Here is a 72089-nt window from a genome sequence, read left to right as displayed (position 1 = left end):
TTTATGTTGCCTCATCTCAGTGCTCATGGTCAACAATAATATAACACATGAGGAATTTGTTTAAATATAAGAATAAATAACATGTTAGCCGAATCTGAAAAATACTCAAATTTAGGGTTAAACGAGTTTCCTCTTAGCCGAATGAAGGTTAGATGAATACAAATACAAGTGGATAGCAATGAATCAGATATTCTTAAGTCTCATGAGATCCATAAGGACCTGAGAGGTGTTTGACTAGATCAAGACATAGTGGAACTTAACTATTTTGCATTTTAATTGTAAGCCTTGCTTGTAGTGCCACTAACTAAAGTTTATACTAATAGAGAATTATGTTCTCTGAGAAAATTCCGCACGGGTGAATTAGAGAAATGAGGAATACCATGAGAAGAGGAAGAACATGCCGAACATAGGGCACCATAACTTAGTGTCTTGGAAATAGAACGGATTGCACTATTGTTGTTCATGCTTTTAAGGACCATAATTTAGTGCCTTGGAAAATCAAATCACCACCATGTATCCAATTAAATTATTTTTTATTTTTAAAAAAATTTAATGACATGGAAGATTAATGATTTTCTATGGGATGACAGTCTAAAATTATTTTACACTGTTAGTACAATACTTTTTAACTCCTAAAACAAATGAAAAATGACTAAAACAAAATTAAAATATTTGTAAGATCAAAATCCAACAAAAAAAAATTAGAGAAACTAAAACCCAAAAATATATATATTTGTATGAATCAATTACATATTTAAATTAATTATATATAAACATATTACTTTATTGATATTTTGGTTTTATATTTTATTTAAATTTGGTTCGGGACGACCTTTGACCTAAAGATAGAGAGATCTAATTACAAGAAAGCTCAATCAAAAGACACGTACACTGAGTTTCTAAAGATTGAGATTGAGTGGCTCGCAATCTTAAAGGCAACACCTAATATTATATTTGCCCTAAAATAATTGTCAGCAGTTAGATTTAATCAAAAGCCTCTTATTCCACGTCTCATGATCCAAGGTGGTTATAATCACCTTTCATATATAGAGTTCTACATGCGCTAACATTTAGGTATTCTATCCATTCTGACACTCAGACTATTTCTCATTCATTTATTAACTTAGAGATTGGAGTGTTAATTTTGAAAATTCATCCCTCTACTGCATCTAAAGCACACTCCACCGTGCAACCCCTATTTCACTATGTCATTACTTATTACTAAATGTTTCATGTTAGACTTTGATATGGTAAGTATCACATATTTCTGTTGAGTGCAAGTTAAAGTTTCACATTGCCTATGAATGAGTTGAATGCTAGATTTATAAAAGAGATATCGCATTCACCTCACACTTTAAGGTTTTGGATTGAAATTTGGTGTCTCCATGTGGTCCTGGAGCATTGGTCCATCTTGTTATAGGATGTGAGGAAATCCCGCATTGCCTATTTTCCAACAATTTCATCCCACCAAACTGATTAAGGACATACATATTCTGGGAGCCAGGAATTTAAACTTAAAAGAACTTAAAAGAATGAACTGATTAGGGACCTGGTGAGGCTGGAGTTTAAAATTACAAGAGTCACACATGTTGTAACATTCAGAATTTTTCCATGTCAAAATTACAATGGCCCAATAAAAATTCTTATTTAATGACTTGTAAGCTAAACGAAGACAAAAACATGGAATAGTACTTTTTTGGCTTTATACCGCCGGTTTAGTCCGGTTCGGGGACAAGTTCTGACATCAACATCAAGTGGTTCCATCCCCCTCCCGATCGCAGTTGCGGGAGATCGAACCGTGGTTCAACCTACCAAATCCAACGCCAATCACCACTAGACCAACTAACGATTGGTACATTTCCAAAGGTTTTTGAAACACCTAGTTATTATTATTATTATTAGAGAAAAGGGGTGATGCACTGACAGTATAAAATATTTTTACACTGTCAACCAATCACCACCCATGTATCTAATTAAACCATTTTTTTATTTAAAAAAAAACTTAATGACATGGCATACTTATGATTTTCTATTGGATGACAGTGTAAAATTATTTTACACTGTCAGTGCACTACCTTTTAACTCTTATTATTATTATTATTATTATTATTATTATTATTATTATTATTATTATTATTATTATTATTATTATTATTATTATTATTATTATTATTATTATTATTATTATTATTATTATTATTATTATTTTTCTAAAATATAAATTTTATTATAACTTCAAATTTTTTAGGTGCCTTGTTTATCCTTTTCTTTGTCCAATGATGTTGAAACTTAAGAGAAACAAATGAAAGAGATTGAGTCAAAATAATAAATAATATACTAATACTTTACATTATTTTAAAATTAAATATATTATACAAATAATTACATTTTTATTTATATTTCTTTTTCTATTAATATACTAATTTTTATACCAAAATAGTTACATCATTTGGTAAATATATAACTTTCTTTTCTTTTATTTTTTATCCACTTTCATTCAATCAAACATTTAGCATATCAATCTTTACCTACTGTCCCGTTAACAGATACATTTACAGTAGTATATAGTCCTTAATCAGTAATATATAATCCTCAATCATGAAATAAATTAATAAGCTATAAAGTTGTACATATATGACTTAAAAGATTTTAAGTCATTATAAAAATAGTATAATAGGTGTACTAAAATATTGATATCAAACTCAAAACTTCTGCATGTTAGCTAGTAAATAAAGAAGAAAAAAACAGAGCCAAGTGTCTCTGTGGGGGAGAAAAGAGTTAATGTAACCGGTTGAGCAAGCGTAAATTATAACTTTTTGTATTTGGAGAGATTATGATTGATTTTTCTGCAACTTCTTCTGGAATTATAAAGTCGGGATCATCCAGATCATTGACATCTTTAGATAAATCGTTATCTATCCATTGAGACCAATTTATATCGTCATCATCATTATCGAGGTTTGAAGACGTCTCTTCTATATTTTGAATGTTGTTAATCTTGTTAACTAGTGTTAGTAGCATTTGATGGTTCATCCTTTCAAAGTCTCTGCATGATTATTAACAACGATTCACAGATATTCTCTATATTCAACATAAAATCTACGTAATTATTCTCATTTTTACACTTACTTGTACGTGCAAATTGCGTATAAAAGTTGAACCAAAGCCGCTACCATGAAAAGTAACCTCACTTTGTTGATAATCCATGTTTGTTTCTCCATGTTGTCGTCGCTTATTAAACGAATAAGTAGTACTTCAACCACGAGAGTAGCACAAAGTTCTGAAAATATCATTCCAATCGATATCATAATATGTTTAATCTATACTAACTTCGACGCTAAGAAACTAAAAACATTACTTAGTATACTTACCGATGTAAAGTAAAGGTCTGATATTATAGGTCAGTTTCGTGCTAGTCAACATAAAGACGACACAGATCGATATGAAATAAATGAAGAAAGCTTTAATAACTCTTGATTCAAGCAACATGGCATTTTGCAAAGCAAAAAGTTTATCCAATGCAACAAACATAGTAGCCTGTTTTGCTTCAAAGGATTCCTAGAGTACAAATATTAAAAAAAATCATTAAGAATTCATTAGCATAATAAGCATAAACACCAAAAAATCAATAGGCCAGAAAAGTTGCAAACCTGAGCAGACAATATTGTTTTTGAATTTTCCATTAACCTATCATGTAGTCCTTGAATTTGTTCCTGCCTCTTAAGAAGCTCTTCTTGTTGCCTATGTCCATATTGTGCAAAATATTGCAAGCTTTTCCTACATTTCACCAATCATGAGGTTAACATTTTTCCAAATTAAAATCGAATTTCTAGCATTTAATCATCCGTACCTGCTCTCTTCGAGTGCTTTGAATTGAAGTTCATTCAATGAATTTAGTCCTTTGAGTGCGGTGGACTGTCCGTCTAAAAGTTGTTGTTGTTTATCTAAAGAGATCCCGGCCATATTTCCAATATCTTGGGCTTTGTTTTGTAAATTGTTCATCTTCGATGACATTGCATCGCCAACTTTGATCACCTCATTCTCAATCTCAATGGCTTCATCTCTCAACTTTTCAATTTCCTTCCCCAAATAACTATAAGATTCTTTAAGCAATGCTACTCCATCCTCTAAATTCCTCTTCATGTCCTCTTGGCCTTCTTTTAGTTGCAACTGTGATGCTTCAATTTTAGTAGTTTGCTCATAAACACTCTTAGAATGTGTTAATACCACATCAATATCGCCTTCCACATTCTTGACAGTTTGCGCTACGAACTGCGCGTAACTATATATATTTTCATAATACACATACGCTTTTGTTTTCAAAATATGGTAAAAGTTTTCTTTACCAAAATTATTTTACATCAATAATATATATTTCAATTTTTCATATATGTATATTTTAAAAAATATTGTATCATAAATTAAAAACAATTTTTAAATAAAAATATTAATAACCTAAATAATTAAAATACAACACAGTTTTCTCATGTTTGATTCATACATTAATATAATATATTTATTTTTCTTTTTTATAATGGGTTAAATATATTATTGGTACCTATAAATATGATCATTTTCACTTTTGGTCCTTATAAAATTTTTCTTCAAAGATTGATCCCTACAAAATTTTTCATCCACAAAATCAGTCATCCATGTTAACGCTCACTAACGAACTTATGACGTGTCATCCAGGTGGAATTAATGTATTTTTGAACATAGAACGGATTGCATTCTTGTTGTTCATGCTTTTAAGGACCATAACTTAGTGACTTGGAAAATCACATATTCTTAAGTCTCATGAGATCCTTAAGGACATGAGAGGTGTTAGACCAGATCAAGACATAGTGGAACTTAACTATTTTACATTTTAATTGTAATCCTTGCTTGTAGCGCCACTAACTAAAATTTATACTAATAAAGCATTATGTTCTGAGAAAATTCTGCGCGCATGAATTAGAGAAAATGAGGAATATCATGACAAAAGGAAGAACATGCCGAACATAGGGCACCATGTCCCTTGTAGTAAGAAAAATCATGCATTATTCTTTCAACAATTTCTTTCATGATACAATAGCTTGAACAAAAAGAAATCAAAATTACTAGTTATTAGTCATTAAAATTGGACAAGAAGAAGCAATATTCATTATTCTTAATATCTTCTTTAGAGTTTATTGAAATTTCATGCGAGTCATCTTTGCCTTTGTTGAAGATATTGAAACACATCACATCTTGATGACAACTTTAACACAATTAGGTTGCTTCAATAGCTCAAATGCTTTGTTTATATCCGACAGTGGCACCTCATGGGTGAGCAGCTCATGAAGAGGGAGTTCCTATGAAATACAAATACAAAACACAATCATCAAATTTGCTATAAGATATAACTCTAAAACCGAAGACATTGATTCAGGAATAGCGACGCAACTTGTTGCCTGTTTGTCTGTTATTTCTGTATAGTTTTGATTATATTAATGAATTTATTACCTCTTTCTGACATTTATCTGCTACAATGGAAAGATCTGAAATGGCTTTTAGTCCTCCAAAAATAGACCCTTTCAATGTTCTCCCAAATATAATGGCAAAAAGATCAAGTGGAACAATATTTTCAACTCCTGCACCAATAGCTATTGTTTCACCTGTTCCCTATATATAGAACCAAAATTTAACAACACAATTAACCAAATAACTGAATTGTTTGATGTAGTTGAACTTACCAATTTTGTGGCATCAATTGAGACATTAAGTAAAGAAGGAACTCCAGTGCACTCAAAAGAGTAATCCACACCAATTCCACCATTTACTTCTTTGACCAATTCTGAAGCAGATTTATCAGAATCACTTGGATTTATAAAATGGGTCAGTCCAAAAATTTCTCCTTTTTCTCTCTTCATCTCATTTTTGTCCACTCCAATTATTTTACTTGCTCCCATCATTTTTGCTCCACTTATAGCCTGCTCCACAAGGTTTCATTCTCATCATAGAATCAAAATCAAATTATTTATTAAATAAATAAATAAAACATAAAGCCCTAGTTTTAAATTACAGTCCGCAATCACAATATTGCAGGTCTCAGCGATGTATTATATTGCGCAACCATAATTTAAAACTACGATAAGAATTTTATGAAAAATATATACCCCTAATCCAACAGCTCCAAGACCAAAAACAACAACAGTTGAACCACTTTTAACCCTAGCTTCCTTCCATGCAGCTCCATATCCAGTTGCAAACCCACATGAGATGAAACTTGCATAAGCTAGATTAATGGTTGGATCAACTTTGAGTAGATAGTTGACATCAACAACCACATACTCTGACCATGTAGCACAACTCAAAACATGATATAGTCTCTGGCCTTTAATGGACAACCTTGAAGTGTTGTCAGGCATTAGGCCAGTGAGTCTGACTGGATATGTCAGACAAAGATTGGTTTTCCCTGAAACACAATTCTCGCATTTTTTACACTCTCCTACATATGTTGGAATTATGAGATCCCCTTCTTTTAGATTTTTCACTTCATCTCCAACACTCTCCACAACACTGTTTCAAACACAAAAATTGATATTAATATAGTTTCAACAAAAAAAATTTTAGAATATTGATTAGTTATATTTTTGTTGGTTTACCCTACTCCTTCATGTCCAAGTGCTAGAGGAAATTTATTCTGCAAATTATTTTGTATAGAAATCCATCACCAAAAGTAAAAACAATGAAAAATAAAAAATTTATATATAATCAAGATTATATAAAAATAACATGTAAACAGACAACAAGTTGCACTGCTACGCAGGGTGAAATTAACGAACATGTGGAACTCCTTGAAGGCTTGAGATATCTGTGTGGCAAAGACTAGCACAAAGCATCTTAACTCGAACTTCTGTTGCTTTTGGTGGATCTACTTGTATCTCTTCTACTATTGCTGGTTTGCCAACCTCCCAACATATCGCAGCTACAATATAAATATATACATATACATATATACATATACATGTGTATGTGAGAGTGAAAGGATGTAATAAAAAAATACATTAGGTTAAATAAAAATTATGGTGATTGATACCTTTGCATGTAATAACTTGTGGGGTGCTTGACATATTGAAGATGAAATTCACAAATAATAGGTGATGTTGTAATTGTTGCTGCTTTGCAGAAATTAAATAGCAAGTAACTATATTATTAAAATAATAAAATAACTATATAAAATATAATCAACAGTCAAATATTAAATTCAGTACAATTATTAAAAAACAAAAGATTCAGTGAACACAAACACCTCCTAAATATTTTCTTAAAATATTTTTTATACTAATTAAACATGATGTGAGAAACATTGAATGATATCGACCCGTCTTAAAAAATACTGATAGATATAGACATATAGTTTTAAAGTCACCAACTCATGAAATTTTAAGATTGAAAAACTGGTATTTTATAAAAATTTATGGGAAAATATTATTTTTGTCTGGGAAAATTTTCACAATAATTGCATACATGAATATAATTGATTTATTACTAATTCTCTATAACTACTTTCCATAGACTGTTAATATAGATGATATATTATATTTATTAATAATTTTTATACAGAAAGACATTTAATGAAATCATCTAATCTATAATATATTTATAATATAAGAAAACATTACCTTACTTTTTGAAGGAAACGTAGATAGGTGTATTTTTTTTTAATAATATCTGTGTATTCTTTTTATATATATCTCTTTTTGTTTAGAATTTTTATTGTGTCTTTTTTATTCTTAAATACTTTGATTGGTTTTATGGTATAAAATTGGAAGGATTGTAAATTGTTGTGTTGTTTATTAGCTGGATTTATTTGTCTCCTTAAACGGTTTGTTTTTATTATTATTATCTAGTTTTTGGAATTGGTGGTGCGTAGGAGAGAGGATGTAACACAAATATTGCTTCCATAAAATTTGGCCAAGGCTTCCATCTTTCCTTTCCCTCTTTGCCTTGAAGTTGTGTGCAACAACAATGCAGTTTCAAACATAAATTTAGATGTGATAAGTAGCAAAGGAATCGTTTTTACTTTAATATTGTTGAAACTGTTTCTTCGGACAATAATGCTGTTTTATTTTTTTATTGCTTTCAAAACTTCAGTTATCTAACCAATTCTTGTAAATATCTCTTTTATTGTTGAACATTAATAGATCTATAGTTCTTATCTCCAACCAAAATGATTCCTTTATTTTATATAATTCTTTTAGTTACAATATAAATCATTAAATATACAAACCACCATCTAATATTAGCGAATTTTGTTTTATATAAAATATTTTGGCTAAATTACCTCTAAGATATATACTTTATGTTGTATTTAATTGTAACGATTTGGTCCTTTATCTTATTTTTGCTACAAAATTGTCCTTTAAGTTACCTAACATTGTCAACATTGCCCTTAGTCAAAGGTCCCGTCCCAAAAATAATGACTTGTCACTAACGGTGCTGAGGTGTCCGTTAACTTTGCTGACTATGCATATATTTTATTATCTTTAATTTATGAAGAAAAATATAAACAAATCGTGAACCCTAACCTTGTTGAGGTTAAATATCCTTCCCAAAATCGTGAACCTTCTCTCCATCAATGGCACAATTCGGTAGCACCGCAACAAATCGAAGAGCTGAGAACTCAATTTCGTTAATATTGAGTGCGTCTCAATCTGGAATAGAGACGTTGTGTTTGTGTGGATCCAAAGTAGCAATAAGATTAGTTGAGGAGAAAGGAAGAAACTTAGGGAAGCTATTTTGGGGATGCAGATACTTTAAGGTACATATGTAGTGAATAGGTTGGATAAGATATTTCATTCTTCTGTGTCTAAGATGGGTTTACTCTTATTGATTTTGTTAACAGAGCGAAGATGATAATCCTGGTTGCAACTTTTTTCTGTGGTATGAAAATCAACATAGTGATGAAGGCAAACCAGAGATACAACACACTACATTTTCAAAGTGTTCCAAATGTGACGAAAAGGATTTATAACTCAAGATGCTTAGGAGGGATGACAACAACAACAAGGATATCATGAAGAACATTTTAAAGATGATGAAGATGCTATTTTATGTCATAATCTGTTTTTTTCTTAGTTTATTCCAAGTTTGATTAACTTGAAGGAACAAGTGGGTGCTTCCATGATTAATGAGTATTAAATGCAAATGTATTGGTAATGATAGTGCTTGAAAGATGTACAAAAGCAAGGTACATGTTTATTGTTTTCATAACATAAGCATGAATATGAAACTTGTAATTTGTGCAAATAACATGTCATTCATTCTTTTGCAATACTTGTTCATTTGTGAATCACTTTAGTTCGTAGCCTAATTGTGAGGAGATCTTCCACTGTTTACTATATGCACAGGAGACCAACATTGTTTGTTTTAACTCGATTTTCTTATGCTTAATCTTGAATTTTTGTTAAATTGTATAAAGCATGAAAGTGATCGAGGTAAATTTTTGAATTTGAGCACAACCACTTGACCAAAAAATAACCTACCCTGTGAGTGAGCAAGAATTCGTTATGCCACTTTGAGACTGGATGTCGGGATCCATATCGGTTGTTGAAATTGTGAAACTTGTGCATACATAATTAGTTCATAACTGATTTTTGAATGGGTTATGAGTTTATTTCTTGAAACTTTGAGCTATCAACCATAAATTATGGTTTATCATTTTTTCCTTTTCCTTAGAAATTTTGGGAGTATTCTAATTTTAATGATTGGTTGTATTCAAGTTAGAGAGAAATAAGAAAAAGTGGGTTGCTCAGAGCTTGAGAAAGAAAATTGTGAAAAAGAGAGAAAGAAAAGTGGTTGAAAAAGAAAGAAAATTGAGAAAAAGAAAAAGAAATAAAGAAAAATGCTTAAAGAAAAAGTTTCAAACATTTTTGTGTGAATAGTTATGATCAACGGTATATCCCATCAGCAAAATAAAAGTGGTTAATGAAGTTGTGAATCGGAAAAAAATGTGAATGTTTGAATGCTCTTTTAGGTTTTGGAAACTTAGTTTTAATGACCTTGGGAAATGACCCTTCTTTGTTAACCAGATCACATTAAAACCCTCAATATTCAACTAGTCATAATATCGCAGCGGAACAACATCAACAATAATATTCAAGTCTTGCATGCCAAACATGGGCAACTAAAAATCCGACATATCTCTATAGGTCATAACAACATAATCCAATAAGAGATAACAACATCCGAATATAATAACAAAACGACAAGACAACAGAGCATAGTCAAAATAAGCTAGACGTCCCTCGAGTGCTACGTATCAGAGCATAAACACACCGACACGAGCTAAAAGATAAACGGCTACTCCACGTCGCTACCTGCACGTTACCAACAAAAGGTAACATTCAAATAGAAGGGGTGAGATATCATTCATTATAAAGATACGTATGATAATATTCAAAGCAAGAGAATAGATCATACATTGGTCACCACTTCTCACCACAACACTCAATGCAACAATTCACATCACATAATCAACTTATGAAACGGCAACAATGTCAACAATCAACCATGAAAATATATACAATTCACAAGTTTCCAACATATCACGACAAACATCTCATCATCAAGTCATCACATCACATCAACATAATCATATAAGACTCAAATGCAATTCACATGTGACTCGACTTATGCAAATGCATGTGGTACTATTTGGAGTAAAACTCCCACCGTCTCAAAATTTGCCATGGGGCAATCCGTCTCTATTTGCCATTAAGGCCACCGTCGCTTTTTTCCAATAAGGCCACCGTCTCTTTATGCAATGGATGTGACTCAATAAATATAACATCCATATAAACACAACACACATCACAAACATGACGTCACAACATCGTCTAAATCACCATCGAACATTATCAATATTATGTCGAACTTCCACCACAACAGAATCATCAGCATTCATAAGAATGCATCACCCCAGCTCACAATACATCACAAATTCATCATATTACAATAAACATCAACAATTCATCTTATTACCAATAACAATCACATACATCAAATCATTTCCCTTAAAGAAAGCTTCAAAAAAGTTCCTAATGTTTTTAAAATCATATTCCTTAGAAAGACATCAATTAAAGCTTCACGGAGGTTCAAACGGCACTTAAAAAGTAGTTACGTATCAAAAGATTTGAACATTTGAAATTTCACAAAACAGGCCTTTCGCCCGGCGCTCGGAGGCAGTAACTTGGTCACAAAAACTCTCGCTCGCCCGCTAAACTCGCCCGGCGGGACCATGTGGGCATTGGCTCGCCCGACGAAGCAACACGCTCATCCGGCGGAAGCCACAAAACAACACCCGCCCTGCAAAGCAAAACGCTCGCCCGACGCTCTACACCAGAACCAGAAAAGTCTATGCGTTTTCAGCACTTCCAACACCAATCCCAAATTCTATTTTAACCATTCAAACTCATTTCAAACATCATTTTATCACATGTTATGGGTTCTTACTCATGTTTCTAGGCATGGATTCTCATACAAACATCTACAACATGATTAATGGCACAATCTAAAGGATTCCATCATAAACCCTAACAATTTCAAATCACACATTCATAGAGAAACAACATATGATCAAACACACCCTAAACATCATCATAATCCCTTTAGCATGAAATAATCCCACCCTTACCTCGGGATTTAGATTGAAGTCAACTCTAATCTTTAATCTCTCTTTCTCTTCTCTCTTCTCTCTTCTCTTCTTTCTCCAAAATCCCCAAATGAGATTTTAATTCTATTTTTCTCTAAAACCCTTGTTTTGTTAAACCTTACTATCTTCTAATTGCTAATGGACCCTAATTAACACTTCTCTAATGCTAATCCTATCATAGGCCCAATAACTAGTCTAATCACCAACTTAAGTCATTTACTAGTGAAATTCAATAAATAACATAAAGCCACATAGGCACATATACACACTTAATCCACATAATTCACAAATAATAAAATAAAATATGAAATATTAAATACGGGTGTTACATAATGCATAAGTTAATCTAGATGTTTGCAATATTGTTGTGTGTAAGTTAGGTTCCTCAATTTTGTTTTCTATCTTAATGAAGATGTGTGTTAGGCGTGATTCATGTTTATACTTGTGTTGCTTTAGAATTTTTTACATGTGTTTTGTATTTAGAACTAGTCTCATAATCATGGTGTTGTTGCAGAATAGTGGTAAGCGTTGCTTTTCTTGTACTTTTGGAGTTTGAACCATGCATTTGTGTTCTTTTGTTAATGCTTGTCTGATCTTAAGATTTTTAGTAAGTGTGCTTGTTTCTTTAGGTTTATTTGGCTCTTGTTTGAGGACAAACAAAAGTCTTAGTTGGGGAGAGTTTTTAAGGGTCAAATTATGTTAATATTTAGTATACTTTAATGGTACCTTTTAACTCGATTCATTGCAAATTCATGTTAAAACTCCATCTTTAGTGTAAATAATCGCTTTTTAGTTTTATCGAGTAAATATTGTACAGTTTAATAATGGGTTAAATATATTTTTGTTCCCTATAAAATTATCAAATTTTGCTTTTGGTCCCTATAAAAAAATGGCATGTTTTGGTCCTTCCAAAATTATTATGCATGTAGTTTTAGTCTTCGTTGTTAAACCAATGTGTATTCTTAAATGATAATTTCGCAGACATGTTTAGAATGTTATTAAAAGTTCTTTGAAAAAAATGAACTCAAAATTTAATTTCTAAGTCGAAATTTTCGTTACTTTTATCATTATGTTTTGAAATTTAAAAAATTCATATTTAATTCTCCTCATTTTAAAAAATTCTGAAATTTGGTAAATAAACATTTTACAGTATTCTAAACATGTATGCAAAAAATTATTCAAAAATTTAAAAGTTAAAGGATAATTAAACAATTTTTAAAATTTTAAAAAATAGTAGAGACTAAAATTGCATGCATAAAAATTTTGTAGGGAGTAAAATCTTTTATTTTTTTAATAGGGACTAAAAATCAAATTTGAGATATTTATAAGAACCAAAAACATATTTAACCCTTTATTAATTTGTGGATCAATTTGTAGGTTTGTTCGCATTTTTGAAGCATTGAGCATTGAAAGGCAAAAGATTGGTTTCAAGTGCATTTTTTGGAAGAAAAACAAAGCTATAAGTTAGGCTTAGCACACTGCTAGCGCGCTACAAACTCCTTTGGCAGAAGTTAGCGCACTAAGCAAAGTGGTAGCGCGCTAGAGGTGTCTTAGGCAAGGCTGACCGTGCTTAGCATCGGATTTTTGCGCTTAGCGCGGTTAGTGGCGGTTTGATGTGCTTTAAGTGATACCGCGCTAAGCACGCTTTGAGTGGGCTTAGCGTGGTCTCCAAACCTTTGTTTTCTATAAATAGATGCAATCAAATATTTTGGAGACACACCATTTTTAGATAGAGAAACAAGACAAATACATTGTAGAAGCTTAGAAGTGAAGAATCGAAGCTAAAGTACGCATTAAAAGTTGAGGAAATAACTTTGATGCTTGTTCATCTTCTCACCTTTCTTGTGAATCAAGCTATCATGTATATGGATAGCTAAACTCTTAGTGTCCGGATTAGATCTAGTCGATCTTAATTCTATATATTTATTTTGATCCTTGTTTTGTGAATCAGCTATGAATCAATATAGATGTTAATCTTTGTTTTTATGTTATTTCTATGGTTTGATTTACTATTGACAAATATATTTCAAATCTTGACCTAAGATCATCATGTATCAAAGGTCAAACTCTAGACATAGATTTGAAGTTTGATATTCACTTGTATCAAGTCTTAATGCTTATTGTGTTGTTTAATGAGTTGAGACATCATCGATTAAATAATATGGTAAAATCTCACAATACCGGTCAGACATAAGCGGTATTGAAGAGTGATGTGTGATTATATCGGTTAATAAACTATGTTCACATGCTTGATTGATAGAATACATATGAGATAGGTCAATGAAATCTAATCCCGGCATGTTTCTTTAAATGTTACTTTTCCAAACTCTTACCATTTTTACATGATATTGAAACTGTTACTTTTTCACAATTGAAACTTTTACAAACTCTTCCTTAAAACTAATAGTGATTGTGGAATGACAGTGATATCTCATTTATCCCAGTGGGTATGATAAAAACAAGTACTTACCCACTGAAAATACATTCAACAGAGATAAGCATTGGAACCACAAGCTAAGTACGGCTAGCAACCCAAATACTCGAAAAAAAGAGAGAATAAATACATCCAAACCAATCATTTTTCATCCCATAAGGACCAAACTAAATTCGATATGTAGCGTGTTTTGAACGTAAAACAGGTGCTTGAACCACAAGTTAAGTACGGCTAGCAATCCAAATACTCGAGAAATAGAGAGGATAAGTACGTCATAACCATTACTTTTTTGATCGATTTTTATTATGAAAAGAATTTGAAATGATTTTCGATTATGCGGAAAAAGAACTTGGTATTGACCAAGTGTTTAATTTGTGTTTATTTGATTAGCTTTGAAAATGAAATCACTTGATGTTGATCAAGCACTGAATTCAATTAAAAAAAACATTAGTTTCGCAATGTTATTTTTCTTCTATATAGGTTTTAGACTCAATTAGTTCTTTACCATGTTCATTTCTCCAATTATTTTAATATGTACTATTACTTTTGAATAATATGTTCCTAAAGTAACGAAATTAGTTGATATATGAGGAATTTGTAACTATGCTACGCGAATTAAATAGTAATGATTTTACCAAAAATAAGGAAATTTCTTTACCCACCTCCTAACCTTCTTACCCACCTCTGGTGAAATTACCAAAATACCTCTTATTTTGGAAATACATTTCCGAAAACGTACTTTTATTGGAAAAAAAGGTGTTTTCGGAAATGCACTTCCGAAAACACGAAAAAAATGTGTTTTCGGAGATGCATTTCCGAAAACACCCCTTTTTTGAGTTTTCGGAGATGCATTTCCGAAAACACTCCTTTTTTGGGAGAGGGAGGTGTTTTCGGAGATGCATATCCGAAATATTCCAAGACCAAATTGGTCTTGGAATGTTTCGGATATACACTTCCGAAATAATTCAATAATTATTAAAAAATTAAAATCAAAGTGAATCAATACAATTAATAGGTATAAAATGAAAGTGAATCAATAATTTTCTCAAGATTCTTACTTAAAATAATTTTCTCCTATTTTTAGTAATAAATAATTTCCTCTCTAATAAATCATAATTCCCTATTCTCATACATAAAATAGATTTTTCACATTTTTGTATAACTATCTAATTATACTTCATATAAAAAAAATCATAATGCTAAATATTTTTGAATTTTTTTTTTAATTTTATTTAAATTTAATCATATTGAATTCACTTAATATAAATAATAAAGTCGTTTCATTTTTAAATATAATATATACAAATTCACAAAGTGTCTATAAAAAATATACAAAAACTAAATAATAATTAGCATAATAATTTTATTGTGAAAAAAAAATATAATTGTATTTTAAATAATTGTGAAATTTGTTTCAAATAATGAATACACGTTTTTTTAATTAAAAAATCACATTTTTTTTCTTAATAAATAATAAAAATAATGTATTATAATTAATAATAATAATAATCACGTAATTTATATTAATTTTTCTTAAAAATACGTGATTTTTAATATTTATTTGTAGGAAATGTTATTTTTTATTAAATAATGATTTATCTCAATTTTAAACAAATGACAATTTTGATAATTAAGAAAAATTATATTCTACAAACTTATTTTAATTTTTAATTTTCAAATTATAAATTTTTTAATATTAATAAATATTAAACGTTATATTGAAATAAAAAAAAATCTGACCTTCAATCAAATTTTATTATTCATTATTTATGCACATTTTGAGCATTATTTTTTATTCTATTTAAAATTGAAACAATTTTATTATTTACTTTAATTAATTGAATATGATTTTTTTAAAGAAAATAAAAACGTGAGTTTTGTTTTAAAATAAGAATATGTTATTTTTTTAATTAAAATTATTTTAAATTTAAAAATTTGAATTAGGATAGAAATATATAATAACTATTATTCATAACTCATAAATTATATCAAAATATATAATTATTATTATTTATTACTCATAAATTATATCAAATTTATGATATGTGAATTAATTAATATCCTAAAATTAATTTTTGGGATTTTTTAAGATTTTTTTTTGTTGTTTCGGAGATGCATCTCCGAATTAGTCAAAATCCCAATTTTTGGGATTTTTTCGGAAATGCACTTCCGAAGTCATGAAAAATTTTGAAGAAAAAAATATTTCGGAAATGAATTTCCGAAGCGGGGTAAAATGGGTTTTTCGCTGGGGTGACCCCCATAGGGAGGTGGATAAAGAAATTTTCAAAAATAATTATATTGTCATAAAAAACTTATATAATTAAATCGGAGTATTTTTAAAGGAAATTTCTTTACCCACCTCCTAATCTTCTTATTTACCTCTGGCGAATTTACCAAAATATTCCTTGTTTCAGAAATACATTTCCGAAAACGTACTTTTATTGAAAAAAAAAAGTGTTTTCGGAAATGCACTTCCGAAAACACGAAAAAAATGTGTTTTCGGAGATGCATTTCCGAAAACACCCCCTTTTTTGAGTTTTTAGAGATGCATTTCCGAAAACACCCCTTTTGGGAGAGGGATGTCTTCAGAGATGCATATGCGAAATATTACAAGACCAAATTCGTCTTGGAATGTTTCAGATATACACTTCCGAAAGAATTCAATAATTATTAAAAAATTAAAATCAAGGTGAATCAATACAATTAATAGGTATAAAATCAAGGTGAATCAATAAAATGAAGGTGAATCAAAATTTCCTAAACAATTTTAAAGTTAAAAATTATTTTACTAACTTATATAAATCAAAAACATTTTAATTTCATAAGTAAATTTTAAATTATATAGAGTTAAATATAAAATTTATTCATTAAACAAAATTAAGACAAAATTTTTTTTTAATTTTTTTAAACTAAATAAAAAATTATAACTCGTTTTTAATTATGAATCAGAATAGAAATATATAAATATATAATAATAATTATTAATTTTGTAAGTGAAATATATAAATATATAATATATAAATATATAATAATTATTATTAATTGAAACACTAATTTTTTTAATTATTATATAAATATATTTATAATTAATATATAATTATTATTATATAAATATATAAATATATAATAATTTTTATAAATATATAATAATTATTATAATTATTATATAAATATATAAATTAAAACACTCATTTTTTTAATTTTTTTGTAAATATATAATAATTATTATAAATATATAAATAAAAAATTATACCTCATTTTGTAAGTGAAATTATTTTAATTTTTTTAATTAAAATTATTTTAAATTTTAAAATATGAATCAGAATAGAAATATATAATAATTATTATTCATAACTCATAAATTATATCAAAATTTATAATTATTATTATTCATTACTCATAAATTATATCAAATTTATGATATATGAATTAATTAATATCATAAAATTAATTTTTGGAATTTTTAGATTTTTTTTTTGTTTTTTCGGAGATGAATCTACGAATTAATCAAAATCCCAATTTTTTGAATTTTTTCGAAAATGCACTTCCGAAGTCTGAAAAAATTAAAAAAAAAAAAAATTGGAGGTGACCCCATAGGGAGGTGGATAAAGAAAAAACCTTTTTAAATTGGAGTATATTGTCATAAAAAGTGTATGATGAAAAAGACAAGTTAAAACTATTTTGTTTTGGTGATGTGTGAGGTGAAAGGTGAAAGAAATAATTAGTGAATGTGTGATGTTGATCACGGTTATTCAAATTCAATTTAAGTGTAAATTTTACTAGCACTTATTATTTTTGTTTGCTATTCTCATTCTAGTTTGTCTTGTTGAATAATAAGTATATCCTAAAGGGATATGCAATGTTGGTTGAGAATTAAAAGTGAGGAAAAAAATTTACATCGATTAGAAAACTGAGTATTTTATAATGGAGAGAACTCACACATTTATCACTTTAAAGTTTTAAGTGAATATGTGGTATGTATTAGAGTCTAATATCGAGTGAAGGGACCGACTATCGAAAGTACTTATAATATTCTTTAGTTAATATTTAGTTATGGGACAAATATCATGCCCCTAGCGGATTCAGGATCTAATTGGTTCTTTGATAAACGGTGTTATGGTGCTTGGTCATGTTGGATTTCTTGAACATAACTTTTTAATGTCTTCAAGCATCTATTTGTTGCATAAATGAATGCCATAAATTGAAAATTTAGTTCTAGTTCTGTAAAGGGAAAAATTGACTACATGTATATAGCTTGGAATAAGTAGCATCATAAGTATTAAGTAACATCTATCCATGTATATAGCATCATAAGTATTAAGTAACATCATAAGTATTAAGTAACATCTATCCATGTTGTGATAGAACACAACAAGTGAGTCTTTTTAGGAATGCCAAGGCAGTAAATTTACACAGCATAAGCCATCTAGACTCACAGATCCAAAACCACATAAAAACACCTATAACAATCACAAATTTCAATCTGTCCTTTTCGCATCGGAGTCTCCATTCTCATTTACTTAATAAAGCTAGATTAAATGCAGTTAAATTTTAGGCCCAACCCACTCTCATTTCGGCCCCGGCAAACTTTATCCAATTGAATCCAATTTTTCTTCCTAGTTTCCTCACATCCACCCCAAAGAAATTTTTTACAGATAGACTCGATTTTGGAAATAATATTTGACGGAGCTTTAAAGAACGAAAGGAAAAATACTGGTAATGCATACAAGACTGATTTCAACAGGACAATCCTATTACCAATTGACAAGTGTTTGTTATTCCATTTGTGTAATATGTTTCTGATAACGTCGAGCACCCGGTTTCTACATCACCTCTCTACAAGGATCACCACCAAGGACTTTGCAAGGATTTTGAGCACTTTATACATACATCCGATGAATGAAATCGAGCAAAATTCACTCAGCCTTGATGGATTATCACATTTCAAGATTAAAACAATGAAAGTGCTATTGGCTCCACAAACTAGACACTGTTTGACTGTTGTAAACAAGAAAGCATGTTTAATTTGACAGGCATAACTAAATTATGGATTAATGTAATTTTGTTATTTGAGTTTTTGTCTGAACTATTTGATGAATTTACTGCTCGTACATGTTACAAGATTTGCAACTAAGCATGGTATTAACGCAAATTCGTATATTTTATTTCGTCTATAGAAGATTTTCTGGACTGTAATTGTAACTGTAAGTCATATATAATTCTTATGTATTTCTTTTCAGACAAGATATATATTTATCTACTATATTAACATTTGATGCAGTTTTGAGCTTACTTCATCTCATACATAATAATTATGCACTTTTTAGTACCAATATTGGTTTATTTTTTACTTTACTTTTTCTTCCTTCTGATTTATGTTGGCTTCTTCCACATTCTCCCTTCTCAAGGAATTTCATTTGCTTCCTCTTATACATGATGATGATCCATTCTGCACAAAATTCAACTATATAATCACTACAAACAATTATATGCATCACATCTATATAAAGATGTAAATTAATCTTACCACACAAGCATGCACATCATTACAACCACATAATGATTTCCCGTTTAACATATCGACAGCTTGAAATGACCCTCCTCCATCACTTCTCTGCATCAGATTTCAAATGAATGTTGATTTCAAAATATATAACCTACCATGAAACAATGTAGGACAATGTAGAATAGAACATTGTACCTTGTAATAATCAACTGCGACAAAATTTGCCCAGCGATTACCCGACGCGTGATAACAAGTAGTAAGCATATTTACGAGGTCTTGTGAATTATCTTTACAACTTGCTTGATGGATTGGAATTGTCCTGAAGTGATTTATTAAAACCAAAGATTTACTTCTATCATTTAGTTCAGACGAATCCGCACGCCTAGAACATTTTCCACGAACCATTCCGTCTTTCCCATCTGCACTCATAAACACACTATTAAAATTAGGAAGTTTTCAGAACAATACCTGATGAAACATATTGATGTTGCTTACACTGATTTTCAACCATGTAGTTCCACTGATAAGCTATTCCTTCACTTTGTTCCTTGTGCCTTTGAGAGCCAAAGACAATGAGCCTATGATTTTTAGCAACCATGTCTTTTACTAAAGGCCAATCTTTTCCATCTTTAGGCATGTTCGAGACAGGAAACCGATATTTCATCAATCCAGACGCATTGAATACATTGGTTAATCCATTTGGCGCATCAACATAGTCTTCTAATATCAGTGTCACGATTTCGGATGGATTTGCGGATAGGAAAATTTCCACTTCCTTTAAAGCATTTATCGCTGGTGCCTGATATGGGACCGTTGAATCAAGATTAAGCGATTCACATTTCAAAATTTTATGCTTACTCAATTTACTAAAGTGGTCCAGATTGCGTGACAGCGTCAAATATTTGATTTTTTTCGTATGTAAAGTTTTGCTTATAAAAGAAAAGTTATTATGAATGACTTACAAATGCGGTAAAGTCTTGGCATTTTCCTTTAAATGAATGGCACAACCATATATCTCCTTTGTAATCATATGTATCTAACATAAGAGCTCTAACTCCATTCTGCATATTAAAAGTTCTTACTTCCAAGTTAATCAAAATTCAAGACTTCAAATAATCAACAAGCCTTGTTAATGTAACTTAGTTGATAGGTGATCATAGACATCAGACTGCAGAGGCGTGCGAGTTCGAACCCGCAACATCTAACTTATTCGGGTGAAATTCTAGTACTACACAAAAAATATCTTACTGATAATTGCTGAGAGATAGTGTCTTCCTGATTTGTGAAGGTAACTTGAGGAACAGCATCTTGGATTGGTCTTTTCTTAATTGCAAATGAATTGTGGGTCGTTAGATAAGCATATTTGTTGAACGGCAAAGATGCATTCTGTGCAAATTATTAACAGAAATTTAATCATAAAACTAAAATAAAATCATCATAACATTCACGACAATCTTTAAGGGCGGTCAAAACAGACTACAGCACAAGCAGTGGCGGATACAAGACCCGGCCAGGCACCAGGCTCTGGCCCAAAATTTCCTTGGGACTGAGGTAATTTCTATGAAAAAAAAGGGCAAAAATTGAAATTCTTAGTAAGAGACCAAAATGAAAAAACTCTTAGTTTGTCCAGTCTTCATAATTTTTCTAACTTCGCCACTGGTCAAAGTTTAACACAATTAAACTGTGACTAAGTATGACTCATACAATTTAAACTGTGGCTAAGTATGACTCATAAAATATTTGTTACAATTAGACAGTGACAAAACAGGATCCTAATTGAGCCTACGAAAACTTAAGACGACCCTAAGATAACATGACATAACATGCATTTGTTGTTATTCAGTTCATACATACCAGTAGGTTGAATGGGTTGGTTGCTGATGATCTGACACATCTTGACCCCTTGAGTTCAACATGGCAAGAGCTACAAATTTGACCAACTAAACATTCTCTAGTGGACGAGCACTTTTCCAAGAGCTGAAAAAATGGAAAATTTGTGAATAAAATATTGAAGTTGAAATTTGTGACTGTAAATTGCAATGATTTGATTGAGTAAAACACACCTTCTGATGTTCGTAAGGAAGACCAATAGCAGCCGTTATAATGCAGAGGAAGACTGTAAAAGTCACCAATGACAAACCCATTTGGATAACTTAAAGTTGAAAATGTTTTGTTTGTTTCGGGATGTTACCATTAAATAGGTATTGAAAAGAAGAGAAAAAAAATATTTTCAATAGTTTTTTTTATCTGTTTTTCTAATAAATTTATTTAATTGAAGTCAAAAAATAATTAAATCAAGAAAATAATTAAGTAAAAAAACTTTTAAAATATGATAATATTATTTCATAATATCATAGTTTTATTTTTATTTAACAAAGTTTATGTGAGTTGGACTTCGAGACTCGCTAGAATCAGGGTAGACGTCAAAATTAAAACAATATTTATAGCAGTACCTACAAATCACCCATTATAGAAATCCTGACATCAATACCAAAAGTTAAATCCATACTCTCTCGCGCGATATGTGATTCAACTTCTCATTAACTAAGTCAATTATATTAACTGTAATATCATAATTTTTATAGATGTAGATTTATCTAAAAAAACAACAGCATTTCTTTTTAAAAACTAAATTTTAATATTTTAAAATTTATACTAACATAAAATACTTTAAAATGATTTAAAAGTCAAAAGTTTATAATAGAATAAGATAAAATATGAAAATTTATTTAGCCACCTCCCTATGGGGTCACCCCCAGCGAAAATCCCAAAATACCCCTGCTTCGGAAGTTCATTTCAGAAAGCGTCTTTTTTTTTGAAAAAATTGACTTATTTCGGAAGTTCATTTCCGAAAACATTATTTCGGAAGTTCACTTCCGAAATACTGCGATTTCTACAGATTTATCAAAACACTCCCCCTCCCCCAATCATTTACCCTAAATCAAAACAACAAGTGGCAAAGGCGAAAATTTGTGCAAACAGAATTCCAAAGCTGCATCAAGGCTCCAATCACACTGCTAAACAACATTCAAAAGCCCTCAATCCTAACACTTTGTAAGTTTTGAAATTTTTAGATCTATTATTCAAATGCATGTTATTTAGGGTTTTAATTGCATAAATGATATATGGTTAGGTTGTTAGTAGTATTTAGGTTGTTTAGAAGCATTTTGATTTGGTTTGAAGTTTGGTTTAGGGGTCTGCCATGGAAGTTGCAGAAAACTCCATCGCAGGGGTGTTTCGGAAGTTCATTTCCGAAAACACCTCCATCCCAGTTTTCGGAAATGAACTTCCGAAATGTATCAGAAGTTCAAATTTTTTGTTTTTTATTTTGTCTCGCATATTAATCGATTTCAATTGTTTACAGGAACATGTCAGACAATCAACCAGCACGCAGGACTGCGTCTTCTAGAGAGGGTAGGGAGTGTCCGTTTTAATTTGCAAGTACTTTATTTTTAACGCCTTTGTTTATTGTGCCTGTTTCTTTGAAGTTTGTGTCCCTTTCTTCTTTTATAAAAGGAGGTCTCATGGACCTTTCTTTCTTCATTTTTACGCAGGAATGGGTGGCGCTAAGGGAAGAAAGGGTTCTTCAAAGAAGGAGGTGAAGGAGGTGAAGGAGAAGAAGAAGGTTTTGACTGGTTCTGCTTCTCGTCCCCTGGGGGTCCATGGCTCGGACGTGCAGACTCAGTCTTCAGGTGTGATCAACGCTGATGGTTCTGATACTGAGTGGGATGAGGATTGGTATAATTATCTTCATTCGGAGGAGTTCGCTCGTCGGGAAGAATAACGTGTTTTTATTTTGTTTGATGTGTATTTTGTAACGCTCGTTGGGCAGAATAACGTGTTTTTGTTTTGTTTGACGTGTTTTGTTTTGTTTTGTTCTGATTTCGGATTGTATCGCACAGTGTTTTTGTATTGGATTTATCATCTTAGTTTTTGGATTGTTCTGATTTCAATATGTAGATTCTTGGATTTCATCGCCGCGAACACTATCCATCTTCTGGATTATAAACATAGAACTTTGACTTTCCCAGCGCACCCCTTTGTTTGATTTTTTTGTAATGACGTCCCCTGATCAGGTAAGAAATGTGGACACATGTGCCTACGTAAGCCTTCTAAGACGGTTACCTTCTAAGAAATGTGGTAACACTTTCCTACTTAAAAGCCTACGTAACAAAAATTGGGAAGCTCCACAGCCACGCCCTATTTAAAAGAATAAAAAACCTTTTGAAATTTCGAAGTTCCCTTTTCCTTCTCCCCACCACTCTCAAACGGTTAACTTCTAAAACACTTTCCTATTTAAAAGCTTCTCACCCATTTTTCTTTCAAAATATCCCAAATCATTTTCGATCCTAAGTCTTCTTCTTTGCTTTAACGTTTTCTATCTCTTGTTACTGCTTTCATCACAATGTCTCGCCGCGGTGGAGGAAATCATCCCGAAAATCGCCGGAGTCAACCATCTCCTGCACATTCTCAACAATCATCCATCAATGCTGCAGGATCAGGCCGTGGTGGTGGTGGCCGTGGCTCTCGCGGTGGACGTACCTCCAATCCTTCTTCCTCCGGACATCCACCTCCTCCGTCATATGCTCCGGCCCCGGTTACCTCTCCTCCGTCTGTTGTTGCAGCTCCGGTTGTTCGTCCATCTGTTTCAGCGCCGTTTGTTCCATCTGTCGCAGCGCCGGTTGCTTCCTTGAGTTCGGCTCTGATCTCCATCGAGAGCCTGACTGCCGAAGTTAAACAGAAGGCTACTCTAGAGTCGGCTCCGTCGTCTCAGAAGGAAAATTGGGAAGGAAAATTGGGAAGGAAAATTCAAGTTCGTGCTAATCATTTTCAGTTGCGAGTGGCTGATAAGGATCTACACCACTATGATGTAAGTATAGTTTGTTCATAAGTTTTTTGTTGTTGTTTATTATGTTGGTAAGTTACAATGTGGTATGGATTTCTAGAGGATCAGGACTTTCTAACCTGTTGCAGCGTCTCCTCCATCGTCTTCATCCGATTAAATAAAACGAATCGTTCTTGTTTGTTATTTTTCTTCTGTCCAGACCTTTTTTCGGAAGTGCATTTCCGAATTCCTCCAAGGGGGTGAGTTCGGAGATGAACTTCCGAAACACCACATTTTCTGAAAATGTAACTTTATTTCGGAGATGCATCTCCGAAATCAATATTTTATATTAAAAAAAACACGTTTTCGGAAGTTCATTTCCGAAAACACATTTTTTTCAAAAAAATGTACCTTTTCAGAAATGAACTTCCGAAACAAGGGGTAGTGTTGTAAATTCACCAGGGGTGAGCAAGAAGGTTAGGAGGTGGGTGAAGAAATTCTCTAAAATATAATGGAATTATTATCATGTTTTGCAAATAGTGTTAGTTTTGATAGTAATGATGAAACAATTTTAAGATCAGAAATCTATTAACTTTTAGAATAAATACAATTTGAAATTAAGATTTTTTAAATAAATCCAGGCAAAATACTTTGATGCCATGCTTAAAGAAGGTGGGCTAATAAATCATTAAAATCCTAAGTTGGTCCATGTAAAAATAAAAACATGAAATCTAAATTAATTGTACAATAATATAAATTATTCAAAATATATCCAATTATTTTTAAAATCAAAAGTAAATAAATAAATAAAAGAAATAAAGAGTTGTGGCTGAACTTTTTTTTTACCCATAAAAAGCTAAAACAGAAAAAACAAAAATTTACTAAAACAACAAAAAGTCAAAAATAAAAAACTAAAATATATTCAATTTTACTATAGTTTAGAGAGAGAAGCTCCATCTTCTCTCTTCCATAGCCATGCACCGGCATGGGGCAGTAGATGGTAAGTGGAAAAAGGTGACGTACAAGAAGCAGGAGAACAGGGTTTTCAGATCATGGGACGTAGCGGTGAAGGAAGGTTCGAGGGTGAAGGGTGTGGTTGTATCAAATTTCTTCATTACCGAGTTTGGCGATAACTGGAGGGCCAGAGATTTACTCTTTGAGTTGAAGGAGTTGGGGGATATAGTGGAGGTGGTGATTCCGTCTAGGAGGGACAAGAGAGGACGGAGATATGGTTTTGCTCGTTTCGCCAATGTAGAAGACGATAATCTCTTGGCTATGAAGATGGACAATGTCATCCTGGATGGAAGGAAATTGTATGCCAACTGTCCAAGGTTCCAAAGATCTCCCAATCATCTGCAGGGCAAGAAAGAAGAGGCGTTAGCAAGGAGAATAGATTCTGTTGTAGTCAATAGAGGAGCTGAGCGCAACGGAATGCTTGATAAAAAAAGGACCGATAGGAGATCTTTTGCGGATGTGTAATCGAACAAGAATTCAAAGCTGATTGAAAAGGGAGAACAGACCAAGGCTTATAGTCTGTCTATGTACACGGAGGATGAAGACCAAATCAGGTATGGGAGGGCTTTCACGGGAATTCTGAAGGATTCAGGTGTAGCTCCAGAGATTAAGAAGTGGTTCATTGAAGAAGGTATCTTTTCTATAAGAGTTACTTTACTGGGACCAAACCTTTGTTTGCTTGAAGATCTGATTCTTGGGGAGGTAGAAGTCTTTATCGAAGAGAGAAGAAAATGGTGGGAGAATTGGTTCAGCAGTATCAAACCGTGGGAACCTTCTGATGTGGATAGGGAAAGGTTGGTTTGGCTTAAAATAGCGGGAATCCCGTGTCATGCATGGGGTTTTAAGCTTTTCAAGTTGTTAGCTAGTACCATGGGAGAATTTGTTAAAACTGATATCCAAACAACCAACCGGGTAAGGATGACACAATAGCAGTGCAGACCCATCATATTGTTAAGGAGTTTTGTTTGGAGAAGGAATACAAAAAGGATGCAGAAGAATTGGGTATAGGCCCAGAGTCTAATTACGTGTGTAGTTCTCCCATGCATTAAATGCACGTAATTATATTTTGCAGAGTCTCGAGGAAAGCGAAGGCAGCAAGGAAGTGGGGTCTCCATCAAACCCTTCGGTCAGCAGCTTTGTCGTGGGGACCACTTCTAATGATAATTGGGCTGAGAATACTATCGGGCCGGTGGAGGTTTAGGGACACAATAAAGGCCCTTTGTCCTTTGATGTGGCCTGTAGGGAAGCCCATAAGACAAAAATTGACGCTGAACAAATCAAACCAAAAATTAGGAAAAAAAGAATCGTGAAAGACCTGGGCAAGAAGGTGGAAATCAGTTCATCATATTTCGCTTGCATCGCCCCAAGGAATCCTAGAGGCTCTATATCGGATCTCCCTGCAGGATCGTTTTCTGAAAAAGGGGACGACGACATTTCCAATGGTTCGTTCTTCTCATCTTTATCTCAAACAGATTCTGAGATTATACGCTACAATAATAGACTGAGGGAACCTGTGAAATCGGATATGGGAAGGAAGTTGTGGAATTCTATAGTTAAATTGGGAGTGTCAAACGGTGGGAAGGATACAGAGGGTATCAACAAAATTAACTTTTTGGAGAATAATGAAAAGGAGGTGGGGTTGGGACAGAGGGCGGCTAACAAGATGTTTCTATGAATTTGTTATCATTCAACATCAGAGGGGGGGAGCTGCTTCTAAAAGAAGGAGAGTGAGCTTTGTTATAAATTCTAGCAAGGTGGATGTATGCTTTTTACAGGGAACCAAACTACAGAGCTTCAACGACGATTTAGCCAATTCTTTCTGGGGAGGTAAGGATACGGATTGGACTGCTAGCAACTCGATTAGAGCTTCGGGAGGTATGGTTATTCTGTGAAAAAAGGTACGTTTCAGCTTAATTACAGTTTTAAAGGAGGAGGTTTCGTAGGAATAAACATTTGCTGGAATGATAAGGTTGTTAATTTAGTGAACATTTATGCTTCTTGTAACGTTTTGACAAGGAGAGAGCTTTGGAGGTCTTTGTTAGAAAGGAAGGAGAGGAATAAATCTGAGGAGTGGTGTCTTGGTGGTGACTTCAACGAAATCACGAATGGTGGAGAATGATTAGGGGTAGGCGAGTTCTATGGTAATAGAGGTATGGAGGATTTCCGAGAGTTTATCGGGAGAATGGGGGTAGTAGATATTCCTTGTGTTGGAGGCAAGTTTTCTTGGTTCAAAGCAAATGGTAAAGCTATGAGTAGGTTAGATAGATTTTTGGTTTCTAGAAACTTGATGGATATGTGGGGGGTGATTGATCAACGTATAGGCAAAAGGGATATCTCGGATCATGCGCCCATACAACTTTTTTCCGGTAACCTAAATTGGGGACCAAAGCCATTTAGATTCAATAACTCTTGGTTTAAACATGAGAAAGTTTCATTCAAGCGGAATGGCCGAAGTTGAAGGTTTGTGGTAGGGGAGATTTCGTACTGTTTAAAAAGCTTAAAAGATTGAAATGCATCTTAAGGAAGTGGAACCGGGAGATTTTTGGTTGGATTGATTTAAAGGTGGACGAAGAGGTGGAGGGCATTAACGAGATAGACAATTTATTGGTAGATCTTTTCGGGGGCAGCATTGACGGGATAGTGGAAGCGAGTAGGAAGGCTTTTGACGAAGTGAGGAAAACCTTAATTTTGAAGGAGTGTATGCTAAGGCTTAAATCGAGACAATTGTGGCTGAATGAGGGGGATAAGAATTACAGCTTTTTCCACAATAGTCTCAAGAAGAGACATAGGAGGAATGCAATTTCTTTGTTGGAAGGAGCGGGTGGCACGGTGGAAGGGGTGGCCGAAGTCAAAGAAGAGGTAAAAAGACATTTTGAGTCCTTTTTCAAAGAAGAAGATTGTGCTAGGCCGGTCCCGGAGGGGTTGAACTTAAAATCTTTAAGGAGTGAAGATAGATATTGGTTGGAAAGGGAGCCTTCGAAAGAAGAAATAAAAGAGGCGGTTTGGGATTGCGATGGCAACAAAAGTCCGGGTCCGGATGGCTACACTCTTGAATTTTTCCAAGTTTGTTGGGATACTCTCAAGGAAGATGTGGTTAGATTCGTTCGCGACTTTTGCTCTAATTGTAGGCTCACTAAAAGTTGCACATCGTCGTTTTTAGCTTTAATTCCTAAAGGTAAAAATCTGTAATCCTTAAACGAGTTTAGGCCTATTTGCTTGGTGGGTTGTTTGTATAAGATGATTGCAAAGCTTTTGGCAAAAAGGATGAGAAATGTGGTGGGGAATTTGGTCTCCTTTAACCAAACGGCTTTCGTTCCGGGAAGAAATATAGCGGATGGAGTTTTAGTTGTGAACGAGGTTTTGGACCTAGCTAAAAGAGACAAAAGGAGTTGCGTGGTTTTCAAGGTGGATTTCAAAAAAGCTTATTATAGGGTTAATTGGCCTTTTTTGAAGTATGTTTTGCGAAAAATGGAGTTCGGGGAAAAGTGGTTAAGATGGATGGAATGTACTATTTTCTCTAGAGACATGTCCTTCCTCATTAATGGAAGTACCAAAAACGAGTTTAAAGTGGAGAAGGGGCTGCGTCAAGGAGATCCTCTATCTTCTTTTTTGTTCGTTTTGGTTACGGAAGTTTTATCGGCTTTGATGAGAAAGGCTATCATTAACGGAGATTTTCACGCTTTCAAAATTAATGAAGAGGAGGAGATTCGTATGTTACAATTCGCGGATGATACATTAATAATTGGGGAAGGTGATACTTCTAACTTGTGGAGTATGAAAGCGGTGCTAAGGGGGTTCGAGGTTATGTCGGGATTGCGGATCAACTTTAAAAAGAGCAACATCTATGGAATCAACGTGGGGAATCGGTACCTTGAGGCGGCTTCTTTTTTTCTTTCGTGCAAAGTTGATAGACTTCCGTTTAAATTTATTGGAGTCAAGGTGGGAGATAGTCCGAGAAAAAATTCTATGTGGCGAGATTTGATTTCTGCTTTGAAGCATAGACTGGCTGTTTCGAAGGGTGCTCATTTAAATTTAGCAGGAAGAGTTTGTTTGATAAATTCCGTGTTGAATTCTATACCTATTTATTCTCTCTCCTTCTATAAGGCTCCATCGAAGGTTTTAAATGAGATTACCTCGATTCAAAGGAAATTATTGTAGGGTGGGAGTGATCTCAAAAGATCCATTTGTTGGGTTCTTTGGGATACGGTTTGTAAATCCCGTGAAGAAGGAGGGCTAGGTGTAAAGAACGTGGAGGTTATGAATGCGGCGTTATTAAGTAAATGGAAATGGAGAATTTTATCGGATGAAGAGGTTTTTTGGAGGCGTATTCTAGAATCTAGATACGGCAATGTGAGGATGAAAGTGTTAATAGGGGACAAATCCATCGTGGAGAATAAGGATTCAATTTGGTGGCGGGATCTTTTAAAATCTGACAATTATGAATTACTTTTGAATCACAATTTTTCAGGTGCGGTGTCGTGCATTGTTGGAAGTGGCAGAAACGTACCGTTCTGGCACGATTGCTGGGCGGACGAGAAGCCTTTAATGGAGTTGTTTCCTGATCTGTTCATGCAGGCTACGGAGGATGGTATGTCAGTAGAGAAGGCTGGCGAAGCGACTCCTGGAGGCGGCTGGCAATGGCGTTTGGACTGTGTGTTGCAGAATCCAATCAGCAGCAGCAGTAACTCAGGCCAAAGACAGCAGCAGTTACAGGCTATCTTGGACCGTGTCACACCAAATGCTGGCAACGAGGATGTGTTTCGGTGGAAGCTGAACGAGGAGGAGGTTTTTTCAGTATCTTCATGCTATCACAGGTTCTTTTCTAAGTTGTCTGGCCCTCCGATTTTTGCTAGTGTAGTAAAAGCTGTTGTTTTCATTTGGAAGATTCACGCTCCATCAAAATCTCTTTTCTTCGGTTGGAGACTAATCCATGATAGATTAGCAACCAAAGATCATCTTTTCAAGAAGGGAATCTTGGACTTGGCCGAGATTAATTGTGTCTTTTGTTAGGTGGAAGAGGAGCGTTTAGCTCACATTTTGGGTGGTTGTCTTCCGGTGAAACCGATTTGGTTGAAGGTGTTCGATTGGTTAGGTAGCATTACGGATTTCTCGTTGGTGGATTTCATCACTTTCCCGTTTATATCCGATAAGGTGCACTCCACGGCTAAAAGGAAGATTATTGGAGCTATTTGGCTTGCTATGTGTTGGCATATTTGGTTGATCCGCAACGCGATAATTTTCAAGGATGGAAAATTTAGCTTTCTAGATTGTATGTCGGAAATTATGTTTAGCTCTTGGAAGTGGTTATGTTCTAGCGGTAAGTTAGCAAAAAACTGTAATTTCCATGTTTGGCACATTTCTCCGCTTACTTGTTTCGAGTACTGGGGAGTGATCTTTTGTATCGGGAGAAGCACCTCTTATGCTTCGTCTTCGTTCAATATACTTCTTTGCTTATTAAAAAAAACAAAAAGTCACAAATAATAAAAACTAAGAAAATCTGAAGCAAGACCATCTAAATAAGATACGTGAAAAAATGTTAGATGAATAGATAATTATTTGCAGTTAAGTCATCTATATGCTTCCAAAATATGAGATTAACCTTGTGTGCCTCCTCAATAGTCAAGATGATATAACAATTTCCGGTATATGAAACATTTGCTTTCTCCAGAAAAACTACTAATCATTTCATTCTAACATTCATCTAAAATGATTAGGAATGACAAATGGGAATGTACATGTCAGTCCCGTTAAAACTTACTTGTAAAAATATGAAGAAAAAAATACAAGACGAACATAATTGAGGATGCGGATTTTAATATTTTAGTCCGCTCCACATTAAAGTAAGTGGGAGGGACACTACATCTTTGTAAAAGCCTTAAAAAAAGTTGAACGACACGGACACATTAAAAGGGCAAGCTTAACTCTTTGATTTTTCTCGTACTAAAATACAAGCAAAAATAGTATTGAAGCGGACTCATTTTGTCATCCCTAAATATTATTGGCATTAATTAGAAAACAAAAATATAATAAGTCTTAATAGAAAAGTGAAAAATTCTTGATTTAAAAAAAATTGTATAAAACTCTAAATAAAAGGATAAATTTTAATTTAAGTCCGATTAAACAAAAAAGCTTTCCAGTAATTATTTTTCCTATTTTTTAAACAAATTTATTTAATTTCAGTAAAAAAAATCTATTTAATTTACAATCAATTTTTCTAAACCATTTTTTAATACACTGTTTAGTATGATATATTTGTAAAATACAAGACGAACATAATTGAAAATGCGGGTTTAATATTTTAATCCGCTCCATATTAAAAGTAAAGGTAAAAGGGACATTATATCTTTTAAATCGAAAAATATAAAATTTATATTAATGACGTTATTTTTTTTTTAATAAACCAGAATATATATTAAATAAAAATAAAATAGTACAAAATACTGAGGGGGCAAAATCTAACTCAGTCATCATTCTAGATAGAATATCAGTGTTATAACACTGGTCTAAAATAAGAAGTAAAAACACAAACAACACAAACACTACCTAGCGAACTTGCGTACAAGAACGAAACCAGATAGCAAAATAAAAGATGTTGTGTGAGTCTTCATATTCTTTAAGAAATGGTGAATGAATTGACCGCCAACACGAACCAATTCAAGTACCAACAACTCCCTGCAGTAAATCACAGCAAGATAAAAGCTCTTTCAAGCTTAACAAACTCATATCACAGCGGACTATAACAAAGTATAGCGCACAACGACAAATTTATGAAACAGAATCATTGTGGTAACACCAACCCGAACGCGTTGATAACTGCAGATCTCAACAGATCTGAAGCATATCAGAAATCAAAAGCAAGGCACGGCACCACCAAACACGAAAATAGAATCGGAATCGATGAACGATTAGGATCGAAATAGACCACCAAAAATCCAATCGATAACACCGAAAGAACAAATATTGGACTCCAAATTTAGAGACTCACCGTCGGCGAACTCAAACCAATTGTTTCCAAAAAAACGCAGTGAAGCAACCACGACGACGGAGCGGAGGAAAAACAGCCCCAACGGAGAAGAGGTTGTGCGGAGGAGAGGCCTCATCACACCACAAAGCTGCTTAGCTACATGGTGGATCTGAAACTTTGAATTTTTGGGAAAGAAAAATACTAGGCGGCGGCTAGCTTTTGCAAGTAGATGAGAGAGAAGAGAGCGTTAGGGTTGAAAAAGCCCAAAAATAAAAGTGGAACGAGACTGACACATTAGAAGAGCGACCTAACTCTTTGATCTATCACGTACAATGAGCAAAATTGATATCGAAGCGGACTCGTTTTGTCACTTCTAAAAATTAATGACATTAATTACAAAAATATAATAAACATATCTGTGGATGGGCGTAAAATAAAATCAAAATCACGGTGGAAATTACGGCAAGACAAAAGCTACTATTAGTAGCTTTACGTTTTCACGGCCAAAGAGTCCCTAAACATGTGTTAAAGGGTGTTGGACACAGAACCAACCAAGCTCTAAGTCTTAATAGAAAAGTGAAAAATCTTTGATTTAAAAAAATGTATAAAACTCTAAATAAAAGGATTTTAATTTAAGTCCGATTAAAGAAAAAGCTTTCTAATAATTATTTTTCCTATTTTTTAAACAAATTTATTTAATTTGAGTAAAAAAAAAGTCTATTTATAGTTTTCTATCAGTTTTTCTAAACCATTTTTTAATACACTGTTTAATAAGATATTTGTATAAAAGAAATGGAATTCTAAGAATCAAATACCCTAACCTCTTAAACTTTTTTATTTAAGATTATTTTTTTCTAAAATACATTTGAAATAATATGAATTATTGTATTTGTTTGTCTATATATGAACTAATAATAATCACTATAAATTCAAACATACAACTGCTAAATTACATATTTAAATTTGGGTGAACGATGATATCCAATATATTAATATTAATATGTATTGATTAAATTAAGACTTTTAAATAATTATTAATTTATATAGATTTTATAATTTTACATAACAATGGTTTTTCTTATTCCCGTATGTTGACCAAATTTAAGTCATCTCTAAGCATAGAATTTAAATGATTTTATTTGAATTTATTTGAGAGATTTCCATTTTAACTTTTAGATATTATTTTTAGATATTACAATATTAATAACTTTTTATAATTGTTTCATCACTTTCATTAATTCTAGCACTCCAATGTTGGTGGACTGTCCACCGTGGTGCATAAATTAATTTTTTATACGGTCCACCAATTTTCATCATAAATTCCGTTACGTCATGTTTTTGTAAATTAATTTTATACTATCAACCAACAACCACCATGAATTCTACCAGATCACGCTTTTATTTTAAAAAACAATATAAAAAATATTGGAGACTGATAATGTTTTATTAATTTAAGTAAAATTAATAGCGTATTTAACTACCGTTTTTTCAAGATTTAAATTGTGTCTTGAAGTTACACTTATTTAGCTCATCCTATTTGTTGTACCCCAACTTTTGACCACTGAGATCTCACCATATTTTCAAATATTAGGATCCTCATTATCATCATGCATATATTATATATTATTTGTTAATCCAAAAATACAACAAAAAATTGTTGTTTGTTACTTGTGTTCTAAGACAGGAGACTGACCAGGAGGAGGATGAGCAAATTAGGGTTTTGAGGCCCACAAGAAAGTCCAACATTCTCCTATGTTCAAAGGGTTCTCCCATCAATATCTAAGTCCAAGGATAGCCCAATTCAAGAGCAACAACTCTCAAGATCATCCGAGGCCCCAAATTAGGGTTTTGACCAAATTTCACTAGAAGGTTGACTTTTAATCAGGACATGGCTCCAAGACTCAAACCATGATTCAAGGGCATCCAAATCAACATTATAATCCATCCACATCATTCATTTGAAGAGGAGACCTTGATTCATATGGAATCCACAAAAATGCAGTTCATATGATTTTGCAAAGAAGGCTCCATGAACACTTGAAAAATGAAGATGAACATGAAGAACAAGTTTGAATTTGGTTCAATTCTGAAAGAATCTTCAAAGTACAGCCCCTCTAACTTGTTTAAGAGGCCATAATCAGAAGATTACACACTCTTTAGGGCTATGATCCAAGTGCTTAAGCCATTAACCATTGAATCATTCCATTTCAAGCATAAAGTTCACACTTCCATTTTGAAAAAGAGGCTTTAATTCAACCACTCTTGCATTGAGCCTCTAAACATGTTTCTTTTGAAGCATAAGCACTTCAAACATCACAAGAAACCTCTCCAAACTCAGAATAAATTCATGGAAGCATGCTTGAAGTTGTACCTTGCTCTTGGAACTCCAATTTTCACATAACTTCATGAATAAGCAATGTGGTACAAGTATCACATGTGAACTCAAAACTCTGGGTTTTTTCCCTCCACCAACCCTAAATTGTCCCTATAAATAGAGGGTATCACTCCCTTGATCAAACACACAAAAATTCTCAAAGTCACCCTTCATTCCAAATTCATCGTTTTGTGTCATTTGCATTTTCATAGCAATTTTGAGTTAGAGAGATTCTGAGTGCAAACCAACCATTCAAACACATTCCATACACCATTTATGAGTTGTTGATCATTCCCATACACCTCACAAACACCTTAAACTTAGAATCACCATTTTGACAACCATTAACATACCTTTGAAGCCTTAATACTCCAAAACACAAACCTACCAAACTATCAGTTTGAATACCTTCTATATACCATATAGAAACTGTTTGAACCATTGATTTATAACTGTAACACTTGGAATATCAAATTCTACTTTTACTTTCTTGTCTTGTAGGTAAACTCGAGAAGGTCTCATAAAGTCTCAGGTTCAATTAAGTGCCCAGAAAGCTTCACCTAAGTCCCAGGAAGCTAACCAGATCAAGAACCAACTTCTGGAAGTTCCCATTTGCCAGGTTCGAGTTGCAATTCAGAGGTAAATTTCAAACTTTGAATTCCCTTGTTTGAGCATAATTTTAAACAAAGTTTGATACCATTCCACTCAGAATAATGTAAGGATCGATAGCCCTAAGGTTTTAGGCCTAATTGTTTGTTTTGAGAATTTAATTTGAAAACTCAGTTTTAGGGTTCTTGCTTATTTTCCAGAAATTCATGAATGTTAGTTCGAATTAACGTGTGTTAATTACATGTCTGAATTTGTGAAGAGATTCTGATCATTTTGGTATTTTATTTTTTTGAAATTGATTGACATTTGATAATGTTAGGATCCCAGCCATTGTTGATGTTGTTGTTCTCCCACGAAGAAGATGAACATGGCTGGAGGGAAATTCAAACTTTTAAACACGTTTTAAAATATATTGAATTAGAGTTATTTTATTAAAGAATTCATCGTTATAGCTCAACTGGAAATTGTGTGTATACTTAGCGCGTCCCACGGGTCTGGGGTTCGAATCCCCTCGCCCCAGACCTTTTTGCATTTTTTTTATGTTTTTCTCACTTGTTTCTACTTTGTATTGAACTAGGTCATTTTCTGACTGGGCCAAGCGCATGGCTCGGTGGTCAATCTTTTGAACTGTAAAACAAGGGGCGTGGGTTCAAACCCTCCTAGGGTCAAAACCTTCTTTTTTGCAACTAGTTTATTTCAATTTGTTCACAACTTTGAAAAATCATTAAAAAAAATAGATAAATTAATCTTTTTAACTTGTTCTTTTTTGTGTAGTTTATTTAACTTCTGTATTTTTATATTATGATTTAAAAAAATCAAAAATATTTATTTTTATCATTTAAAAATTAAATCAAAACATGTCTTTTATGTATTAAAAAATCAATCAAAAATTATTTTATTTTGAATATTTCTTCAAAATTAACTTTGTATCTTTTTGTGAATATTTGTTAAGGGTTAGGATAGCATGTCTTTGACTTATCTATGTACCCTTAGACCAATTATCTTTTAGAATTTGGTATTTAATCATTAAAATTAATTAGGTGTAGGTGTTAATTTCAAACCCCTAATTTTAAACCCTAATTTCAAAAACACTAGGTTTAAAACCCTATTCCAAAAAGAAACATGTTGATCTTTGCATATCCATGAACTTGTTACTTTGTACATATACTTGTTGAATTCAATCCTTGTGTTTTGTACTTATTTGTTTATCTTAACCATCATCCTTTGTACACACTTGTTAATTTTTATCATTGTGTTTTGTACTTATTATCCATTGTATTATCATTTGTATATACTTTGTTTATCTAACCCACATGCATGAGTTTTATATTCATCATCCATCATTCATTCATATATGAATTCATCCAAAGGTATAAACATTCTTGCTCATTATCATTGATCTCTTTGTTATATTCACTTGTTTGTCCTTTGTGACACATGTTATCACACACACACTTGAGGTATCCATTGATTGATTGCTTAAGTTGTTTGTTGAAAATTCAAAGGAATGAGAATAGTATTGACTAAAATTGTCAAGGTACTCACACTCTTTTCCAAGTCTCTTTTATTTTGTGTTAAAGTATTGCTAAAGCTTTTCACTTATTTTATGGTTTTGTAATGTTAAAGCTTAACCAAACCCTTGTGTTTTTAAAACCTTTGTACTAAGGGGAGAATTATTCCCGGTGAAACTACTCTTAGTCCATTGACCTTGTATTGTTAAAGCTTGGTCCCTTTTATTTGGTTTTGTATTGTTAAAGTTCAACCACCCTCTTTATTTTAAAACCTTGGTACTAAGAGAAGAATTATTCCTGGTGAAACTACTCTTAGTCCATTGACCCTGTATTGTTAAAGCTTGGTCCCTTTTCTTAAAAATTTGTTAAGTATTGTTAAAGCTTAACCTTTTAAAAAACCTGTTGAGTATTATTAAAGCTCACACCCAAAAAGATTTTGGCCACTTTGGCCCTTTTATTTTTCCTTTTAAGAGGAACTACAAAAGCTCTGACTTCCCTTTTGTTAAAAGGGGTATGTAGGCCTAAGATGCGGTGTCTTATCGAACTCACTTTCAAAAAACTTTTTTTCCTATCCCCACACTCTTTTTAAAAAGTTCACATATGCTTTTCAAAATACATGTACACAAAAACAATAACATTTTCAAAGAGGTTCTCATGGAGTACCATGGATATGAGGGGTGCTTAAAACCTTCCCCTTGTATAATAAACCCCCTTACCCAAATCTCTAATAAGTTTATTAGTTTTGATTTTAAAAACTTTTGTGGGTTTTATTCGCTCTTTCTCCCATTCCTTTTGGAAATAATAAAGCGCGGTGGCGACTCTGTTTAAAACAAATGAGCTAAGTTTTTCCCATGGCTTCAGTCTAACCAATTTCACCGCTTCACTATTAAATTAACACCTTCAATACTTATAAAAAAAATTCTACATTAAGAAGAAAGTCATCATTTGTTGCCAACATTTGAAGTAACATCTCTCAAACATGAACGGTTTGTCAAAGAAAGAATCCGCAAAAGTACCAATAATTTCTTCAGTAGCCATGGCAATTCGAAACGTTTTAAAATTGTTGGATCACGATTTTAACAAGTTTACCACCGAAGAAATTACCGGGACGATTCGCGGATCGGTACGCTTTCTTTAAGACGTTTCGCGGTACTGCCAAAATTATGCAAAACGGCTATTAATACCCACGACACCTCTAGGATAAAACAGTCCAGTTCTATACTATAAGTTTACTACTTGCACGGTAGATAATAGGTCTAGAAATACACCTTCAGATGGTTCTAAGACCATTAAAATATAGTATAAATACCACCTCGGTATCTGGTATAACGACCAATTGTAGTAATTTCTCAAACCAAGAGAAATTTCAAGAATTCTTAAAAGAGAATCCAAGAAAAATTATACTTGATAATTTCTCAACTCAAACGAGGAGAAATTAACATTATTCTTTAAGGAGAATTCAAGAAAATACTCAGAAAATTCAACGAGTAGAAAGAAATGGGGAGAAGTTGAACATGGTCACCTATGAAAAAACTTTAATCTTGAAGGATGTCATGTATACTCCAGAGATTATAAATAATCATGTTTATGTTTTTTTTCCTTCTCTTCTTATAAATAAGGAAAGATTTAGTCAGTTTATTAGGGTAGATGTGTACACCATCATTATAAAGAATGATATTTTTGTGAATGAAATTGATAAGTTAAAAATCTTTGTAAAAAATTTGAAAATGATTTAGTAAGAATTTGTAGTGATAGGTAAACTGTATGATTCTAGTTTATTTAATTATTTTTATAAACATGGAATTGTACATGAAACGACTGCTCCATATTCTTCTGAAATGAATGATAAAGCAAAAAGAAAGAATAGAACTCTTACTGAACTTGTTGTTGCAATTATGATGAATTCTGGTGCTGCACCTCACTGGTGAGGGGAAAATTTATTGACTATTTGTTATGTTCTGAATAGAGTTCTCAAGTCAAAGAGTAATATCTCTCCTTATAAGATATTAAAGAAAAGACAACCAAACTTGTCATATTTGAGAACTTGGGGTTGTCTGGCTTATGTCAGAATTTCGGATCCAAAACGAGTTAAACTCGCTAGTAGAGCATACGAATGTGTATTCATTGGGTATGCAGCAAACAGTAATGCATTTAGGTTTTATGACCTAAATGCAAAAGTGATCATAGAATCAAATGATGTTGATTTCTATGAAGACAAATTTCTCTTCCAATTGAGAAATAGTGGGGGCACTCAATCGAGTCACATTCCTGTGATAAGAAGCACAGAAAACAACGACAATGTAGAAACCGAACTTCGACGAAGTAAAAGAGTAAGAGTTTCTAAAGACTATGGGCCTGATTATGCGGCCTATAATGTAGAAGAAGATCCAATAAGAAGCAATGTCGTCTCTGTATGCAGACTTATGGCAATAAGCTATTAATGATGAGATAGATTCTCTGGAATCTAACAAGACCTTGCACTTAGTAGACTTCCCTCCTGGTTGCAAACCAATCGTTTGTAAATGGGTTTTGAAAAAGAAACTAAAACCTGATGGAACTATTGATATATACAAGGCTCGCCTTGTAGCCAAGGGTTTTAGACAAAGAAAAAATGTAGATTTCTTCGATACCTTCTCTCCAGTTACTAGAATTACATCCATTAGGGTACTTATTTCAATTGTTGCTATTTATAACTTAATAGTACACCAGATGGATGTTAAAATAGCTTTTTTAAATGGTGACTTAGAAGAAGAAATCTATATGGAACAACTGGAAGGGCTTATGATACACGGATAAGAAAACAAGGTTTGTACGTTAGACAAGTCTCTGTATGGTTTAAAACAAGCTCCTAAACAATGGCATGAAAAGTTTGATAACTTAATGATATCGAATGGGTATAAAGTGAATGAAAGTGAAAAATGCGTTTATTATAAATCCGAGAATTGCATCTGTACTATTATATGTTTCTATGTAGACGATTTACTCATATATGGATCAAACATTCAGACTAATAATGATGAGAAATCATTATTGTGCAACAACTTCGATATGAAAGATCTCGGAGAAGCAAGCGTGATTCTTTGTATCAAGATCACGAGATCCGAGCAAGGGATTTCTTTGGATCAATCACACCATGTGGAGAAGATCTTAAAGAAATATAAATACTTTGATTGTAAATCTGCATGCACACCTTATGAAACTGTTTAAGAACACTAGTTAAAGTGTGAGACAAACTGAATATGCGAGCATCATTGGCAGTCTTAGGTATGCCACTAATTGTTCTAGACTCGACATTGCATATGTCGTAGAATTGCTTTGCAAATTTACGAGTAGGCCGAGTAACAAGCAATTGCAAGCTATTGAGCGAGTCGTGAGGTACCTTAAAAGGACAATAGATCCTGGCCTACATTATAAGAAATTTCCCGCTGTACTAATAAGGTATAGTGATGCAGATTGGAACACCTTATCAGATGATTCCAAAGCTACTAGTGGCTATCTATTTAGTATAGCTGGAGGAGTTGCATCCTGGAAATCAAAGAAATAGACTATCCTGGCTCAGTCCACGATGGAGTCTGAAATGATAGCATTAGCAAATGCTAGTGAAGGAGCAAGTTGGTTAAGATGCTTGCTAGCTGAGATTCCTTTATGGGAAAAACCTATGCCAGGTGTGTTGATCTACTGCGATAGTACCGCGACTATTGTAAAAATTGAGAACCGTTATTATAATGGTAAAAGGACGTCAAATAAGAAGAAAACACAACATCGTTAGAGATTTTATCTCTAAAGGAGCTGTAAGAGTGGATCATGTACGCACTGATGAAAACTTAACACTTCCTTTGACGAGAGGATTAGCTAGGAAGAAAGTCCATAATACATCCAAGAAGATGGGACTAATGCCTATAGGAATATGAGTTGCTCATGATGGTAACCCGACCTAAATGACTAAAGATCCCAAGAAATAGGTTCAATGGATAATAACAAGTTGTGAGTAATATGAGACGATCATGCTAGAGTAAATAAGAGAAGCATGAATCTTGAAGTAATAAGAGGATGAGATAATAGAAACTCTTAATGATATCTATACTTTGTATGAGGGAGTTGTAAGTTTAAGAGTGCGCCTAAGAGGGGGGGTGAATTAGGACTTTGAAAATTTATCCGGTTTTATGAGAATGCTTGTACTTATTTTTCTGGTTAAGTGTTTGAAGGTTCTTGAATAGTTCTTTTCTTTTCTTGATAATAGTGATGGAAGCGGTAAAATGCGGAAAAGTAAAGAACACAACGATATATACTGGTTCCCCTCACAGTCCGAGAGTACTCCAGTCCCCTTTCAAACACGAAAGAGATTTTACTATTGTTAGATCTTTGTACAAGCCTATACTAAGACTCCTCCTACAATCTTCTAACAAAACCACCAAGAACAATCCTCTTGGATTTCAATAAGTCCTTAAGAGAACACCCTCCCTAAGGATACCTCTTGTTTCCAAAACTATGGACAACAAGGTTACAACTACCAAGAACAATCCTCTTGGATTTACCAACTTGATTATGAGAACAATCCTCTCACTAATCAACAACCCTTACTTCCAACAATCTTGGATAGCAAGTCAATAATAACAAAATATATTTTGAGTAGAAGTTTTGATACAATTAATCAATCACTTGATTGATCTTCCCTTTCAAGTAAACAAATCTTTTAATGTAACACAAGTGTTTATGAATGGTATGAAATGTTTCTTTGCAATATTAAAAGAAAATATATGCAAGAGGTTTCAATGAAATTTGAAGTATATGACACTTGGTGTTTATATGAAGATTTCTTGATGTATAAGATTTGTATGAATTTTTGAATGAAAGAGGTTTCAATGAAATTTGAAGTATATGACACTTGGTGTTTATATGAAGATTTCTTGATGTATAAGATTTGTATGAATTTTTGAATGAAAGAGGTGATTTGATAAATCTGAAATTCTGTGTTTTATAGCCTCTAAAACACCCCTACAAAAGATCATAATCCATGGAAGGTTGCCAATACAAAGGGTGAAGAGGTATGACATAAAAGCTGTTGGAAGAAATATAATTTTTCAAACTGCGCACAGAGGAACCGGTTCCCAAAATATGGAACCCGGGTTCCCTATCCCAACGTTAAAAAGAAATTCAAATTTGAACTGGGGAACCGGTTCCCAAAATCTGGAACTCGGTTCCTGACTCTTTTAGCGCAAATAAAAGTTGGCAGAAGTCTTGGGGAACCGGTTCCTCCAATTTGGAACCCGGTTCCTAAGAATGAAAAACTCAAAAAACTTTATGGAAAGGTTTGAAATGATTCTAGGATGTATGTAAGATTTATAGATGATGTATATATTTTTGAAAACACTTGTTATGCATTAATAGACTTGCTTTGCCATAAATCTTAATACCTTAGATCAACCAAGCTTGAAATCATTGAGAGAATCTTGAATCTTGATTCTTTTTAAAATACTTGATCCATTGCTTATTTGATCTTTTTGCTCATCCTTTATTGATGCATACTTATGATAGTTGTCTTCATCAAAACATAGTTTTGTAGAAGCTTGCCTTCACATTCTCCCCCTTTTTGATGATGACAACATTTGAAATATGAAGTGTAATGCTCTTATGTGAATGCTCCCCCTAAATTTGATAACTCCCCCTTGATCAAAGCTCTCCCTTGATTTAGAGTGAATTTTACTTCTTTGTGGCTGCAAATGTTAGAGACAAGCAAGCATACACATATACGCAAATATCTTCTCCCCCTTTGTCATTATCAAAAAGGATGGGAAAAAGATAAATTATTGAAAATAAAATATGAAAAATATTACTTCTTTACCTATGAGTTTTACCTCATGAGTGGCTTCATCAAATATTCATCCTTAACGAACTTGAAGCAATTGTCACAAAGTTGGATTTTTCTAAGAAGATTTTGCTTTAGTCCTTCAACATAAAGTATATCTTCAATGGATGTGAAAGTTAGTACTTCAACTTTGTCTTTACCAAGAATTCTTCCTTTAAGGTATTCCCCATATTTGAAATAACTCTTGGATTTTAGAACTGGATTTGAAAGTTAGTATATGTCTCCCATCAAATGCTTAGAACCACCACTTGATAAAAACACCATAGATTTTAAGTGGTCCTCAAGCAAACCTACAAAACAAATTAAGTTTTATTTGGTACCCAAGTGGCTTTGGGTCCATCATAGTTAGTTCCTTTCTTCACCCATACATAATGTCCACTAGGAACACTAAAGTTCCTTACATAACAAGCATTGGGTGTGTGACCAATAATACCACAATAAAAACAAGTAGGTTCAAAGTTACTTCTATATCTAGGAACATATGGTTTCTTTTTAGGAAACCTTTTAGGATGATGATGAACCTTTTGTGCCTTATCCAATTTGTTGAATTGTTCACTTGCCTTCACAAAGATAGTTTTACTAGTACTTGGTTTAGACTTTGCATATCCAAGACCACTTTTATCATTAGGGAATCTTTGTTGCCTAAGGACACCTTCCAACCCAATTTGTCCTTTTTCATACCTTTCAAGGACTCTCTTTAATTGAACAATTTGAAAAGAAAGTGATTCACAATTCTTGCATGCAACACTATCTTCTTGAATACTAATCATTTTTTCTTTGTCATCTTTTTCTTCTATTATCTTAACCTTCTCTTCTAAAGATGATATTATTTTCTTTTGAGATGAGATAGTTTTATAGAGAATTTTGCACTCATTTAACAATTCATTTATAGCATCTTGAACATCATTATCAAAAAGAGAAAATTCATTACTAACCTCATTGTCTTCATCATCAGAATGGTGTGTTGCTACCAATGCAAGATTCACATGTTCTTCATCTGAAGATGAACTTATTTCATTGTCATCCCATGCTACATATGCTTTCTTTGATTTTTTATCTTTATTTTTCTTGAAGTATTTGTCCTTCTTTACAAGTTTAGGGCATTCACTTTTGACATGTCCTCTTTCTCCACATTCGAAGCATTTAATCTTCCTTGTTGGTGCTTCCTCTTTAATGATCTCCTTTTTCTTTTCTTTTCTTAGAAATTTTTCAAATTTTTTGATAAACTCATTATCTTCTTCACTAGTGGATTCATCCTCTTGATTGCTATCATGATGCTTGACTCTTGTCTTCAAGGCAATATCTTTTGAATCTTTCATTTGAATTTCATGCGTTTCAAGTCTTCCGAGTTCTGTTTCATATTCTTGAAGTTTACCAAACAAGGTTGCGGAAGTCATTTTTGATAGATTCTTTTTCTCGGATATCGCCGTTACTTTCGGTTGCCATTCTCTTGTTAAAGATCTGAGCACCTTTAAATTTAGTTCTTCGGTAGGGAGAGTCTTACCGAGTGCCTTCAAGTGATTTGTCAAATGAACGAATCGTTTTTGCAATTCGAGAATAGTTTCTCTGGGCTTCATTCTAAATAGTTCGTACTCTTGGCTTAAGGTATTCAATCTTGATCTTTTAACTTCAGCGGTACCTTCATGAGTTTCTACAAGAGTATCCCAAATTTCCTTTGATGTTGTACATGTTGATATTCGGAAGAATTCATCCATACTAAGAGCACCATGAAGAAGACTGATCGCCTTTTTGTCAGCAAGAACTTTCCTTCTATCATCATCGTTCCATGAAACTTTAAGCTTTGTTGATTCAACACCATCGACGATAGTTGTAGGAACAAAGGGACCATTTTGGACTGCTTCCCATACTTCTTCTCCTTTTGCTTCTAAATGAGCCTTCATTTGGATTTTCCAAAAGTCAAAGTATTCACCACAAAATAATGGAGGCTTGTTGTTACTACCACCATCTCTAAAAACTGGATTCTGATTTGCGGAAGCCATTCTGGATCTTTAGGAACAAGTTACCTATAACTTGCTCTGATGCCAATTGTAAGTTTAAGAGTGCGCCTAAGAGGGGGGGTGAATTAGGACTTTGAAAATTTATCCGGTTTTATGAGAATGCTTGTACTTATTTTTCTGGTTAAGTGTTTGAAGGTTCTTGAATAGTTCTTTTCTTTTCTTGATAATAGTGATGGAAGCGGTAAAATGCGGAAAAGTAAAGAACACAACGATATATACTGGTTCCCCTCACAGTCCGAGAGTACTCCAGTCCCCTTTCAAACACGAAAGAGATTTTACTATTGTTAGATCTTTGTACAAGCCTATACTAAGACTCCTCCTACAATCTTCTAACAAAACCACCAAGAACAATCCTCTTGGATTTCAATAAGTCCTTAAGAGAACACCCTCCCTAAGGATACCTCTTGTTTCCAAAACTATGGACAACAAGGTTACAACTACCAAGAACAATCCTCTTGGATTTACCAACTTGATTATGAGAACAATCCTCTCACTAATCAACAACCCTTACTTCCAACAATCTTGGATAGCAAGTCAATAATAACAAAATATATTTTGAGTAGAAGTTTTGATACAATTAATCAATCACTTGATTGATCTTCCCTTTCAAGTAAACAAATCTTTTAATGTAACACAAGTGTTTATGAATGGTATGAAATGTTTCTTTGCAATATTAAAAGAAAATATATGCAAGAGGTTTCAATGAAATTTGAAGTATATGACACTTGGTGTTTATATGAAGATTTCTTGATGTATAAGATTTGTATGAATTTTTGAATGAAAGAGGTTTCAATGAAATTTGAAGTATATGACACTTGGTGTTTATATGAAGATTTCTTGATGTATAAGATTTGTATGAATTTTTGAATGAAAGAGGTGATTTGATAAATCTGAAATTCTGTGTTTTATAGCCTCTAAAACACCCCTACAAAAGATCATAATCCATGGAAGGTTGCCAATACAAAGGGTGAAGAGGTATGACATAAAAGCTGTTGGAAGAAATATAATTTTTCAAACTGCGCACAAAGGAACCGGTTCCCAAAATATGGAACCCGGGTTCCCTATCCCAACGTTAAAAAGAAATTCAAATTTGAACTGGGGAACCGGTTCCCAAAATCTGGAACTCGGTTCCTGACTCTTTTAGCGCAAATAAAAGTTGGCAGAAGTCTTGGGGAACCGGTTCCTCCAATTTGGAACCCGGTTCCTAAGAATGAAAAACTCAAAAAACTTTATGGAAAGGTTTGAAATGATTCTAGGATGTATGTAAGATTTATAGATGATGTATATATTTTTGAAAACACTTGTTATGCATTAATAGACTTGCTTTGCCATAAATCTTAATACCTTAGATCAACCAAGCTTGAAATCATTGAGAGAATCTTGAATCTTGATTCTTTTTAAAATACTTGATCCATTGCTTATTTGATCTTTTTGCTCATCCTTTATTGATGCATACTTATGATAGTTGTCTTCATCAAAACATAGTTTTGTAGAAGCTTGCCTTCACAGGAGTACCTAGGCTACAGGAGTACTCTTGATAGACTCACCTATGTGATTGTGGAACTAAGGCCGATTCCTATGGAATTTTGAGGCAGAATTCCTAGAGCCTTCACTAAACCGGGATATACGTGCAGGGCCATTAAAAGCACGGGCTATTAAGAATACACCTTAAGAAAAGGTTGTGTGTGGGTCTGATGTCTGAGATAGAGTTCAAGACAATTGTGTCACTCTTGTTGAATCGGAATCCTACTTGCTTCGCAAAGGTTTGAGTCGTAGACACCTCTGCTTATGCACAATCTTAGAAACGTCTGACGTTATTTCTGAAACACTTTTTTAAATTCAAGTGGGGTATTGTTGGAAAATTATGTGTATATTCCAATATAGGGAGATGAATTGAAAAAGTTCATTAAGTCAAGTCTCACATTGTATATTAGTTGCAAAAACTCCTTAGTCCCATATTGCTTATATTAGAAATCTTGGCTAGTTTACTTCATTATATAAGGAAGTCACTTGTTTCATTCAAAAACACACCAAAAACTTATTTTGAGTTTTTTCTTCCTCACTCTCATAACTCTGCGTCTTTTGAATTGTCGAAGCGCCAACTTCTTCCCCTTTCTTTCTACTCGTTGAATTTTCCGAGTACTTTCTTGAATTCTCCTTAGAGAATAATGTTAGTTTCTCCTCGTTTGAGTTGAGAAATTATCAAGTTTAACTTTTCTTGAATTCTCTTTTGAGAATTATTGAAAATTCTCTTGGTGTGAGAAATTACTACAACTGGTCGTTATACCAGATACTGAGGTGGTATTAATACCATATTTGAATGGTCTTAGAACCATCTGAGAGTGTATTTCTAGACCGATTATCTACCGTGTAAGTAGTAATCGTATAGTATAAAACTGGGCTGTTTTTTTTTTAGGCGTCGTGGGTATTAAGAGTTGTTTTGCATAATTTTGACAGTACCGTGAAACGTCTTAAAGAAAACGTAGCGATTCGCGACTCGACCCGATAATTTATTCGGTGGCAAACTTGTTAAAATCGTGATTCAACATACATCAATCGGCAATCAATTTCAATAAAAAAAAATTAGGAAATAATTACTACAAGAGAAATAATTGAATAAAATACAACAATTGAGTTCTTACACTAGACTTGCATTATTTCAAGACTATAGCCATACTAATAAAATAAAACGCCATGGTCTCTAGACATCGAAAAAGTTTGTTCATCTCCTAGACATCGATAAAAGTCCTTAAACAAGGGCCATGGACCATGGTCTTTTCAGTAGCTGCTGGCCAATTAATTTTTGAAACAGCAGACCAATCAAATTCTGAATGTGCATGTCAACTAAAATTTGAAAACGCCACCCATGCAAATGCTATCGGCCTTCATTTAATTGGATCCACATGCCAACAAACCAATCACATGCAATCCACCACATGCATTGCGTTTACCACCACTCCCTCCTCATTCCTCACCATCCAAGTTATCCCTATTAACCATATGTGTACACATTAACCAACCAACTAGAGATGTCAATTTGTATTAGTAGTTAGAAAATGGAATCTTCGTGGGAATTATTTTTTTTTGAAGTTTTACATTGAAATTTTTTTCATTTATCTAGATAAGATGGAGAGAAGAGTTCTTCCAATAATACTTGGAGATAAGCATCGGGGAATTACCCTCTCCCTCACAAAATTTCTAATCCCAATCATATTATTTAAATTTTATATTTTATATATTATATAGTTATATAATTTTACATATTTTAATTTTTAAAATAAAAAATTAACATATTAGAAAATAAATTTGTGGGTCATTTTATTATTTTAAATTAATATATTGGATGATAGTGGATTTTTTTTCTTATATATTATGAGATATTTTGATTATGAATTTTTGTATGATTATGCATAGTAGTAACATGTTTTGTTGAATATTTATTTTTTTATAGAAAAAATTATTAGCAACTACAAGTACTTTTGCAATTTCTTTATTGATGTAGGATATGTTTTTATTTAAAAAAAAAAGCAAAATATGTGTTGTTTTAGGGAAGAAATAACTAAATACTAGTGTCATAATTTTGATCGAAAAATATAGAAATTTTCTTAAAATTCAATCTTCGTCGATCTCTTTGGAGATGGGGGTGGGGGAATATTCTTCCGTGGAGGAGATTAGAGACGGGGGCGGGGGCGGGGAAGCATCTTATGTTCTCTGCCTCGTTGACATCCTTAAAACCAATCAATAACAGTATCACTTAGACTCATCCACTTATACAAATACCTTAGTCAAAATTGTTCCAATTCTTGCTATTATTCTTGTCTGGAATAAAGAATGGATGAGAGGTTGAAGACGATTAATATCAAAAGTCTTTATGTGGGGTGATTTTGATCTCTAATGATCATAGAGGGATACTGTTAGCTGAAGATTTTGACAGCTATAAACGAGGTATTCTAAGTTTCATACTTCGAAGGAGAAGATGGGAGAATGTTTGTGTAAGGCTATGTTAAGTTTCTTCATTGAGGGGGACTTTCTCTATGTCGAAATGACGCCCAAGTCGAAATATTTTCGAAGTCAAAGAGGTGAAAAAAACTTAGAATATTTTGATATGTGTTGAAGATGTGTTTCAATAGGTCACGTTGTTCGCTATTCAGAACTTCGAGCGGGAAGGTTTTGAATTTCAAAATGAGTCATTTTATCTGGAAGGACGCGTGGAAGTCTCAGAGAATCGAAGCGCGTGCAAAAGGGTAACGTGGCAATTCATTAGAGAAAGACCGTTAGGGTCAAATTAGTATTAATATGGATCTTAATGTTAGGATTCGGGGTGTTTGAGTACAAGCGTAGAGAAACGTGTTTTTGTTGAGAATATGTAAAAGAAACACTGTCATTATCTTTTAACGTTGTTTTTAATTTATGAATACAAGTTTATTGCCTACTTTTCGATTCCTTTTACTCTTCAGCCAAAGTCTTTACGTTTAGAGTCATTTCATGCGTTTTTATGCATTTCCTTTAGGTTTTTAGTCTAAACCTTTAAATTCCAGTCACTTAGAATTTATAGTCGAAGTTATGTTTATTTACATTGTCGAATAGTCATAACATTCGGAAAGTCTTATCAATTTCATAGAAACAAAATAACACTAGATCATGAAAGCAACTATAAAAGATAATTGAATTTAGACACATGTCCTAGGATCAATCTAGTCGATCCTGTAAGTTACCAAAATATTCGATTTGGAGGACTAGCGATTGTTTTACCACAAATCATGGTGAACAAATTGGCACGCCCAGTTGGACGATGTCGAAGTTCAAACTATCTTTCTCTTGTGTGAATGTTTATTTCTTGTTGGTAGTTGCATGAACCTTAGAAGTGGTAAAATAGCTAATAGTAATCAGGCAATACCAAAGAGAAAATACACGAGGAAAATGGTTAACACATCTAGCCATAGTGGGGAACAAAACCCTCCCCAAAGGGCAGGCACAGTCGTTTCAAGTTCGACTGGGACATCTACTGCAATCCACAGTTCACAGGCCATACCTTCATCGACAAGATCCATGGTCGTAAGTAGTTAGATAAATATGGAGATAAGAGGTCCAAGATCGGGAATGCAACAACTTTTGAAGCTTTTGGATGATAACCTCTATGTTTCTAGGTACGAAATTTGTAAGGATAAAGTCATTGTTCGTGACATATTTTGGACTCATCCCAAAAGGATCAAGTTGTTCAACATATTTCCCACTGTCCTCATAATTGACTCAACGTATAAAACCAAAAATTATAGGTTTCTGCTTCTGGAAATTGTTGGTGTTACATCAACGGAGAAGGCTTTTTCAGTGGGATTTGCATGTTTGGAATCCAAAAAAAGGTCAACATTAAATTAGCCTTAGAAATGTGTTAGAATTTGTTGAATAATCAAGAAAACATGCCAAATGTAATTGTCACTGATCGATATGTCACACTGATGAATTTGGTTACAAAGGTGTTTCTTACTTCCTACATATTACTTTGTCGATATCACATAACAAAAAAAATGTGAGAAGTTGGCTCAAAAGTAGGCACAAAAAAATCAAGGGTGAAGAAGCAAAAATGATCAAACCTTGTGTGGTGTTGGAAAATATAATGGATGCATGAATTGGTATATTAAATTCATCCACGAAAGACTTGTATGCTGCCTCTATAATGCATTTTAAGGAGTGAGTGTGTGTGTGTGTGTGCGCGTGTGTGTGCGTCAAATATTTAGATTTCCTGAAATACGTTGAGAGTACTATTTTGAACTAAGTGAAGGAGAAGATTGTTTGTGCTTATACCGATCAAGTTAGACACCTCGACAATACAACAACTAACAAAGTCGAATCTGCACATTTGGCACGGAAGAAATGGTTAGGTGATAATAAGGGCGATTTTTGTAGAGAGTAGGACGCAGTGAACCAAATGCTCCAAAACCAACATAATGGAATACATTTAGGAAGACTTACAATCTTCCATGTGCTTTTCCCATTTCAAAAAAGATGAATCTTGATGCTCCGATATGCATGGAAGAAATCTGTAGTCACTAGAAAAGGCTATGATTTGATGATGATGATGGTGTGATGAAATATGGTAAAGCAGGTATAACTATCATGGCCGAGTGGGAAATAATCCAAGATAAATTTTCTAAAGCATATGACACCATGAAATTGCATATTAAAGAGAAGCAGGGGAAGATTGTCTATCTAGAAACCATATATTTGAAACCTCTTTCAAAATCGATTAAAACCAAAAAAGATCAAACAAAACTGACACAAGATGACAATTCAACAAAACTGCCTCCTTCAAACTTGAACATGTTTTTTCACTTTTCCCATATTCTCTAACTCTGAAATCTCAAAAAATTGTCTACAAGGGTTCTCACATTAGAAAACTACCTCCTTCACCACTGATGTCAAAAATAATCTTCATTGAAGAAATACAACTTTTTATGCACAAACACATTGACGGATTGTAAATGTTAAGGATGATGGTAATTGCTATTATCATACCGTATCTGACTTGCTTGGTAAAGGAGAAGAGAATCATTTTTTATCCGCCGACAACTTTTAAAAGACTTGACGATGCATAAGAAATTCTACACATCAGTATACGGGGAAAGAGTATTTTGATGCAATTCACGATGCTATTATTCCTTGTGTTAGCGATCCCGTATCATAGTCAAAATGCACGCGCTTCCCTAAAATGGGTCATCTTATAGCAAATGCATATAATATGATGTATATCTATCTGACAAAACTAGTTTCTCAGAGACATTTTTTTCATTTCGGAGTGGCCCACCTCAAGATTCATCTGAACGCATCATGTATATTGGGTGACTTTCAAAATATCTCCAGTTTGTTGAGGTTTATTGAAACTTGGGTGCCCTATACCAAGGACATCATTGGAGTGGACAACACATCCCACCAAAGAGGCGGAAACTTGGCCGAATCATTTTTTTAAAAGGATGGAAGAGTTCACCAAATTGAGTGAGCTTAAAAGATAATCAAATAAGGAAAAGTCGATGGAGGAACCGATAGTAGATTTATGCGGTAATGCATCTTTTGATGCATTTTTTATTAAAATTGATACACTTTTTTTGAATGCATTATCGTCAACGATGTAATCTTAATACAATTTAATACATAAAATATTATATATTCAACAATGATGGTGTAAATGTCGACTGTTTCTATTACAAATTTTATGGTTTACATCTTCTATTTAATTTTACACAATTTCTGGTTCAGGGCTGATTCTGAATATTCCTATCCGGATACACCCCATACTAAATAAAAAAACACAACATGACACTTTACAGATGTGCATATTCGCAAACATTCTAATTTTATATAAAAAAGGTGTATCCGGATATACATCTCCGAAAAGTGTCATGATGATAGGATAAGGTTTTAAAGTGATATAAAACTTGTAGAAATAGGCCCAAATACAAAATAATATTAGCCCATAGCACATTTTCCTCTTGGACCCATCAAACCGTGTTGTTTGTTGACCCGCAAACCTGAAAAACCAGTGTACCAGGAATTCAAAGCTCAACAACCCTCAACAAAATATCTTTTTGCCGGCTCTTCATCTTCCCAGCATCCTTGAACTCCATTCACAATCACAAACATGCCAACCCTCACCAATTTCTACACCATCCAAGATGCCTCCCGCCACAAAACCGAAGACGACTGCTGGATCATTATCGATGGAAAGGTACTAACTTTTTCACCAATCTCTCAATTTCCCCTTATGGCCTTTCCCAATTGCTTTCTGCACTGGAGTTCTTTGTTTTCAACTATAGATAAATTTTTGGTATTTATCTGGTAGGTTTCTTAGGGCACAACCATTATAACTGAGAATCTTTTCCTACTTTATATGAAAACCAAATTCAGCCATGAAGCTTGTAGCTGTTAAGATTTTAGGTCACGTGATAAAAATTTAGTGACCTAAGAATGGCTTAAAATTGCTATAGCTTATCAACTGTAGCTCTTGAGTGTTCTTTTTTATCAGAGTAATCAATAGCGGTGCTATCTCGCCATAGCAGAGCCGATCTCGGCCTCTATGGGAAGAGCCTTAGCGGTGCAGAACACCATTGCGGCTGCTATAGGGTAAATACTGGGTAGCGGGGGCGGAGCATTTCCCATCCTGGAGTGCTTTTTTGTCCAGCTATCCTAAATTACCCCATAAATATAAAACCTTTTAAGGGTAATTTTGGGTTTTCAATCAAATTTGAGTTGAGACTCAACCCTAATCTTCTTTCGTCGACTTTTTTTTCACTTCAGCCGTTCCAAAGAAAAATCACAAGTTCCTCCCGCAATAGTGTATAGTAGAATAATAGCACTTTGTTCAGGGTCGTTATTTAACAACTCAACCATGTAGATTGAGTCTTTTTCCTCGTGAAACATGTTTTCTACAAATGAAATGTGCTCAAGAGCTATTGCGTTGGGCCGTTTTTCCTGCCATTAGACTTGATAACTCTCGAGTAAACTCATAATGTTTTCTGTTTAAACACAAACATACATGAATACGTCTGAGTTAACTTGTATGTTTCTGTTTGATAATTTCTGCTAATATAGTATTTGCTATACGCTGGTTTGCTGATTCCATAGTTGTCTTCTAAGTCTATCGACTCCGTTATGCCTTTTATGCCACTCACTTCCATTTGCTTCTCTATTTGTTACATTGTTTTTTATTTCATTTGTCGATGCAGGTATACGACGTGACACAATATTTGGAAGATCATCCCGGTGGAGATGATGTAATCCTCGCTGCGACCGGTAGTACATACTAATGCTTCCTTTATTTTCGTCACACTAATATGAATTGCTTAACTAAACATGAAAAACTTCATCCAATATCAGAAGTCACAATCTTATTAGACGTTTCTGTTTTGACTTTTATGAAGGGAGAGACGCAACTGATGATTTTGAAGATGCTGGCCACAGCAAAACTGCAAGAGAACTCATGGAGAAATATTACATTGGTGAATTTGATACTTCGTCTACGGTTTCAACCAAGAAAGGTTATTATGAAAAGTTCACGACGCAGCTGAAGAATACGCCGTATTTGGGTTTTTCCGTAGCTGTAGTAGTTGGCATCTCTGTGGTGGTTGGTTTCTTATACTTGCGGAAGAAGTAATTGTTGGTTTCTGATATTCATTCTTTTTGCAGTTGTTGCTGCTGAAAATGAAGCATTGCAACAAATTTTGTATTACTTGAAAGCATAGAAAACATTTTTAAAAAACTGGCTTATTTCAAAAACAATAATAAGAGCAACAATTGATTGAAGTATAATGTTGCATTGTAGGGTCGAAGAAGCGTAAACAGATATCGATAGTTCTTTTTCTTTGTCTCTGTTATTGTACTTTAATACATTTATGTCTTAACTTTGATGAGATTAAGGTTTATAAGATGAAGAGGAATTTAGGTGTAGCTTCTGTACTAGTGATTATAAGGGGTTTATATTTGAATTGGTTTTGGAGATGAGAATTTGGGAAGCTATGATTCTTTGGTAAGGTTATTGTTAGAGGTAATTTTATTGTTGAGAATTTCATTGGTAACGTGTTTATTGGATAGGTCTCGCATATTGATCTATAAATCTTAAGTGATAGGAATAGTGGGAAAATAAGACCTACTTTTTCTATGAAGATTTTTTTTATATGAACAAAATGATGAAGATGAAAGATAACCATGATTTGAAGATGAAGATATTGATTACTTGTGTGTAGGTTGAGTGTTTTTTCCATCGGTTGAAGACGCATTTGAAGATGAAAATGAATGAGTTGGAAATAAAAATCAATCTTGTAATTATGAATGAGTTGTTTTATCATTTTTAAAATTAATTTAAAATATAATTTGTTGTGCCACTATTTAAATTAATTTTTAAAATCAATCTTGTAATTTAAAATTAATTTGTTGACATCAGGTGTAAGTTTAAAAGACTAACACCAAATCTTAACCGTTAAAAGACTTACATCAAACAATTATATTAAATAAAAAATAAAAAATAAGGATGACATATTCTTTCTTTTAAAAAATAAACTATTTATAGACCGTTTAATCAAATGTTATTAACGGTTGAGATTTGGTGTAAGTCTTTTAGACTTACACCTCGTGTCAACGGATCATGCCTCGTATATGAATATGATCAAATGACACCAAGGTGTCAAAATTTAATTTGACATCAAATCTCAACCGTTAATAGTACTCGATCAAAGAGTCATATAAATAGTCTATTTTTAGGAAAAAAAATAGACTATATATTTTTTATTATTTTATTTTATTTAATATGACCGTTTGACTAATTCTTTTAACGGTTGAGATTTGGTGTTAAATAATTCATTCCATAACGGAAATGAGAGTATTATCTTCAAAAACAACTACATTTTTTTAAAACTAATTTTTAAAATTTATATTAACATAAAATATTTAAAAATAAATTTAAAAAGTCAAAAGTTTATAATAGAATGAGATAAAATATAATAGAATTATTATCATGTTTACCAAATAGTGCTAGTTTTAATAATAATGATGAAACAATTTTAAAATCAGAAATCTATTAACTTATAGCATAAAAAATTTTTGAAATGGAGATTTTTTAAAACAAATCCAGGCAAAACTACTTCAATGCCATGCTTAAAGAAGGTGAGATAATAAACCATTAAAATCATAAGTTGGTCCATATAAAAATAAAAATATGAAATCTAAATAAATAGTACAATAATATACATTATTCAAAAAAATTATTCAAAATATATCCTATTATTTTTATAATCAATAGTAAATAAATAAAAGAAATAAAGATTTATAGAGTGGGTTATGGTATGTGTCAGATCCGTTCTTATAGATATTATGGCCAACTAACTAACATTCTTCAGGTTCAAAGGGGATTAAGACAAGGAGATCCCATCTCCCCTCTTCTTTTTGTCCTAATCATGGAATATTTGCATATAGAAGCTTGAAGAAACTCAAAGCGATAGCTGATTATAACTTCCACCCTAGGTGTGAAAAACTCCTAATCACTTATATATCCTTTGCTGATGATTTGATGTTATTTACCAGGGGAGATGTGATTTCTGTGAAAATCATGATGGAGGAATTTAGGAAGTTTTCTGCCAGACATACTCTGATAAGAAAGTTCTGAAATAACAAAAAAGCTTCAAATGTGATCATCAACTGAAGTTCTGAGACCAATCTTAACGTACAAGATTTTCTGAAAGTATGAAGATCCAACATCTCATTAACAATTATTAATACAGAATCAAGAAAGTAACGACTGAAACATAGTGACTGAAACACCATATATATATTTTTGGAAAGGATATTAAACCTCAAATCATCAACCTTCCAAAACAAGCATATATGTCTCCAACAGATCTCTAAATCTAATTTCTATATAAAGGGGACTATGAAGATGATTCAAGTACAATTCTCACGTACACGAAATCGAGAGCGCTCAAAATTGTTTCTTACATTATTTTATCTCTTAAACTATTTGTGCTATAATTTTTTATAAACATCACAGTTGTGATATAGCTTTTTAGAAGCATTTGTAAACATGTTGAATATTTGTTTTTAGAGTTGTAATTTCTTGAGAAACCAAGTGGTGGTTTGATCTCAAGAAGACGTTGACGGTTGTCTTTGTGATTTGTAATCAAGATTTGATTAGTGGATGAAGACCTCGATTGAGAGAGGCGAAATCACCTTGATAGGGTGGACTGAAGTAGCTTTGATTTCAAGCGAACCACTATAACCAACGTGTTATATTGTTTTAGTTTTTGAAAACCCCAATTCAAACCACCTTTCTTGTGTTTTTCTATCCTTCAACATTTCTTGAAGAATTTGTAAAGGTTTTTATTGTTGCGGTAAAGCAGCAAGCAAATGTTAGTATGAATGTATTTCGGGTTTTATCGTATCCATATGGATTAGTGCGATATCAATGTCGTTCAATAGTCTTCACATTTCTAAGCTTGGTTTGAATGTTTTAAAAGCGTAAGATGTGAAAGGTAACATGAACAAGTAAATAATGCATTCTTTAAAGAGTAGAGAACTCGTCGGGAGTGAATTTCATCTACCTATCAAATACTTAAATCTGTCGATCAATTGTACGCAACCTAAAACAATCGTCAATATCATCATGTATCCTTCACATTAGTGGTCATGTCTGAAGCACCGACGAGAGTTCTAATGTATTGTCTCATCGCTGATGTCTCACGCAACTGTGAATATTAGATCTAAATTTATTTCTAGAATTTAGAACCTGATAGATGTTCATCCTAAATTCAAATCTGAAGAGTATATGTCTATAGAAACTCAAATCCAAACATAAAGCAAGTAAACAAGGATAACATCGATATGACTTTGTAAATTAGATCTTATACAACACCATGATCAATATATAAACATAAAATCAAAGTAAAGTAAACTTACAAACAAACCTCAACAATAAAGAATACAAAGAGAAGAAGGAAGATGAATCGACAACTCTCGTGGTGTCAAGACGATTGATTCAAATCCAACTCTGAATCATCTAGATGCAACATCTATTATTATGTTCTAAGCCTCTCTACTCAATGAATGGTGATCACACCTCTATCAAAATGGTGGATCCCTAAAAAAATGTTTATGCTCTATTTAGAGAGTTTCTACTTAGACAAATTCGGCTGGCACCCAAAGTATTCGTCTGGCGAAATGTCACTTTACAACTAAAATGCCAACGTAAAAACAGTCAAATTCGCTCGGTGACCAAAATTTTGCATGGCGCTTAAATCGCTCCAGATTCTCCTGGCGATCTCCTGACGCTTAAAACGCCCCGGATTCGCCTGGCAGAATTGGCAGGATTCGCCCGGCAACCATAATTTTTCATGGCGGATTTGACATGAAAAAAACTTATTGCTTCATTGCTTTGTGTATTCTCTTCCATTGCTCATGTCTTCTTCTTTTAGGCTTGATCCACCACTTTTTTGCATAATAGCACACAAATCAAAGATTTTACTCCTAAATACTAAAAACGATAAATTCTAATAAAACTTGGGGAAAATGATAATCGAAAACACAAAATGGAGCTGAAAAGTGCCACGTTTTCTAGCAGAAATTTACACATATTTGACACTTACTCCCTCCATTCCTATTTATAAGCAAATTTTGACTTTTTTCATTCATTGAATAAATGATGTATTTGGACTATATGTAGGTTATATACATCAATTATTTAATGAATCTAAAAAATTAAAATTTTCTTATAAATAGGAATGAAGGGAGTATCAATTTTTAGGAGGCTTGCAAAATTGTGGTTTTGTGACTGGTGACAAATTTTAGTGAAAAGAATGAGGTTCTCCTCTCCAGATTGACCTTGGTAGTGTTGTATGGAAGTCTATAGACAAGGTAAACATTTTTCTTAATCTTCAGACTGCTTATCGCTCAAGAAATCAGTGGGATCATCAAGGTTGGTTGCCACATACGAAGACTTGAAACAGACTGGTGAAGCTAAAAGATTTAAGAAGTGAGAATCAAATAACGATTTCACAGAGAGTTAAATATCAAGGTTGTTTAAAAGTCAAGATCCAAATAAGAGATTTATTTTCTCAACATTATTGTGGATACTGTGATTGTTTGAACTCGTGTAATATTTGTCAAAACATAGTAGAAGAAAATTTTTCAATGGGAAACCATTGGGGAGTGGAGTAGGCTCCTGCGAGGACGATAGAGTCAATCCACTATACATCCTAGTGTACTCTCTCTCCCCCCTCTCTCACTCTCTTGCATTTTAATTTTCATAGGTTATTGCATGTTTAGGTAATCGTTTCTTAGTGTAATTTTTTGATAATTCCTGTTGGTAGCGATTTATTACATAAGTTTAGGTTTTGTTAGAATCATAACCTATTTGTGTTTTAGGGTCTGTTTGGTTCAAATGAAGGGGAGGGGAGGGGGGAGATTTTAATCGAGGGAAGGGGAGGGGAGGAATTTTTACTAATTATATGTATGTTTGGTTCAAATGAGAGGAGGGGAGGGGAAGAATTTTGGTTAAAAATATGTTTGGTTCATGAGGGGATGAGAGATGTTTTATTAATAATTTACATTTTTATCCTTATGATTTTATATAGCAGATATGGTATTTAAAGGTGAAAATTTGATATATAATTTTTTGTAAATAATATTTATAATATTGAGTGATTAAAAATTTATAATTTAGCACATATTTAAAAAAATTGAGTACACTTGATACTCATTATAACTCTCGACACAAAATTATCTATGTGTTGATAACAACTTTTGAATACATAAAATAACATAATATATATATATATATATATATATATATATAACAAAATTAGGAAAAAATTAATATAAATAAATATAAAAATAAAATAATAATAAAAAATTAAAAATTGTAATGATTATAATTTTATAAAACCTGAGCTGTAATTTCTCTGGCGATTTCCGGCGATAAGTGATTTCCGGCGCAATTGTAGCTTCGACTCCGGTGGTCCTAAATTAGGGTTCGGTCGTCTCTCTGATTTTGGTTTAAACTCCTGATCTTAGGGTCAGGGACCTTGTTGGGGAGCGATTGCAACCTATGGTTTAGGGTTCAAGGGGTAATTGCTATGGGGAAGGGACGTGGTCGACCTAAGAAGATTCCGGTGGCTGCGACACCTCCAGCGGCGCAGAGGGGTTCCACACCACAATCAAGTTTACGAGGTTCATTACTGGATAAGCTAACGGACACACTTGGGACAACTGGAGAATCAAACTCACCGAAAGCGGCGAAACTTCCACCGATTATAGAGGTGCAACAGATTGAAACAGAAAAGACTGCTAAGGATACAACTTGGGTGGATGTTATCAAGGGTAACAGACTCCCAACTAACGGAATTGGACTAGATTACACGCCACCAATGGTTGTTAATGGTGACATTGAAGTGGTGATAGAGGCTGAAGATGTAGCTTCAGAAACGATCTATTGGGAAAATGCACTCATTATGTATGTTCTTGGAGGAAATCTCACTATGAATGGAGTTAAGAACTTTATGATGAGGGTGTGGAATTTTGCAGCTCTCCCTGAACTCTACTATAATGAAGAGGGATTCTTTATTATACGATTCCAATCAAAAGAGGACAAAGAGTCTGTACTGAAAAGGGGTCCTTACTCAATTTTTCGCCAACCTATGTTCCTTCATGAATGGAGTCCTAACTTCTCTCTGAGTGAAGATGCCATTAGGTTAGTGCCTATTTGGGTCATGTTGCCACAACTTCCGCTTACGTTCTGGGGTGAAAAAAGTATCGGGAAGATAGGTAGTGCCTTAGGGACGCCTTTGATGGCTGATGAATGTACAACAAAGAAGCTGCGTATTTCGTATGCTCGATTACTAGTGGAGATAGACATCACTGTTCCATTGAAGGATTCTATAATCATCAAGGGACCGGATGGTGTGAGGTTCACTCAACAGGTACACTATGAATGGCAACCTGTATACTGCATGAAATGTAGTAAATTGGGTCATGATTGTGAGAAACAGAAAAAGCCTAATGTGCAGGGGAAGAAGATTTGGGCACCGAAACCTCCGCAACAAAAGACTAATAATAACCCAGAGACTACGGGTGTTCAGCAGGATCCTATTGTGGTTGCAGTGGAAAGCCCTTGGACAGTAGTTGGAGCTTCTAGGCATAGAGGCAAAAGCATTGTGGAGGATGAGTCTAAGGGACCCAATGTGGAAATTATTGGTACAAGTAAGAATGGATTTGAAGTCCTAGGACAGGATACTCACCTAATGGGTGATCCATGTTAGTGGTGTGGAACATTAGGGGCTTGAATAAAGTTTCGAGGCACACTGAGATTAAAGCCCATCTCAGATTCTTAAATGTGCCTTGGATTGCTTTATTAGAAACTCGGGTTAAACAGAATAAGGCTGACAAGATTCGGAAATTGTTTGGTAATTCCTGGTCTTGGATGGATAATTACAGGGACCATCCTAATGGGAGAATATGGATTCTTTGGAAACATGATGAGATTAAATTCAACTTGCTAGACACTTCTGAGCAGCATATCCATGGTGAGCTTTGTAACATGTTCTGGGCAGAGGATTAGCTGGATTAGTGTAGTCTATGCTCATAACCATCTCATTCAAAGGAGGCGACTTTGGAATGATATTGAGAAGCTGGCTGGTATGATTACTGGGCCATGGGCAGTAATAGGTGACTATAACAATGTCATAAATTTCACTGATAGGATCGGTGGCACCCCGGTTCACCAAACTGAAGTTGCAGACTTGGAATTGATGATGAAAAATACGCAACTGTCTGAGCACGATACGAGGGGTCATTACTACACGTGGTCAAATCATCATATCAATGGCCTTATTTACTCGAGAATTGACCATGTTTTATGTAATATGGATTGGTTTGTTGGATTCCCGGACAGTATCGTGGATGTGTTAAATAGTCACGTTTCGGATCACTCGCCGCTACTTATAAACATCAAAGGAGCACCTACGGTGAAACTGAGACAGCAACCGAGATTTAAATTTCTGAACAGTGTGGTGAAGCATAAAGACTATACGCAGACGGTTATGAATAGCTGGAACCCGAGTGTTGCTGGTAAACCAATGTATGCTGTGTGGAGAAAATTGAAGAGGCTGCAGCCCCTGTTAAGAGGATTGACTAGGAATATGACAGCTGATATTCAAAAGTTGAAAAGATATAGAACTCAACTGGACATTGCACAAAGTCAACTAGCAGGTGACCTTTTTAATACTGAGCTAGCTGCCGAGGTTAAGGATCTCACAGATAAACTCCTTGTGGCTACTGAGGAAGAGGAAAAAAGCTTGAGACAAAGAGCCAAAATCGATTGGTTAAAGTTGGGTGATAGTAACAACGCTTACTTCCACGCCATTATTCGGGGTAAGCATAAACAAACCAGTCTCCATAATCTTGAGGACTCTTGTGGGAAGAAGCTTACTGATATGGCTGAGATCGAGACTGAGATTCTCCAATTTTATAGAAGCATCGTTGGAACAAAAAGAGATATTATTAGACATGTGGATGTGGATGCTATGCGGAAAGGACCTCAGCTTAGTGAGACACATAAACAAAGTTTGATCCTTCCTGTAACAGAGGCGGAAATATGGAGAGCTGTGAAAAATATTGGGGAAAATAAGGCTCCGGGCATGGACGGATACACCTCCAAATTTTTCAAAAGCACCTGGAGTGTGATTAAAAAAGATGTTGTTGCCGCTGTCCAAGATTTTTTTGCTCAGAACCGGCTGTTTTCTGCTGTAAATTGTGCAGTGGTTACTCTTATTCCGAAGTCGCCTAACGCCAAGATGGTAAAAGACATGAGGCCCATTGCTTGCTGCAGCACTTTGTACAAAATTATTTCTAAGATTTTGACAACAAGACTGAGCAAGGTTATATCCGAAGTCACGGATGAGAGCCAGTCGGCGTTTATTCCTGGTCGAGTGATTCATGACAACATTATGTTGGCTCAGGAACTCATGAAAGGCTATAATAGGAAACAAATCTCTCCCCGGTGTGCAATCCAAATGGACATTCAAAAGGCGTATGATACCGTTGAGTGGGATGCTTTGGATCAAGTAATGAGAGAAATGAATTTCCCTGAGAAGTTTGTTGGCTGGATTATGACGTGCGTTAGAACTGTTTCATACAGATTTTCCATAAATGGCTACATGACTGCAGAGTTAAAAGCACAGCGAGGCTTGCGACAGGGAGACCCGATTTCGCCGTTACTTTTTGTGCTCATCATGGAGTATTTACATAGATGTTTACAAAAGCTAAAGGAGAATCACAACTTCAACTTTCATCCCAGGTGCGAGAAGCTGGGTATTATCAATATTTGCTTTGCGGATGATCTTATCCTTTTCCTGCGAGGGGATGAGAGTTCAGTTAAGTTACTTATGGAGAAGTTCCAAATTTTTTCTGACTCGACTGGTTTGGTGGCTCACCCTCAGAAGTGCAAGCTGTATTTTGGTGGTGTCACCAACCATACCCAAGAGGTGATTTGTGGCTGGACAGGTTTTGCTAGAGGTGCCCTCCCTTTCAAATACCTGGGAGTGCCGTTAGCTAGTAAAAGAGTCACGGTACAGCAGTTTCAGCCATTGATTGAGAAGATTATGATGCGGATTCGTCACTGGACAGCCAATCTTTTGAGCTATGCGGGCCGGTTCCAATTGATCAAAAGCATCTTATTCGCTGTTACCTCTTATTGGATGCAAATCTTCCCAATTCCGCAAAAGGTTCTGAATCATATAGAGGCGTTGTGTCGAGGTTTTCTCTGGAGTGGTAAAAGTGGTAGCACGAGGAAAGCTCCCGTAGCATGGGATACGGTTTGTCGACCGACGGGAGCTGGAGGCCTCAATCTTATATCTCTGAAAGCTTGGAATCTTGCTACTATTGGAAAATTATTATGGAATTTACAAGCTAAAGCGGACAAGCTATGGGTGCGGTGGCTGAATGCTTACTACATCAAGAATAACGAAGTCATGGCATGGCAGGTGAAAGCAAGCTGTTCATGGACTGTGAAAAAAATGATGAAATGTCGAGATGATATTAAGGATATGCAGTATTGGCAGGATGTTTTACAAGGTAAACAGTTCAAAACTAAATTACTTTATATTGCCATACGGGGTACGATGAACAAGGTTGAGTGGCGACACATGATAATGCATAATTTGGCCCGACCACGAGCTATTTTCCTTTTGTGGTTGGTACTGCATGGTAAACTGTCTACTAAGGACAGACTGTTAAAATTTGGGATTAGCGTGAATCCGACGTGTGAATTTTGCAATAATTTGGAGAGCATTCACCACCTCTTCTTTGAATGTAGCCATGTCCATATGGTTTGGAAAGGTATTTTGGAGTGGATGGGAGTGCACAGAAGCCCGCATGGTTGGAATGAAGAGAGGGTTTGGATAATGTCCGAAACACATAAAAAAGGATGGCTGTGTCAGCTTCTGAAAATTGCTTGTGCTGAAACAATTTATGAAGTGTGGAAGAGTCGAAATGAGAAGATTTTCTCCCAAAAGGATATTGACAGAAATTTATTAGGAAAGATTATTGATATTATTGTAGCTAGAGGTATTAAGAATAGTAAGATTAGATCTCACATTGATGTGAGTACTAATAGAATTATTAGATAGCCGGGATCCTTGCGATCGGCGTGTACTTCATTGTTTTTGGTTTTAATAAAGATATGCTTTTTGACCAAAAAAAAAATAATTTTATTAAATAAAAGTAATTATTTGAAGGTAAAAAATAATTATAATAAATTGATAGAAGCAATAGAGAAAAATCACAAAAAAGAAGAAACAGACAAAAGAAAATAATAATTTTAAAATAATAAAATAAAACCGAGGATAATTTAGTAAATATATTAATTTATTAAATATCAACGATCACATTCTCTCTCTTCCCCTCGAATCTCTTTGATTTGGAGGAATGCAAAAAGTGTGATTTGAAGGAATTTTGCTCTTCTCCCCTTCCTTCGTCCCCTCCTAAAAATTGAACCAAACACATTTTGTTATAAATATCCCCTCCCCCCTCTCCTCTATTTACCTCGAATCAAACACATCCTTAGTGTTGACTAAAATCTGCAGACTGTAGTGTTAGAATCATGTAACAATTGTTATTTTGTAAATACCACATTTGCAAAGTTTTTTTAAGAAAAAAAGTTGTGTCTCACATACCACAACAAAATAGCGCGGTTCAAACCCAAACTCGTATTTTCATGGATATGGGATAAAAAATTTAGAAAGAAGGGTGGTAAGACTCTTAAGAATCATTAAGAACTATGGAAAAAAAATAGTTTAAAGCATTTTATAAATTACAAGATCAGGATGACAATAACACACAACCATAATTATTAATTTTTATGGTTTCTTTATTGAGTAGAGAGTATTAGATGATTTCTTTGTTACGGTTATGAAAGACACTTATGACTTTATATAAGTGTCTTTCATAATCGTAACAAAGAAATCATCTAATATACATTGAAGCCTCTAGAGCATTCAAGTAACATAGAATAAAAAAATGTGTGAAAGCGTCAAATCTTCTTTACGCCTTTTAGAACATCACTAAGTGAAAACAAAAGAGAGATTGGTCTTGATTTGTTTAACACCTATGTCCTTTGACTTTAGTCATATAGACTGACAAGTTCATATTTCTTTTCATTGATAAGAACATATTATCAAATGCCATTCATATGAAGTTGTGTTGATACATTTAGAGCTTAGTATCACATGCTTGAGTTCTCACTTGTTTCAAGAGATCATAACCTCTTACTTTCAATTTTTTTGAAAAATGATTCTTTGTTCGTTGGTAACAAAGAGCAGGTTTTCATCGCTTTGAAAGGTTCTTTATGCCATGATTTTGAAAGAAGATAGAACAAAGATGTTGGGTATGATGTGGATAACAAGGTTGTGACTCAAGTGATATAAATAGATGGGAGAAACAGAGGTGGAAATTGGAGCATATAAATAATTGTTATGGTTTGTTTGTTAAGCTAAAAGTAATTAGATGATTTCTTTGTTATGGTTATGAAAGAAACTTATGACTTTAGATATCTTTTTCCTATTATATATATATATATATATATATATATATATATATATATATATATATATGAAATATAATTACAAATAAATTTAGTTATTAATTAATTTTGTTTTTCCTATTATTTATATATGAAATATTATTACAAATATTAATTAATTTTGTTTTTCCTATTATTTATATATGAAATATTATTACAAATATTAATTAATTTTGTTTTCTGTTGTATTTTTAATTACTAATTTAGTTATATAAATGAATATTAATATAAAATTATTAATAAAAGGCCAAGAATATGTTTGAAGCATTCCACCATAATATTTGTACATGTATGAATGAAGCAAGCAAGTTGCATCTTCAATTACCGGTTTCAGTCGCTACTGCGTGTGCAATTAATTTCATATTACGAGTTGCATGTCTATAAATAAGGACATCAAAGTGCTCTAAACAACGAAGCTGGAATAGCTCAGTTGGTTAGAGCGTGTGGCTGTTAACCACAAGGTCGGAGGTTCAACCCCTCCTTCTAGCGTTTTTTACTTCTTCTTTTTCATGCTTATTTTACTTCTATGATAACCTCCGCCAATTTTACTTCTATAACCCCCTCTAATTTCAACCACATTCTTCTTTCTATTTACTGTAGCATAGTACACGATAACAAATCACCATTTATTCTATACATCACTTCAATCTAGTTTTATTCATTTTTCTTGGAACAACTACTGTCTAGTTTTATATTCTTTTTGTAAAATCATATCAAATACATAAAATCTTATTATTAAACCATCTTAATTTCTTCTTCTCTCTATATCTTAATGCTACTTAAATATTCATACTTATACTAAAAATTAGTATTATTTTATGTTTTAACAATATTAAAATTTTATGTTTAAAAACTAAAGTTTCAAATTACTCAAAACTAAAAATAAATAAAACATTTTAAACGACTAAAAGTTATTATTAATAAACTTAAATTCTTTCAAAAATTTAATGTTGGAATGTGAACAATCAAAACTATTTTTTTTTTAATTATACAAAACTAAAAAGTAAATAAAATATTATAATAATATTAACATTAAATTTAAATATTTGAAATGTGAAAAATCAAAACCATATTTTTTAAATATTTTAAAACTAAAAGCAAATAAAACATTTTAGAGGAGTAAAAATAATTTTAAAAATATTAATAATTAATTTAATTAATTTTTCAAAATTATGAGTTGTTCTTCCTCATGTTGGGGATGAGGTATTTATAGAGGTTCGTGGGTGTGATAGGAATGCGGCGCTTGGGATGAAACATATTTCATTGTATTTTTTATTTAAAATGTAACACACTTTACCTCGATTTTGACACATAACCGAGGGTATACATAAGCGTGTTTTTTTGAGTTTCTTCACCATCTTTAAACAAATCTTATCGTTTATTGAATGAGTATCAACGTTCAAGATATTGTCATTAGTGATCCGCGTAAAACCTAAAAGACATTCATACTAAAAGCATTATGAATATCAAAAATTGATAATGAAACATTTGACATGAATACTTTGAAACGTAAATACACTTGGTAAAATTCTCTATGATGGATTACAAGAGCAGGAAATCATTTGGGTTTAAGGTTTGTGTTATTCAATAATCATATAACTAAATATTTATTTTATTTATCTTACCCTTTTTTGTTTTAAATCGAAAAACAAATGAATGCAAAAACCATTGAGATTATACTTGCATCCAACCTTTGATATTCCTCGAGATTTCAATGAAACGAGGATCCAATATTTGTTCTCAAAATTTGTTATATATATTTTTATTTTAATATTTTGTATAAACAATGTAATATTTTGTGTAAATATTTTATTTTCTAAACAAATTAATTTATTGATATTCTGTGTAAATATTGTATTTTCTAAATAAATTAATGTATTGATATTCTGTGTAAATAATAAATGAGTATTTTAAAAAAAGTATTTATTTTTTTCCCTCGGTTTTGGTCATAAACCAAGAGGTATGTGATACTAGCTTTTTAAATATAAAAAAGTTATTGTTGCGGATCGAACCTATGGCCATTTCAACTATCCCCGGTTATTCAAAAATCGAGGGTTAACTGACAAGTTATTATGTCGCCCTTCATTACCTCGCATTTGTAACCGTGATTAAATCAACTTCACTTCCGAAATTAAACGTGTGTTTTATAGTAGTGTTTGGGTGTTTTTCCCTCAGATGTCGAGTATAACTGAGGCAATATATGAGAGTTTTCCTCTCAGTTATGTAGTACAAACGAGGTAGTAGATACTATGTTTTTAATTAAAAAATAGAATATAATTACGGCAGCATTTTAAAAGAAATAAAATGATAAACATAAGTTTATGTGATTTGAAGCATGTCTCTGAGAGACTTTACCCCTTTGTCATCTCAAACGAGGGAATAGACGATTGAATATTATAATATTAACATTAAATTTAAATATATTCAAAAAAATTAATGTTGAAATATGAAAAATCAAAACCATATTTTTTAAATATTTTTAAACTAAAAGCAAATAAAATATTTTAGACGAGTAAAAATAATTTTAAAAAATATAATAGTATATTTAATTAATTTTTCAAAATTATGAGTTGTTCTTCCTCATGTTAGGGATGAGGTATTTATAATCACCTTTAGTTGAGGGACTCACCTCAAGCCGAAGGACTCGCCCTTCAAATAAATAGTTGTCATCAGTTAAGGGACTTGTCAAAGGGCGAGGGGCCTATCTCGAATTAAAGATGTCTTGAAAACATTTCGCCCTTAGCAAAACACTTATTATAAAAATACTATTAATAAATTTAAATGTTTTCAAAAATTTAATGTTGGAATGTGAAATATTAAAACTAAATTTTTTAAAAGTATTCAAAACTAAAAAGTAAATAAAATATTTTATACGAGTACAAAATGTTATAACTAAATTTAAATATTTTCAAAAAATTTAATGTCGGAATATGAAAAACAAAACTATATTTTCTAAATTATTCAAAAATAGTAAATAAATAAAACATTTTAAACAGGTAAATTTTTTTATAATAATATTAATAATAAATTAGCAAATCTAGCGTCCTCTACAATTTATATAAAAATTATATAACTGTTATGAATAATTGGCATCTTATTACTTATTTATAATGTTTTGTATTTATTACAATGTGTGTATATTATCCTATAAATAGGACCAACCTCATTGTAAAAGATACACCGATGAAATAATACATAATTATTATATCTTTCTCTCTTCTCTTTCATCTTATTTCTCTTTATTTTATAACACATTATCAGCACGGAACTCTACCAAACTTGAAAGAAAAAAAACCAGCACGGAACTCTACCAAACTTGAAAGAAAAAAAACATTGACGTTTTAACTATTAGAGGTAATATTGATCCTTTCTTTTATGTTTTTTTGACCTTATTAGCTTAGTTTATTGTATATGTCTTGAAGAAATTACCAAGCATCCTTTAAGGATAGCAAAAAAAAAAAAAAAGAGTTTAAGATATAGTTCCCGAAGAACTTACCAAGTATGAATTAATGATAAAAATATAATAAATTTATATTGTTCTGAAGAACATATGAAGCATCCCTAAAAGATAGAAAAATATTAAATTTCTTATATTGTTCCTGAAGAACATATAAAGCATCCCTAAAGGATCGAAATATATTAAATTTTTTATATAGTTCCTGAAGAACATATAAAGCATCCCTAAAGGATCAAAATATATTAAAATTTTAAATTATGATTGATCATATTTGTTTTTTAGATATAGAAAAAAATTGTTTTTGTAATACTGGAACAAATTGATTGTATCTTTAAATATATGTCTATATCATCATCATCATGTATGTTCGGATAATAATAATAATAAAAAAATAAATAAAAATACAATCAAATATGTCCATATATCAAAATATTTATTACTTTTTAACGATAATCATCAATTTGAACAAAGCACTGTACTGATGTATATAACTAATTACCTAGTATCTACATAGTACATATACCTACATATGATATGTATATATAATTTGATTTATATGATAATATTTTCTTGTAATTGTATATCACAATTTTCTTCAATCATTGCGTTTGTATATAACAAATGCGATCCAATAATAATACATTTTTTTATATATCATGATTATTTATGATGATTGGGCAATTGTTCCAAAAGAACTAATATTTTAATATAAATTTTTTTTGAAGAATTATAATTTTTTGTTGATAGTTGTTGAAAAAAATTGGTCAATTCTATAAGAATCAGGCAATCAAGGAAATACTTTCAAGAATATCTTCAAAATATTTTATTATATTCATTTATTTTTAATATAGCAGTTTAAAATATTATATCGTAATGATAGTGTCTTAATATCAATACTGGTTTTTTTTATTCTTATTTATTCATTATATTATTCTATTGAAATTTGCTTATGATATTTATTTTATTTAGTTATTAATGAATAATTTTTTTATTCTTTAAATTTAGTTTATAACAATTAAATCAAATGAAAATTAATCATTAGTTTAAAATATATCTATTTTTATCTTGATAACAACAAAATTCCAATTATATTTTCACTATATATTGTTTTTTTTGGCTTTATACCACCGGTTTAGTCCAGTTCGGGGGCGAGTTCTGGCATCAAGTGGTTCCATCCCCCTCCCGACCGTAGTTACGGGGGATTGAACAGTGGTTCTCCCTACCAAGTCCAGCGCCAATCTTCAATTATATTTTCACTATATATTGTAAACAAGCATAATCGGTTTACAAATCATAATTGTAAACCAGAAGTTTACAAATCAAATTTGACAAATTAAACAAGCATAAAACATAAGCATAATTGTAAACCAGAAGTTTACAAATTAAATTTAAGAATGTTGGCAAAGTCGGTTGGGTCATCCCGAATTTATTATGATGTGAAAACTAGTATTGAAGAACCAAAAGTTTCTTCAATCCCGAATGTCTTATGATGCGAAAACTAGTATTGAAAGAACCAAAAGTTTCTTCAATCCAATAAATTTTGTGTGTTTCTAAAGGAAAATAAAAATCTGAGAAATTGAGTTTTTCATGACATTAGTTATTGCATCGACTAAAATATTATGCAAATATTTATTGTCTACTCAGCACAACCAGAAGTTTGTGAAGTTGTTTTCTCAGACTAAGATCTCAGTTTCTGATTTTTTCAGAATTTTATTGATAAGTATCACATATATTATTAAAATTAATATAGAGCATCTTGTAGCATATGTTCATTAAAAAAATGGACCTGAAGATCCTTTCTTTAGACGTCTAAAGTTAATTGTATGATTGATAATTGTAAGATCATGATATTTGAAACACAAAAGATGAATATTAATATATTCATTCGCATTAAGCCAACAAGATAGTATATGTTAATTCTCCTCTTAACTTACAAATTATTTTAGGATAATAACCTAATATCTCTCATCTAAGTAAAATTTTGGATGTGTTGTGATTATTCAATTGCCTCAATATAGTACGCTAAGATGAGTTTTGATATAATATTGAGAAAATATCTTTTATTTGAGTCCTGTATTTGAGGGTGTATCTTGATCCAATAATTGGATACTTATTTGAAGCCTAGTAGGCTGACTATCAATTGATAAATTAATTTTCTCAATATTAGGGGGAGAGAATAAGCAACTAAAAGTGTGAATCAAAAGTTCAAATGTGAACCAGAAGTTCAATTGATAAAATAAATTGTTGTCTTGATCCTCGTACAAACCAATATGAACCAAAAGTTTAAAATATTGTTCATTTGCAAAGTTTATGAAATAAATTACCAGTTATTAATACTCCACTCAAAGTGGATTCTCCTATTGGATAAGCTCATATTGCAAATGAGTTGTAGCCGCGCCTGAAGCGTGGTATGAGAGTCGGTTCCAATGTTAAAAGTCCTCTACTAAGAAAAGAAACTAAAGTTAAAGATGACCAAGTGAGAATATGAAAATTCTAAACGCACTTTGACATAATTTATTTTTCAGTTCCAGAAGAACTAATCAAGTACTTGAAATATGAAATAAATAGATCTCGATAACTTAAGTCATGAATGAAATGAGATGGAATCGAAAGTAAGATAACCAAAATAAAGTCGATATTGACATTGTCTTCGGATAAAATATAGCGCTAAAGATGATAAATGATTACGAGGATCATGAATCAAAGTCTATCAAAGATTGTAGACAAAGTGAGAATTTTCTAAAATAAATATATTCAATTGAAAAAGAATTAAACTCACTTTACAAGTGACTCAATTTTGAACATGTAGTCCCAACACCTCAAGGTGTAAAACCAATGGGATATAAATGAGTTTTTGTGAAAAATCAAAATAAAAATGTCATTAAGTTTGATTTGTTGCGCAATGATTTTCACAAAGACCTAAGATTGATTTTGATGAAACATATCCACATGTAGTGGATTTAATTAATTTTTTAATATTTGATTAGCCTTGTAGCATATGAAGGGCTTAATTTGAACATGATGGATGTTGTGACATCTTACTTATACGACTCACTTGATAATGATATTTATTGAAACTCGCTAAAGGGTTTAATATCTCAGATATAGATTATTTTGGATCTCGAGAAAACTACTCCATCAAATTGAACAATTGTCTCAATGAATATTTACTAAGGGAGGGATATACAAATAAATACACATGTCATTGTATTTTTATGAAAAAGGT

At 32.9% G+C, this 72089-nt stretch overlaps 5 protein-coding genes and 1 non-coding gene across 6 annotated transcripts; 3 read left to right on the top strand and 3 right to left on the bottom strand.

The window, feature by feature from the left end:
• Positions 1-2778: 2778 nt before the first annotated feature.
• Positions 2779-5144, bottom strand: LOC131649740 (protein GAMETE EXPRESSED 1-like). Its single transcript, XM_058919498.1, has 6 exons — positions 5101-5144; positions 3851-4282; positions 3651-3777; positions 3372-3558; positions 3130-3280; positions 2779-3046 (listed from the first exon to the last, which is right to left on the bottom strand). Exons 1-6 carry the CDS (start codon positions 5142-5144, stop codon positions 2779-2781), a joined length of 1209 nt encoding a protein of 402 aa, XP_058775481.1.
• A 78-nt stretch (positions 5145-5222) lies between these two features.
• LOC131646570 (8-hydroxygeraniol oxidoreductase-like) lies at positions 5223-7094 on the bottom strand. The gene is made up of 7 exons (XM_058916580.1): positions 7061-7094; positions 6807-6949; positions 6627-6664; positions 6138-6540; positions 5715-5951; positions 5485-5643; positions 5223-5333 (listed from the first exon to the last, which is right to left on the bottom strand). The coding sequence occupies exons 1-7, from the start codon at positions 7092-7094 to the stop codon at positions 5223-5225; spliced, it is 1125 nt and encodes a 374-aa protein (XP_058772563.1).
• A 12170-nt stretch (positions 7095-19264) lies between these two features.
• On the bottom strand, positions 19265-21800 carry LOC131646569 (PI-PLC X domain-containing protein At5g67130-like). The gene is made up of 8 exons (XM_058916579.1): positions 21681-21800; positions 21472-21594; positions 20866-21003; positions 20580-20678; positions 20113-20416; positions 19813-20036; positions 19639-19725; positions 19265-19560 (listed from the first exon to the last, which is right to left on the bottom strand). Exons 1-8 carry the CDS (start codon positions 21759-21761, stop codon positions 19525-19527), a joined length of 1092 nt encoding a protein of 363 aa, XP_058772562.1. The 5' UTR covers positions 21762-21800; the 3' UTR covers positions 19265-19524.
• Positions 21801-52278: 30478 nt separating this feature from the next.
• LOC131646568 (cytochrome b5) lies at positions 52279-54092 on the top strand. The gene is made up of 3 exons (XM_058916578.1): positions 52279-52518; positions 53516-53582; positions 53711-54092. The coding sequence occupies exons 1-3, from the start codon at positions 52432-52434 to the stop codon at positions 53941-53943; spliced, it is 387 nt and encodes a 128-aa protein (XP_058772561.1). The 5' UTR covers positions 52279-52431; the 3' UTR covers positions 53944-54092.
• A 5315-nt stretch (positions 54093-59407) lies between these two features.
• On the top strand, positions 59408-60589 carry LOC131649739 (uncharacterized). The gene has a single exon (XM_058919497.1). The coding sequence runs from the start codon at positions 59408-59410 to the stop codon at positions 60587-60589; it is 1182 nt and encodes a 393-aa protein (XP_058775480.1).
• Positions 60590-65821: 5232 nt separating this feature from the next.
• TRNAN-GUU (transfer RNA asparagine (anticodon GUU)) lies at positions 65822-65895 on the top strand. Its single transcript has one exon. It is a non-coding gene; the product is annotated as a tRNA-Asn (tRNA).
• Positions 65896-72089: the final 6194 nt, after the last annotated feature.

This window comes from Vicia villosa, linkage group LG2 (assembly GCF_029867415.1).
Source record: "Vicia villosa cultivar HV-30 ecotype Madison, WI linkage group LG2, Vvil1.0, whole genome shotgun sequence".
Classification (NCBI taxonomy): Eukaryota; Viridiplantae; Streptophyta; class Magnoliopsida; order Fabales; family Fabaceae; genus Vicia; species Vicia villosa.
This window is presented reverse-complemented; position numbering and strand designations above follow the sequence as displayed.

Coding starts and splice junctions, on each gene's coding strand:
- LOC131646568 (XM_058916578.1), top strand. CDS start 52,432: ATGCCAACCCTCACCAATTTCTACACCATCCAAGATGCCTCCCGCCAC. Junction 52,519..53,515: donor GGATCATTATCGATGGAAAG/GTACTAACTTTT, acceptor TTGTCGATGCAG/GTATACGACGTGACACAATA. Junction 53,583..53,710: donor TGTAATCCTCGCTGCGACCG/GTAGTACATACT, acceptor ACTTTTATGAAG/GGAGAGACGCAACTGATGAT.
- LOC131649739 (XM_058919497.1), top strand. CDS start 59,408: ATGGGGAAGGGACGTGGTCGACCTAAGAAGATTCCGGTGGCTGCGACA.
- LOC131646569 (XM_058916579.1), bottom strand. CDS start 21,761: ATGGGTTTGTCATTGGTGACTTTTACAGTCTTCCTCTGCATTATAACG. Junction 20,679..20,865: donor CTATCTCTCAGCAATTATCA/GTAAGATATTTT, acceptor TTTAATATGCAG/AATGGAGTTAGAGCTCTTAT. Junction 19,561..19,638: donor ATGATGTGCATGCTTGTGTG/GTAAGATTAATT, acceptor AATTTTGTGCAG/AATGGATCATCATCATGTAT.
- LOC131646570 (XM_058916580.1), bottom strand. CDS start 7,094: ATGTCAAGCACCCCACAAGTTATTACATGCAAAG. Junction 6,950..7,060: donor ACAAGTTATTACATGCAAAG/GTATCAATCACC, acceptor TTTATATTGTAG/CTGCGATATGTTGGGAGGTT. Junction 5,952..6,137: donor TTGGAGCTGTTGGATTAGGG/GTATATATTTTT, acceptor CTTGTGGAGCAG/GCTATAAGTGGAGCAAAAAT.
- LOC131649740 (XM_058919498.1), bottom strand. CDS start 5,144: ATGAATATTGCTTCTTCTTGTCCAATTTTAATGACTAATAACTA. Junction 3,778..3,850: donor AAAGCACTCGAAGAGAGCAG/GTACGGATGATT, acceptor GGTGAAATGTAG/GAAAAGCTTGCAATATTTTG. Junction 3,559..3,650: donor AAACAATATTGTCTGCTCAG/GTTTGCAACTTT, acceptor TTTGTACTCTAG/GAATCCTTTGAAGCAAAACA.